This window comes from Mesocricetus auratus, unplaced genomic scaffold (genome assembly GCF_017639785.1).
Source record: "Mesocricetus auratus isolate SY011 unplaced genomic scaffold, BCM_Maur_2.0 Super-Scaffold_2245, whole genome shotgun sequence".
In the NCBI taxonomy this organism is placed as follows: Eukaryota; Metazoa; Chordata; class Mammalia; order Rodentia; family Cricetidae; genus Mesocricetus; species Mesocricetus auratus.
In genome coordinates this window covers 9,721,919-9,794,007 of record NW_024429180.1, presented here as the reverse complement: position 1 = coordinate 9,794,007, position 72,089 = coordinate 9,721,919, and the positions used below count along the sequence as shown (strand labels likewise).

Sequence of the window (72,089 nt, the reverse complement as noted above, 5' to 3'; positions counted from 1 at the left end):
CATTTGCAAAGTGGTTGCTTTTCCTGGAATACAAGATTTTCTTGGGAAGATAAAAAATTTCTGAGGAAGAGAGAGCATCTTACACCTCAGCTGGGCCACACAACAGAGCTGAACCTTGTCCTCAGGGGCAAAGGTGAGCTGGCCTTGAGGGCTGGAGAATGGGAGAGCAAGTGTTACCTGCCGTGTGGTGAGGGAAAGAGGGTTCCCCTTGCTTCTCTCCACCTGTAGCAGTTGGGAGACACGACTCAACTCTCCACCAGCTTCAGCCAGCAAGCAACAGAAATGGATGGACCCTGTGCCTCATCTGGGCAAATTAGTAGAGTTGACCCTATAAATAAAGACATTAGTGAGCAAGCCAGCCCTGAGGGCATTAGTGGGTCATAGTTGGTACAGCCTTCCTCATCTGTTGAGTAGTAGTGGAGGTGAGGGAACCATGACCCCCTTGCTCCTACCACCTCCAGTTGCAAGGGATCAGACCCTCCCCTTTGCAGGCTGCAGCACTTGGGAAAGTGAGCCCTGCACTCCACCTGGGGAGCACAGCAGATCTGTCCCTACTGATTGGGGTACCCTGAAACCAGCCAAAACCATGAGCCTGGGAGATCTGACCCTACTCCTCCTCTGCCACATGGTGGTTTGTGTGGGAGATGCCCTTACCCCCACTGCTTGTAGACTATGGCAGGGGAAGAGCTGGTCCTAAGGTCATAAAAGTAGGAGAGTTGACATCGCCCCTCACCAGCTGCAGCACTCAGGGCAGTGGCTCAGGCATTTCATCTGGGCAATCCAATAGAGCTTGCCTTGATGGTGTAGGTGTAGAAGAGCTGAATCCGAAGGCTTGAAAGCAGAATTGGCCTCACTCCTCACTCATAGTTGAGAGGGTGGAACATGTCAGAACAATGCTGGAGAGCTCACCCTGGTGATAAAGACAAAGGAGAGCTTGAAGCCTGATCGACCTTGCAACTATCCTGGCTCAGAAACTAGGTTATGAATTGGCCCATCCCAACATACACCCCATCTATGATGTTCTGGAGTATGTAAAGGAACTGGCCTTGTAGATCCAAAGCTGCAGGATCTCCGAGACACAGGGTGTGTTATGGCTTTTGCTGTTTTGAAGAGATAACATGACCACAGCAACTCTTTTAAAGAAAACATTTAACTAACTTATACCTTCTGAGGGTCAGTCCATTATCATCATGGTGGAGAGAATGGCAGTATGCAGGCAGACAAGGTGTCAGACAAGGTGTTGGAGCTGAGATTGCTATATCTTGCAGGCAACAGGTAGCCAACTGACACACAAGGTGATATCCTGAGCATATATAACCTCAAAGGCTACCCCCACAGTGACCTACTCCAACTTCAGAAGCCCCCATAGTCAATCACAGTCTCAATAGTATTTAAAAGTCCAAAGTTCATACTCCTTTCTGAGATTCATGCAATCTCTTCATTGATCCCCTAAGAAATCAAAACCAAAAATCAGATCACATACTTCCAACATATAATTGCCATTCCAGAACATAGGAAAGGGAGCATAATAAGGAGAAACTGTACCAAAGTAAGACTGAAAACCTGCTATGCCTACTCCAAGCTTTGCATCTCCATGCCTGATATCAAAAGGCTCTCATCTCCAACTCCATTCAGCTCTGTCAACTGCAACAGCCTTTTTTTCTTGTGGGCTGTTACCATTCCCTGATAACAGATTTCTTCGGCAGGTGTCCCTGCAACTCTGGCAACTTTGACATCATGGGTTCTCCAAGGCAATCCAGGATTCAACTTCACAGCTTCACGAAATGGTCTTTCAAGGCCTCTATTCAGGGACACCTCTGACACATGGCTGGTCTCAGGGGCTTATTCCACAACTCCTTTCTTGTATACTCAACTCTATTGTCAGAACCACATGGCCAAATTTGCCATGTTCTGCTTCTTAAGAGGCTGGAACACAGTCTACAAGTTGAATTCCATCTTCACTAGCGTTCTGTCTGCCTAAACATTACTGTCCTGAAACTTGCTCTGTCAATCAGGGTAGTTTCAGAGAACCACCAGCCTTTGCCTTCCCAATGCTGGGATTAAGGGTGTGCCGCTCCACAACTGGATCTAATCTTTTTTTTCTCAATTTCTTTCCATAAATTGGAAATGTATCTGGGTGGGATCTTGCCCTGAGGTCACCACTACCTGTATCCCATTTGTTAATCAGTGTATCTCCTTGCAGAGAAGATTTAGTTCCATTCCACCTTCTAGTGCCCTTTTTGTGCTCAAATATTTTCCTGCTCAGCTTGTTTCTTTTTATTATAAATCTTCATTGAGTTACCACTGATATCCACCCACGACAGAGTCTATACCAGGCTGTTTTGCATTTTCTTCTGCCAAGGTAATTAATCCAAAACTCCTCACTCATAGCTTTCATTTTATTTTGTTGGGTGAGGGGCACAAGTGCAAAGGGCAAATATTATGGAGCAGAGAAATGAATAAGATCAAGATGCATGATATGAAACACACAAAGAATAAAGAAAAAGAAAGCCAAAATTTCTGAAGTACTGGAATAATTTTGTCTTAATAACAGTGTTTTTCCCCCCAGAGGCTTTTCATTGTTACAAATCAGAATGTACACTTAGTACTATATGCTTGTTTTGACTTTGCTGCCTTCAAACCTGTGCAAGAAATGTACCACCATCACTTTCTAGCTTCATATGTACCTATACAATTCTATGTTTTGAATCGTGTCCTCATTACAGATAAAGTACAATGATGGGGAATGTTCTTATGTGTGTATGTTTCTCTTATTGGTTGATGAATAGAACACGGATTGCCCAGTAGCCAGGCAGGAAGGATTGGCAGAGCTTGGACACAAGAGTTCTAGGGAGAGGACAGAGAAAGAGGCCTCAAAGGAGATACCACATAGCCCTTGAAGGAGTAACATGCTGGAGCATTACTGGTAAGTCACAGCATCATTACAATGCATAGTTTAATTGAAATGGGTTAATAATTAAGAGAGAGCTCCCCAATAAGAAGCCTGAGCCATCGGCCAAAGAGTTTCTAATTAATATAAGCATCACAGTGTTTATTTGGGCCTAAATGGCTGTGGGACCAAGTGAGAAAGAAACTCTCTCTACAATACAATATAGTAGAAATAGTTTGGTACTATTCCTAACGTTCTTTGCTTTTTGAAATAATATTAAGGAAGACTGTTTATGTCCAGCCTAGGTACAATTTTAAAAATGTATATATAGTCATTCAGTGTGCAGGTACATCATCTAATATGAAAGGAAGAATACATGTAAGCTTATATTCAATGTAGGGGGGAAAGTAGATGACACAATAAAACAGCACAGCAGAAGGAGCATGGAATAGTGACTTGTGTGTGTGTGTGTGTGTGTGTGTGTGTGTGTGTGTGTGTGTGTGTGCATGTGTGAGAACAGGACTAATACAAAGCTGAGGAGTTCACCTCAACTTGCTGAGTTATTTCCCATCATCAAGATGGGAGAAAGTAGACTCTCATGTAGGAGAAAGGCAATCACACAGACAGTAAAGCAAGCCTGTCGCCCCTCCATTGATTATAACTTTCTCACCTTCTGTTTTCAAAGACCTGATGTTGGATGAAGTGTCTCTTGACTGTTTAACTTTTGTATTCAATTTTCCCACTGATGATTGCTTGTCTTTCCTTCATTCTCCTAGAAAGCTGCAGTTTCCCCAAAGGGAAAGGCATAGATGCCTTCATGCCCATGGACATCTTGATTGCTTTCTTTAGATTCAGGGAATTTCCTTAAAGCAACGTTTCTTGAAATCTTGGTGAAGCCCTCATAGACAACAGTGATAAGTAGGCTTTGGCAATCAGCTTGAGAAGAGGCACATTGTCTCCTGGCTGTCAGAAGCTATCTTAGAGTAAAAATCTAGAACGGCAGTCTCTGCTTCCATGTCATTGCATAGCATCTCTCTCCAGATGCTGACAGGTTGTATTTGAGAAACTGTGTAAACAGGTGTTGACTGACAGTTAACGAAGCTGCTTCCATGAGCTGCAAATACATGAAGTCCTCATTTCTTTATGAGCACAGCTTCATAATCACAGGAATCTTAGTGACCCATATTGCAAGATGCACTGCTCTCTTAAATAATACTGCATTATCTGTCCAGGCAGTTGGAAACTGACTGCTTCATTAGCAAGTCAATGTACTTCCAAGCTTCCTACTGATGCTCTGATGTTTCTATCAGTGCACATTGTTCTCTAATTGGAATTGGCATTTGCTGTTTAAATGCTTTAAAGTGGAATATAACCAGGTAAATCAATAGATATCCTTAGAAATTATGTAAATTTGCAAATATATGTATCTTTTATGCATCTTTTTCTTAGTCAAGAATACTTGACTTGAAAATTAAGCAAATCTGAATGGCTTAAATATTCCATTTGCTTTGCAGAACTGGAAAGAGACAATGCCTCAGACAATAACATTTGGTTATTTAGAATGGCATGGTTAGAATCATTGCAAGATATTGGTCTTGGCATCTAGCATTTTTTTTAATGTGAAATAATGTTTTTTATTGTCAGGCATTGTTTTTTGTTGCTGTTGTTGTTTTCAAAAGGATAACTTGTACTACTGTATCTGGTAATTCTAATTGTAGGAATAGTTTACCCTTCATGTCAATTGATTTTATTAATTTCTTTCAACATTTCTTAATTTGTGTCTTCATGTGTTATTATATAAGGAATTTCCTTTCAGGTAGTCCATTCCATCTTGGAGGTAAGTATATTACCAGAAAGTGTGCTTCAAATAGAGGTGACACATTGTCATACTGGGAAGCTCTTCAAGATGCAAGATTGTCAAAAGGAAGTCTCTTAAGAATCAGGAAGCCAAAAGCTTAGAAGCTTAGCAGGTCTATCCCTATCCTTCTTCCAACCTACAAAAGCAATAAAAACTGCTGAGGAAAACTCTCAGCAAACTCCTACAAGAGGCCTCCATTAAGCATGCTACCAGCAGATAAATGAGCCAAGGGTCTAGCAGAGGCTGGGGTCAACTGTGCTGCCTGTGAGTTGGTCAGTCAGCTCCATTCTTCTTACTTTTGAGAGTTGGCACCGTTGTGGGCCTGGGCTTGGAAAATAGAGCTGTCTGAACTTGTAAGGAACGCCAAGGATTATGCTGATTTAAAAACTGGATGATGGTGGAGTCCTTACATTGATCTGTCAGTAGTTTCCTATCTCGGGTGAGAAGATGTTTGTTTACTTCATCACAGAAATAGTGTCGCACTCAAAATATTTTCTTTTTGGCTTGTTTATTTTTCTATTCAATTTTGACTTGGCACTTATTTTCTCAATGGTCAAAAGGTTATTATACTCAACCATGTGGGTATAAATAAATTTTAAAATTAAATAAAATTTTATAGTGTTATTTTTCCAAAACACATTTGCTTAAGACCTTTTAGATAAATTTTAAAAATTCGAATAAGGTAAAAAATAGGAAAAAATGCAATGTAAATATAAACTTAAAATTTTAGTGTTTTCATTACCTAGGCATTAAAAGAGAGATGATATACCTGTAAAATGTCAAATTGTTCCTGAATAAATGGCATTGACACCATTGCTGACCCAAAACTTGGAGAAAGGAAACTTGGAGAAAGGAAACTTGGAGAAAGGATTATTAAACCCAAATTTACTGAAAGCTAGCTCTGTAAACCTTACAAGCATTATTAACTGTCCATCTTAGAAAGTTACAGAATGTGGAGGATTTTGTGGGAGATAAAGGAGCAACAGTTAATAGGACAGCTCTTAAGCAGGCTAGGTGGGATTTTTGACACCAAGGTGGTGTTTCCTCTACTCCTGGTGGTTCCATTGATTGAAGGATTTCTGAGAGATGGGAAGGAAAAGAGTGAGGCATTTTTAAATGAATTCTTCTTATAAAGTGTTGCTGAAATTAGACCACAAAATATAGACTCTGTTTTTCATAAAGAAGTGTCTGGAAACATGGCCATGTGAGTGAGAAAAAAGAAAAACAGGAAGAGAGAGAGGAAGACAGAAAGAGAGAGAGAGACAGAGAGAGAGGTAAGAAAAGAAAGAGAGAAAGAAGGGAGAGAGTAAAGGAAGGAAAGCAGAGAAAAAGAGAGAGGGGAGGGAGTGTTTAGGAAGAAAGAAAAGTAAGACAGAAAGAAAGGAAGACAGACAGAAAGGAAGAAAGAAAGAAAGAAAGAAAGAAAGAAAGAAAGGAAGGAAGGAAGAAAGAAAGGAAATTAAAGTCTGTAACGTGTTGCCTTCCCCCCTGGGCCCTATCCTGCTGTGTGAACCCCAAAATAACACACAAGACACCATATTAATTATGAAGCTGTTGGCTGTTTGTTTGGTTTCTTACTGGCTATCTATGACTTAAGTATATAAGCATAATTGTTAATCTAAGTATTTCTCTTACTGTAGAAAAGGGTCCGGAACTCTTACTCTGGTAGCCTACATGGTGTCTGCCTCTTTTTCCCAGAATCCTCCTAGACTCCTAGTCCCACCTATCTGGCTTCCCTATTGGCCAACAGTGCTTTATTCAAACCAATCAAACACATATTTACAGAATGACATTTTCCAACAAAAGTCAAATATCTAGCATATTCAATAGAACACATGCACACAAATACCAATGTATTAAATTAAATACCTACTAGAAAGAAGGCCAGGTGCTGAATATTAATTGAAAGCACAGGGGCAAAGATTCTTCGTACTAGTGCCGATTCCTTGGGCTTAACCAAAAATTGATGAGCAGCACCAGGAAAATATATGCAAATTCGACTATATCAAACTAGCTTCTGCAAAGCAGATGATACTAAAAACTGGAGGTAATCTACATATTGCAAAAAATGCAAAAAAAGTTAGATTATCGACCAACAGTTAAGATTTAAAAATAAATTCCTATTACTCAATAATAAGAACACAAAGAACCTGATGAGAAATGACTGAGGGACTTGCAGAGACAAATGTTAAGGAATGGCATAAACATGTCCAGTGATTATAGGAAAGGGTATTAGTATTGTTACCTGGCAGAAAAATGTAAATCATTCTGTAAGAATAAAAACAAGTACTACTGTGTAGATCAACATAGACAAAGGAACACCATGTCAAATGAAACAGACATTGCAGAAGGGGATGGGACTAAGGGTCACCTGATACTATACTGTAATGAAGGAAGCCATGGTATACATTGTCATTAATGAATTGGGCATTTCTTAACCACTATTGTTATGATAAAGCACAGGGAGAATTTTGTGTGGGGGTGAACTCCACGACAGGCAAGGGTGATTGAGGCGTGCACAGGCCGAGTAGACACAGCTTAAGTGAGAAGTTTTATTAGAAAAGAAGAGGGGATAAAAAAGAGGGAAAGAGAGAAAAGAGAGAGACAGGAAAAGTTCTGTCTGCTCCAGGGGCACAGCAGGAAAGAGAGCTGGAGAACAGTGTAAGTGGGCAGGGGTCTGTCCTTTAAAATTGTCCTTTACACCCACATGCCGACTGTGCAGTCATGGAATCCTGGGCTGACGAGAGTACCTCCTGATTGCATTCTGCCAGGTGACAGGGCAGGCCAACACAATGACTGAATCCTTAGAACTATACTTTACATTAAATAGAATAGGACATTGACAATATTGATGAGCAATATTCATGTTAAAAAGTGGAGTGTTATTTCCTGCTTGTAGCGTATCTAAAATCTAAAATTATCCACTATTAAATTACTAATCCAAGCTGAATTTTTTCACAAAAGGAAAGTGTTAACTTCCCTTAAAAATGCTACTTGGGCATTTTTTATTCCTAAGGGAAAGATTAAGAAGGCCACAAATGAAGCGATGGACTTTGATGATTTCTTTGTGGAGGGTCTCACTATCTCTGGGCAGTGGGTGGTGGGTGGGTTAGAGGGTTGGTGGGAAGCATGGGAGGACCGGAAGGTGAGGGAATGGATAGGTAAATAAGAGTGTTTCTAAAAATAAAAAATTACAAAAGCCTATGACTTGAAGATATGTGAACAAATTGTAGGAAATATATATAGTATATATAGTGCTTTTGTCCCTTCCTTTGACACAAGCAGTATAAATTTGAAAAGGGACTGGAAATACTCAGATTCCATTTGAACACTGAAAATAGATAAGAGGATTTTAATCTCAACTTTTTCTAGCTGACAACATGAATCAAACCTGAAAAATAGTCTTCTCATTTCATTGTCTCCCAATTTCGTAGTCTGCTACACAATAATGTGTTATTATTGATAATAAATATTTATCAAGTATTTCTTAAGACATTGGTATGAAAAGAAACAAATATTTCTGACATGATTTCTCATAGATCTTACATCAATCACCTTTTTGTTTTTATTTTATATATGTGCATGCGTTTATGTATATGTGGGTATGCACGCACACATAGATCTTACATCAATCACCTTTTTGTTTTTATTTTATATATGTGCATGCATTTATGTATATGTGGATATGCACGTGCACACACACACACACACACACACACACACACATGCCACAGTGTGTATATAGAATCAGATGAGAGCTTACTAGAGTCTGTTCTCTCTCATCTACCAAGGCTGCCTCAGAGATAGATCAGAGAATCCTGTTGTAGAGAGCACAGTTTACAAAAAGCATTAGAAAAACCAGAATTGTTAAATATGCAGACAATTTTATTCCAAGAAACACCCTGACACCTGTTCACTAGGAAGGCTGCAGTGGATGTTGTCTAACAACCTGGTTATCTTTCACTATTCTTTGGAGCTAGCCTTCACTGAATCCCTGTAAACCTGAGCCATACTCCTTGTCATTAAAGCCCATGTTTAGGCTGTTTACAAATCACCCTTGCTCCTTATCCTGAGCACTGTTTCTCCCTCAAGAGGACTCATTCTTAGGGTAAAGGTCACAGGCAGTTATGCTCAGCACTTTGTTGTGAGACTTGTCGCTCGGAAACCTTCCCTAAGATTTCACTGTGTTTACATGCATAAAAAAATATTAAGAATTGGGTCAGACTCCAGAACTTTCTCACGGAACCAAGCTAAAGCAGTGCTGATCTAAGTTTCATTCTTAAGCTCACATGGATCATTTCTCTGCTGTGTGTGATGTTTTCAGAAATCCCACTCAGTGTATGGCAGTACACACACATTCCCTGAGCCGTCTTTCCAGTTTCTCCCAGGGTTTTCTTTTTGCCCTAATAATAAAAGCATCATAAAAAACAGAATTATATGCATTCACGTAATGTATTCTGTTATACATATATAGCACCATATAATGCTTAACATGATCAAGCTAATATTTAACAACGTATCCAGATATCTATGTAACATTTTGGCATGTGTTCTGAGAAAAAACAAGATTATATTGGCATCTGGTCTTTCCATAATGTGTCACAAGTGTGCCTGAAACCACGCCCAAAGGGTGTGGCCACCACAGCAAGTTCAACAAGGGAAGATGCCACTACACAAGATTAACTTCCTTAGTAAACGTTCCAGTATTTATAAACTGTATTACTCTTGACCATGATCACCATAGTATCCAGATCTTTAGAACCTTGTCCTCTTCTGAGGAAGAATTAACAATGTTTGATGCATTTGTCTGCATTTCCTCACCAGCCATGTGCTGCCAATCACCTCTCTAAGTCCACTGTGTTTGTGAGGTCAGCCGCTGTAAATTGTGAAAATGAATAAAATCATGCATTTTAGCCCTTTTGTTTCAATTATCTCATCTAGTATAAGGTTTTCCAGGGTCATCTATGTTGTTACTAGCTACACAATTTCTGTCTTAAGGGCAACATTCTGTTTTGGGTGTGTGTCTTCGTTAGGGTTCTTCTTGCTGTGATAAAACATCATGACAAAAAGCAATTTGGAAAAGAAAGAGTTTTCTCATGTTACAGTCTATTTGCAAAGCACAGAAGGAACTTAAAGCAGGAACCTTGAGGCAAGAACTGAAACAGAGATCATAGAGGAAGGATTTTTACTGGCTTTTTTCCCTGTGGCTTACTGAGATATGTTTCTTAAAGCATCCAGAACCACCAAACCTGTGGTGGCACCACCATCTGCAGTAAGCTACACCAAATCAATCATCAATCAGAAAATACTGCAGAGGCTTTGTTTTCAGGTCAATCAGGTGGTAGCACCTTCTAAACTCTTTCACATGACAATTTCACTTAAGATCAAATACTTATTATTGAATATGTGTATATTTTAGTACAATATATTCTGATTATGATTTTCCCTCCTCCAACTCCCCTCAGCTACTCCTCACTTCCCCACTCACCCAAATACACACCCTTTCTTTTGCTGTAACAAATATTTCTCATAGGGCGTTTCCCTTAGGCTGAGAAAGTGACTCAAGCAATGGAAATAATGCCTCCCACACAAGCATGTGGACTGGAATTTGGATACCTAGTATCTGTCTATGTAAGAATCTAGGGAATGCTTACACATCCCTGTATCTCAGTGTTGTATGGACAGAGAAAGAAGAAACTCTTGATTGCAGTCCAGCACCACGTTCAGTGGAAGATTTCATTTAAAGAAGATGCACTCGGCACTGGAAATCCTTCTGGGGCCTCCATCCTCTCCACATGGGCATACATACACTCACATAAACAGACACACGCATGCATATGCACGTGTGCACACACACACACACAGACACACACACATACACACACACGCACGGGTCCACATGGATAACATATAAATGCACTTAACATAGGTTCATCTATGCATTTTAAAATCAGCACATGTTTTCTCATTGTTTTCCATTATTCACATATTAATCTTGAACTTTGTACAGGTGTGTGTGTGTGTGTATGTGTATGTGTGTGTGTATGCTTCATTCCAAAACAAAATTTAGTCATGTACAATTCAAAATGGAGGGAACTCCTTATTTTTTTAAAAAACAAATGTAACAATGAAAGTATAATCTAATCTGTGACAATACAGCAGATTTTCTTTCTGTTTCAAAACTTTAGCACATTGGAATACCTCAAAATAGTTACCTATTATTATTTGATAATAGGTGCGAATAATTCCATTTACATTCTATAATTATTTTAACTTTTTGACATGTTGATGTCTCATCCTGACACACTGAAGTCTATGATTATATGCTTTGTTTCTTTCATTTGCTCCATTTCTGAAAATTATTATTTGCCTTCATTGGATTCTAAAATCTTGGATCAGAAAAGTGTCATGACTACTAAATTTCCTTGCTGAAACCCGACACTGACAAAGCAAGCTCACTGAAAAATGTGTGGGTTAATTTCAATTATTTACTTCCAAGTGCAAATGCATATCTTGTCACTCCTACATCCCCTGTAATGTAGACAAGCAGCAATCTGTATTTCCTTATTCTTTTCACTTTCAATGTTTGCTTGCTAACTTAACTTTCCCAGTTTGCTTGGTAGTGCTGTCATAAACACCGTAGCCAAGAATAGGGGGTTTCTTTTAGCTTTGAAGCTACAGTCCATCATCAAGGGGAGTCAAGGTGGTGACTCAAGGAAAGATCTTGAAGCAGAAACAAATGAGGAATTCTTCTTACTGCCATTCTGGATTTCATTGCTTACATAATCCTGCCTCACCTACCTGGAGATGGCATGACCCATATGGGATTAAACCCTCCTGTATCCATTAGCGATTGTGAAAATGCCTCCTAGACATAGCCACAAGCCTGTCTGACCTGGGAAATTCTCCAGGTGCCATTCCCTCTTCCAAGGTAACTGTCAGCCTGTGTCAAGTTGACAGTCAAGCTGATTAAGATGGGAGTTTTTTGCTAGCACTGTTTCTGCCCTCCCTTGTTCAACCTTTAGCTTATTCTATTATTCTTTCTTCTTACTGTGTTTGGTTTCATATGCTGAGACAATCCGGATATCTAATTTCAAATTTCCATGTTGAAATTTAGGTCTTATTACTCAATCACAATAGACAGACATGTCAGATGTTATTCTCTTCTCAGTGTGTTTTTTCTTTCTTTTTTTAGCAAAAAGGCACAACTTACATGTTCCTAGAATGAAAATTTAAGAGATAGGGAATGGTTTTACAAAGTCTTTCACTTACTATCACTTTTATATTACTTTTGTCATTTGTTGAGGTAAAATGCAGTTTGGATGAGAACTATGTTTCTGTCCAGTTACATAAGCTGCTTAATAGTTCCCTGACACTCTTTGTTTGGTCAAGTAGCTGAGCACCAGGGGGCCTTTCTATTTCTTACTTTGTGTTTGACCTCAGTTGTATTGCCGGAGCAAAGTGTGGTTATATCTGGTCCCCTCTCTTGTGCTCTAACTTTGTGAGCCATTGAAGAGCATCTGGAAAAGTCCATTAACCTAGTTTCCTCTTGGTTCTTCCACCTTTGTGCTCAGGTCTCCCGGCAGACAGTCAGGTAAGTGCAGCTCGCTGCCAGCACAGTCTCCTGTGGCCTGTCTGACATTTTGACCACCCTGGGCTTCTGAAGTAGTGTATGACATTTATATTTCCACTGAGCACCTTTCTACCCTATGACACAACCTCTCCAGTCACAAAAGTTTCAGCACAGCTGTCGCCTAGACTTCTGCGTACTCTTCTTCTCATTCTAGTTCAAGTATCCTACACAGCATCTCTCTGGTTTTCTGTCCTAAGATTTAGGATGAGTACTTATATTAAGAAGACACAATCAGTGCTCTTGGGATAATCACCAACAAATGGCAATAGGCATTATGGTCCCTAATGTGCCAGCTTCCAATCCCTGCCAGAACTGCTTTTAAAACAGACTTCTTATATTTTGAATTTTTTTATTTTTACTTCCAAATAAATAAGTAACTCTTGGGTTCAAATGACAGGTACTACCATTCAACAAATTTGACCTGAGTTCCTCTATCAAATTCAATTTACTGTCTCTTTTTCAGCCACACCTGTTGACTGCTCTGCACTCTTCTGCTTTTTAGACATCAACATAAGTACATGAAGTCCATGTATATAATAACCCTATTTTAAATTAAGTGACCAGAAAACTGTAGTCTCAACATAAAATGCCTTGTGTCATGTCAGTAGATATATAAGTAGAACTAATTTAATCATGTCTTACTGTTCTTTTAGCATAAATCAATTTTGCATAATAAAGTATTTCATACATTGTTAGGGAAGTCCTGTGCATTTGTCAATAAAGCACTGTCTGGCCAATAGGGAATCTAGATAGGTGGGACTAGGAGTCCAGGAGAACTTTGGGAAGGAGGAACACAGAGAGTCAAGATGTAATGCCATGGGGTAGGAAGCCCGGAACTATTCTCCAGTAAGAGAAATACTTAGATTAACAATTATGGGGTAATTACTTAAGTCAGAGCTAGCCAGTAAAAAACAAGCAAGGCCAACAGCTTCATAATTAATATAGCCTTCTGTGTGTTTATTTGGGACTGATGCGGTTCTGGAACCAGGCTGGCGGGAAGGCTCCTCACAAGGAAAAAGCCTCTCTTTACAATACATGTCCACCGTGTATTTATATCACAACCACCTGTTCCCCTGTCTTTCCCTCCACACACACACTCATTAACACCCTTTGTCTACCCATCTGTCACACCTTCTTCATTTATCTTTTATAGGTGTTGAACCCAGTGAATTTGATTCATACTGGTTGTAAGAGCATGGATGAGTGTCTGGTTATTAGAATAGGTTTTCTTCACCAGGCCATCAAAGAAAATAATTCTCCATCCTTCGTTTACCATTAAATGAATACCAATATTAAAGAGGGTCAGGACCCATGACCTCTCTCCTGATTCTCAACAAGGATACTCATGGGCATGAAAACTTGCAGATATTGTAGGAGTGTTATGAGCTCAAGAAAGCCACAGCCAGGTTGTGATCAAAAGCCACTGCCCACTCCCTCACCCCCATTTCTCTGGTTCAAACAGTGTTTTTTTCTTCTTTTTCTGGATATTTCCTGAGACCTGGAGCAGGTGATACAGATGTCCCATTTATAGCCAGGCATTTGACAGCTATGTATTTTCACTACGCTGAACACTTATGAGTCTTCATAAATTGTTGTCCACTGCAAAAGAGTTTATGTGACCAAATCTGATGGCAGAATCATTCTATGGTCATAAACATAGTTATTTGGAAAAGCAATTTGACAAGCCTATCGTGTCCTTTTGGGGGAAACAACAGCAGTGGATTTCTTACTGGGACTTTTAACTGTCCAGGCTTTTGTTTCTCTTGGATTCTGTTACACAGTGTGTGTGTGTGTGTGTGTGTGTGTGTGTGTGTGTGTGTGTGTGTGTATGTGTACACTCATCTGTATGGGTCTGGCCCCACATGTGCTGTAGTACCCATGGAGATCAGAGGATAAACTTTAGGTGTTGATCTACTCTTTTTCACCTTGTTCATATGTACTCTGTTTGGCATTGTTAGTGAATGTAGTTGTAATGTGACTAGATTTTCAGCGACAGATGTGAATTCCTTCCTACTTAAAACATATTTTAAATAAATGTTTTGTGATAAAAATGTGATTTGATACTTAGGACATGACTCAATTAGCAAATGCACTTGCCATGCAATACTAATGACTGAATTTCAGAGCCACATTTAAAAGATAGGTATTGTAGTAAGACCATTTTCAACCCAAGTGTGCCCCTAGAGGTTATTGATAGACTGTGACAAGTCTCCAGAAGCTCACAGAGCAGCTACACTTACACCATATATGAGACTATATATGAAACGGGAAAGAAGGGAATGGACCAATTTTGGAGCTCATCCAAGAATGGAGTCCTGTAAAGAGAATTCTGAATGCATGTAAGAAAACACTAAGAAGCAAAGGCAAGAGTCTGATGACCTTAGTTTCTTAAAAAAACACATAGAAATATTCTTGTATTATACTTTCAGGCCCATCCCAGGTAGTGGACAGGAGTGAGTTTACGTCAGGTTATTCATTAAAACTGGCTGTTGTTATTTATTTATGTGCATCTATGGAAAACCATGTTTTTGTCACAAGAAGCTTGTCCTTGTGATTATACACATTACCCACGTGATTTCTCTTAACCCCTAGGTATAAATTGTTTAATGTTCTGAATAGCAATGACTCTTGCATGAACCATTAGTCTGCCTCATTCATCAACTCCATTGTCCCAGATCCCACCACCACTAGAGTGGTAAACAGACCAGCACCTGCAGGTTGTCCTCTGGTCTCCATGAATACCACAGCATGTGTGAGACCAGACCCACAGAGAGGAATACACAAACACATGTATGCACTCTCTCTCTCTCTCTTTCTCACTCTCTCTCTCTCTTTCTCACTCAAACACACACACACACACACACACAGGCAGGAAGGAATGGAATACACACATACACATCGTATCTGGATTCAAGAGAAGCAAAAGTGATTTTTGAAGAGGAGCCATCAACATTTTGAGGTTTCACTTAACTGTCATAACCATGCGATACACTCACTGGCAAATTCCACATGGTTCCTCCTGATGCATTCTAGTCCTTAGTCTTAAGCCTGTGGTTCTCAACCTGTGGGTCACAAGCATATAGGTTGTTGCATATTAGATCTTGATGTTACAATTCATAACAGCAGCCAAGTTACAGTTCTGAGGAAGCAGGAAAATGATTTTATGATTGTGGGATTGAGGAACTGTACCAAAGGACACGTGCAGGCACAAATCAACAGTGGAGACAGCTGAACCAAGAAGTCAGTTGGGACAAGATTAATATTAGCATCTTCCTGCCAAGGATACTCCTGTGACTTTTTAGTTATATCCTTTATTTTTAAAACAGTATTTGTGTTTTAATTCAACACATGTCATTGTTTTTCAAATGTCCAAATTATGAAGAAATAGAACCCCCCAAAAGCTTTAGGTAGCATTTTTATTTTTACACCAACTGTGTCTCATGTGTTCCAGAGGAAGCAGTGCCCACGAAGCCTGATATCAGTAGAGATACTCTGAACTTGCATTTAAACAGTGCATAAGTCACTTTTCATGTTGTTGTGATGAAATACCCAACAAAAGTTGGATAAGGTAGAGAATGTCTCTCTTGAATGGCAGTTTGCAGTTACAGGCCATTGTGGTAAAACTATGACAATAAATAAAAAGCAGATGGTCACATTACTTACCCAGTTAGGAGCCAGGTCTAAATGGTATTGCTCAGCTTGCTTTATTCTTTTCATCCACTGTGGGACTCGAGACACCTGTATTCAGGATGAGAATTTCTACTTCAATAAAATCTATAGAATATGTTCTCAGACAAATGTGTGTCAGCTGTTACTCTAAATTCTTAAAACTTGACTTTCAGGATTAACCTCTGTGAACTTTGAGATAAGCTGGGTCAGTGGATAAAGGTGCTTACCCCTACCCATGATGACCTAAGTTATATCCCTAGGTAGAAGGAGAGAACTGAGTCGTGAAAGCTGTTCTCTGACTTCTAATTATACACAGCAGTATACTTTACTCAACAGAGATACACACGCATAGGCATAGAACATAAAAACTAAAACAGAATAGCAAATTTAATATTAAACATCATAATTTAATGTTTGCATTTATAAAGAATAGACAAATAGCTTTTTACTATATTTTCAAGAAATAATGTAGTTTAGCTTATTTTTTTGAAGAATTTCACTGCATATGTAGATACTCCAAGACACATTTTCAAATCATTTAGACCCAAAGGCAGTAAAACATTTGAAACACATGTTTTTTGGGTGAGCTATGATGAGGTAGCAGACTATAGCATTATTATACTCTTAGGTCTCTGAATAAAAATGTAGAGGAGGAGGGTAGAGAGAGGGAGCTGGGATTGACATGTGAGGCAAGCTTGTTTCTAATTTAAATAAAAAAAAGAAAAAGGAAACATAGAATGTCCCACAAGGCCACTGGAGGAACACCACAGTAAGTCACAAGACAGAAAAGAATAGATCCCTGAGCAATGAGTGATTCCCTGCACTGTGACTCTTTCGGGAACACATTGCATGAAAAACTACAGTGGAGTACTTGGAAGTTACAATCGTGACTACGTGATGAAAGATAGGAACATGGAAAAGCAGATAGACAAAGGAGAGTATTTTCAATGAAGTTTAAGTTTAGGCAAATTGATAGCAATGATCTGGCAATAAATTCAGTACTAATACTGCAAATGATTAATATTAGAAACTGAACAGGGAGGCTTTCACTAAATTGGAGACTTTGTGAGAAGCACTTTTGTTGTTGAGTTCTGCCATGGTATGTGTACTACAAGAACAGAAATCAGGGCATTAACATTTAGCTTCATGCATATGGAAAGAATTTTGTTCAAAAGAGTTCACAGATAAAAAACTGAATTTTCTATCTGACCTGGCAAGAAATTAAACAAAGACTATACTTACACAGGGTGTTAAAATGAATGGAATTCAAATGTGTGTTTTTCTAACTTTCCATGGGTTATAAATTATTTTGTTCCTTTGTTGCATACTCACACAAACACTAGAAAAATTATATTTTGGAAAAGAACAAAATTTGGTTTACTGTAATAAATACCTTCCCATGTACCATTTATGAGTATAAAAATTTTAAAATAACCTTTTCTTTTTATCAGGTCAACAGCTGAAAATGTAGATAAGACATTTCCCAACATATAATGAGATCTGTTGATCTCACTATATTATAAATGAGGTGTCTTGAAAGGAACAGAACATATACAAACACATAGAGAGAAAGAGAGATGGGGACAGTGAGAGAGGGAGAAATAAAGGCATACATACAGAGAGAGAGAGAGATTAAAAAGGGGATTTATTAGATTGACTTACATAGTGCATTCCCACTTCAACAATGACTAACACTGGAGAGAATCAAGTAGGTGCTAAGTATGTGAGTGTGGCTGTCTCAACATCCCCCTGTCACCAATGACCTGTAGATGAACCGTTAATCTTCGGTCTTTGTTAAAATACTAAAAACGTATGTTTTATCTGGACAGTATTGGCACATGCCTTTAATCCCAGCACTAGGGAGGCAGAGGCAGGCAGATCTCTGTGAGTTAGAGACCTGCCTTGTCTACAAGAGCTAGTTCCAGCCTCCAAAGCCACAGAGAAATCTTGCCTCGAAAAACCAAAATAAAAAAAATGTTTTGATATCAGTGAAGTAATGCCCCAGCAGAAACACAGATGAACTTAGCTTCCATATTAGGGTGGGTTTTTCTACTTCAAATAATATGATGGCTATCCTTCATTGGAGAGACCATAAGCCTGCACTTCAGTTAACAAGATGTAGTCGTCAGGTTGACAACATCATCAGTTCCAGTACAATACACTGGACCTAGAGACCATGTCCTCAACGTAATGCAGTACAGCTCAAAGGGCGACCGATTGCTGTTGTGAGCAAAGCTCACACTTACACATGTCTGTCATCAAACAGCATAGGATAGTCTGGACACATGAATAAATAAAAGACCCAGGGGTTAATACTGGGGTTCAACCCTCAAGCTAAATATCAGGAACGTAAAGCAGCTGGCCAATAGCTCTCACCTCAAGCTCACTAATCCATGCATGAGCTCTTCACCAAGTCTCACACTGAAATCTCTTTTCATCATGGTTGGAGACTGAATGCTCTTACCTTCAGTGTGGCTGGAGAACGTATGCCTCCCATTGACTACTGAAGACGCTGCTTCTACATTTTATACCCCTCTACTGCTGGGATTAAAGGTCTGTGATCTGTTATTCTTATAGACGGATCCAATTTAGTGTATCCCTAGGTGGCCTTGTACTAGAGAGGTCTGTCTACCATTTAATCCTGAGTCCTACAATTTAAAGTGTGCACCACCATCTCCTTGCTTCTGGCTGCTAGGATTAAGGATATATGTGTGGTTTTCTATGGCTCCTAACTGCCTTTACTTTCTGAACCTTCAGGCCAGCTTTAATGAATCATAAATAATGTATTACCACATCGTCGAGGCTTGATTCTTCAGAACACGGGAACACAGAGTTTCCATGGCAAGGGGTGGAGCCTGGCTTCTCCTAAGCAGAATGATTGTGACTCAGTCATTGGAAGTAATTTAGAAGGAAGGATTTAATCAGCTTCTGCCTCTATACCCTTGGTCCCCAGATAATGAAAATCACCGCAAATGCCAAAGTAAGAAGGCACCACTTCCTTCCTTATTTGAACCACAGTCCTCTAGAACTGGAGTATCTGCTGACCTAAATGAGTCCTTAAGCAAGAGGTAGGTGTATTCCGTGTTTGTGTACTGTGCAAAGCTATAAGTTAACCACATGAGAATAAAGAGAAAAGCAAGCACTAAGCAATGGTAAAACATGTAGATCAAACTCCATTTGAGTGAGCATGATTGCTTAGTCTGTGTTGACCCTCCTACTTTCCTTCAAATGCCGGTGTTTTCTTTCTGATTCAGTGTACTTTGAAACCATTCCTCTCCCCGTGGCCCCATATAGCTTTTTGCTGAGAAGCTGTCCTTTCTTACTGGGGATCCTATTCCCCCTCTCAATGAATTGCTTCTTTTTTTGCAGAAGCCTGTGGTCACACACAATTTCAGCATTTCTGATCTGATAAACAGACTGGGGATTTCTCCAGGACTTCATGATGTTCAGAGAGAAGAACACATGTTTTACATGCCTAGTCCAAGTAGGGAAGCCCGTGAATGCAAGTGTGTGCCACATGCTTGGAGAACGTTTTCTCTTCCTTAATGACTTACATTTTGCAAAGTCTTTAGTAGATATATTAGGAAAAGCAACTATGGAGGGTTATAGTTTTTCCATAAATCTATGTAAGAGGGAAGCAGATAGACGGAATGGCAGTGAAGAAACTGGATGTCACTACACAAAGCTTGGGGGACCTTGGTTCTCATTACAGATATAATGAGGAAGAGCCTGCCTTGAAAGTGGAAGATGCATTTTTGACAAGGTGACAACTGACCTACATACTGTTTCTAGGGTACAGGGCAAGTCAATGTTTACAGTTTTTCTTTTGAGATGCCATCATTACATTTTTTTTCTGAAGGAAACCGTGTAAGTTTTTCTCATATATTCCTTGTCTTTGACGTCTTACAGGGGATAATACAAAACTTAAATTTGAAAGACATCGAAAAGTCACAGGCAAAATACAAAATGAATTAGACCCATAATTCCTGCTTTTTACTCATATTTATTTTCTCCACTGAGACAGAAATACTTCTTGTCTTGTGTATTATTCAGTTGCCAGTAGTTCGCTATATATCAAATTTGTTTTATAAATATATGTGTTGCTTTTCAAAGGGTTTATTTCTGTTTTATTGTAGGCACCAACACTAACACATGTGTTGTAGATACTATTATTAAATATTTGTATATACAAATACGGGACTTGTGTGTAGATATTATTCCATCTTACAAAACGCAAATCTTCCACACACATCTTCTAATTTATGAATCGAAAAGTCTTGCCAGCCAGCTATGTCTCTTTTATAAATATACTTTTCACTTGAACCAGCATCCATCAGTGCCTGTCCTTCCCTCTCTTCCCCTTTTCTGGTAAGATGTTTAAAGCTGAAGACACTAAAACTAGTAAGTTAGACATGCTTGTTCGATTTCAAACCAATCCAAACAACTTGACAATGATGCTTTTTGAACTTCAATTTAGTCCCTTAACAGCATTGAGATCAAGATTTCCCCCGATAAATCATGAATCAAATTATTTCAGAACCGTGAGGGCATTGCTGGGTATACTAACGAATAGCTGTATTGAAACAAATTGAATTTGTGTTTCTTAACTATCTTATAGCCGTTCACCAAAAGCGAATTTGCTTTATAGTCCAAGGGAGAAAGTCTGCCTGAACTTATCTAAAGAAAGCTACTTGAGAAAAGGCAATCAGAGAGTAATCTCTCTGTGGATCTTCTGTTAGCTGGACTTTTAGGTAAACAACTGTCTGGTCTAACAGGTAGAATAGCTTGTTGTATTTAAAGAGCTCAAGGGGAGCCTGCGCAGTACCACAAGACTGTTGACATAGGGGTAATTGGACTTATAATGCAAATATATAATGTCTACGACTGTTAACCCACTGACTTGTGTATAAATGGAACATGAAGAACTAGATACTCGGTATAGTGCTTGAAATTTAATTCGCTCTCCTAAAGAGAGCACTAAAGAAGACAAAGCTGCCAATCAGTAGTATTTTTTTCATACTTTAGGCTCTGAACATAGAGAGCAGTCACTCTATACTCATTATAACAATTGCTATTTACTTGTTTTTAAAATGTCAAAGACAGAACAGTTAATTCAACTCAAATCTACATACATTTTATGAGAAACAGTGTGGCCTTACCTTTCTCCTCATGCCATTCAATCATTATTGAATATCCCTATTATCTTACTCCTGTCATGTATATTTACAATTATTGATTCTGAAACATTTTTTTTGGTTTTTCGAGACAGGGTTTCTCTGTATTATCTTGGAAGCTGTCCTGGAACTCCCTTTGTAGACCAGGCTGGCCTCAAACTCACAGAGATCCACCTGCCTCTGCCTCCCGAGTGCTGGGATTAAAGGCATGCGCCACCAACACCCAGCTCCTAAACATTATTTTTCACCTTTGCATTCTTTTATCAGAAGCTGTACATTTTAATATCTACAAGGCTGTTTTTGCACCTATTTAACACTTGCCTTATGACTGCTAAATATGATTTATTGTACTTATTGACCACTTTTAACCTGTCTACTGTAAGGTTTCAAGATTTATGCTGTCCTGCCCCTGTCACCTAACAGAATGCACTTAGGAAGTATCCTGGTCAGCCCAGGGTTCCATGGCTACATAGTCTGCTGTCAGGAATCAGGTAATAATAAGAATAGTACTAACAATGATTGTTATGAATTGAAAGAAATGAAAATTTTAGATATTATTATCAATCAACTGAGAAAAACACAGGCTTTTTAAAACTAATTAATTGTGACAATAAAAATTTAGAAGAGAGGTCCATATTGAAGGTTTGAGTTATTGACTTTTTTATTATCAAAGATTCCTCATTCATGAAATTGGATGTTCACTCATGGGAGGAAGTTTATATAAAAGACATCTAAGATGGAGCCTAAGGCTCTCAAATGTTCAGGGAAGAACATTATGAAGAACCATGAGAGGAATCTAAAGTCAAGGACTCATAACTTCAAGCAGGAACCACTTGAATGTGTTCCTGGAAATAATAATAAGAAGAAAGTTCTTCAAAATCAGGGTGAGCAAGCCTGCCAACAACTACTCAACAAAAGAAATAAAGGTGGGACTCATATTAAAGTTGTCAACTTTGACATAATTTTGACCTCTAAAATAGCTTTTATGATGATAGAAGAAGAATAATTTAAGTGAAAAGAGTTGAGGCATATAGAACTAAATAGAATGAACACCTCTGTGAAGTTTGAATTTGTTATTAAAATGAGAGAAAGAATAATTTGTTTAGTTGTTTGAATCTGAATTCCCTCCTGTGTTTGAACACTTGTTTCTTCAGCTGGTTGTATTGTGTTGGAAGGTTTGTGGCCCATGTTCACTTTCTGTGCATAATCTCATGACTGTAGACCCAGGGTAACCAGTTGTCTCATGCCTTGTAACCTCCTGCCATAAGAGACTGTAACCCTCTGACCATAGTCAGTATAAATCAGTCCTCTCTGAAATCCTTCCCTGGCTGTCATCCTGCCTCCGAGACATTAAAATAACTTACACATGCAGTAAAGAAGAAGAGAAGTGTCTGAAGGTGCTACAGAGAGAAACAGATGTTATGAAACTATGCATTTTTATGATTTGTTTCTGTGAATTGTATGCTGTAATGTGGATATTAGTACAGGATTTTTGTGGAGAATAATCAGAGAATTAAAGACTATAATCAGGGAAAGCTACATAAATATACAGATTGTGCTATTACTTGGAGTTCATGAAATTTTAAATAGCTTTAAAAAGTGGGTCCTCCCCAATTTTTATTTGCACTGGAATTTAAACTCAGTTACAAACACAAAAGTCATGAAAGTGGAAAGGGCCTTGAAAGAAGAAGGGTTTCCCTATAAGGGAGGGGAACAAGCAGGGTGAAGGAGGTGGAAAGAAGCTCATTACATGTATAAACTTGTTAAAAAACATTTTAAATTATTTTTAAAAGATACACTGTTCTTGAGAGAGTGAAGATTGAATAACTGAATCAAATTGACTCAATAGTGACTTTCAGTTTGTTCAAAATTGTCATGGATGGGAGTTGGGAGTGATCTAGCTGTCCTTTTCTCCCTCCATTGATAATTCATCAAAAGTTAACTTACCTGGAAAGAGTTCAGCTTAGGGAAAATGACTCATCTTAGCATTTTGTGAGAGTACAAATAAGGAATAATAGATAACAAGATCACAAGAAACCAGGGAGAGTGTCACCTTAATTGTCCCTGTTTGCTTTATTGTTCTGTCCTCTGCAATCAGTGTTCACTTTTATCATCATGACCCAAATGGTTTCAATCAACTAGGATATAGCAAAGGAGAAAATTTACCACAGAAAGTATCAGAAAAATCACAAATTCTGGGTCTTCTGAACTTTAAAAAGCAAATTTTTGAAAGCGTTATATATACCTGCTGCTCAAAATTACATATATAAATATATATGCACATCCATTTTTCAAATCGGAGTAGACATAAAATCTAACAAGTGTTGATAAAATTAGTAATAATTATGAATGGAAATACAATTAGAAAATATAATAGAAAGGAATTCCATCATGACTGGCAATGTTTATGATCACTATTCTGTGCCAAATTATATAGCAATTCATTTGAAAATTATCATAAAATTATTCAAAATTTCCACATTGGCTGAATCAACATTGCTATCAGAAGCCTTGCCTATACCACTTGAATAGGACATGGGCAGAGAAGTAGTGAAAACAGTGACATAGATTGAGAAATATTGTTTATTTCACTCATTTTAATTTTCAAAAATGTTCTCCCCAGTTATACAATTGAAAGTGTAATTAGAATGCTTTAATTGATCAGCTTAAAGTTAAATACGTGTGGCGATGATGTTAAATAATTGCGGTCAACAGTTATTTAGTCATTTAGATGATCTTCATAGTCTGTTTATCCCTCTCCTAGAAATAAAATTGAGAACATGTCTCATTAATTTCTGATCTATATTAAGAAATATATATTGTTTTACTCAGTTTATACTGTGAAATAACACACACCAAATGGCTTAAATCATACAGAGATTCACTTTCACACACGTTTGGAAAATCAGACTCAGTTTGTGGAGAGCAACATATAGTTTTGGGAACAGCCTGGGTTGTTTGCAGATTCCTATAGGACTCTAGATTGCTCTTCACAAATTGACAAGAGATGCTGCATTGCTGACAACGCCTACACAACTCATTGAACTTGGAGATGTCCAGCTGGTGCCTACATAGAGCTTTCACCCTATGGCTAGCATTTTTGGTAAAAGAAGGAGTTCTGCACAGTGCTAAACGAGAAACATGAACACCAAGTCAACCACAACCCGCAATTGATCTACAAAGTTGCCCGACCTGCATGATTGTCTAGGGCAACGGTAGTGCAAAGATTGCGGGAGTAACCAACCGATATCTGAGTGAGGGTCCACTCCATGAATTGTAACCATTACCTAACACAGCTTATGTATTCATGAACCAGAGAGCCGATAGTCCAGGTACTTTGGGTTCAACCAAACACTAGTGGTCTAAACACCAAACAAACAACAAAACATACAATAAGAAGAGTCCCCAAAGCACTCTATCATAGATCAGTGTCTTGTTCAGCCATCATCAGAGAAGCTCCCTTCTGCTGCAGATGGTTACAAATATGGAAACCCAGAGATACATGCTATGGATGCAAAGAGCTAGAGACATCAGAGTCCTCAGCCCTAAACATAATGTCTCCTTCATTTGTCTCACCTCAGGACTCAGGGAACCCTGCAGAATAGGAAACAGTATGTTTATTTGATCCAATTGTAATGTGCCTGTTTTTTATTGTTTTGTTTAATCTTATTATTTTATCTTATTATTAGCCCATTTTTTTCTAATGAAAGACAGAAAGCAATGAAGCCAGATGGGAGGAGAAGTGGGAAGAAACGAGGAGGAGTATAGAGAGGGAAACTGTAATTAATTTATACTATGAGAAGAAAAATATATTCAGTAAACGGGAAAGTAACTGGAGAGGGGAAAGAGTGGATGTGGGCTGGTGAGTTAGGGAGGAGCTGAGAGAGGGGAAACAACTATCAGAATATATTGTATTAATGTTTTTGTTCAGTTTTTAAAAAGTCTTTTAAAAAGGAAAGAAAGAAAAGAAAGGGAAATAGGAAATCAGAGTCCAGTATCCAGTATAGTCTGGTTCTTCTTTCCCGGGGCTAGTTCTGGATTGTCGACACAGTTTCCCTGTCTTCAGCGGGACTAGGAGTGGCCACACTAGTGTGTCTTTCTCATCTGGCAAAGACAGGTATCATGTTTGTAAAGATCTGCACCCTTACACATTTGTCTAATTTAATTGTTTACTTAAAAGACCTTAGTACTCCAAACACGTAATTGGAGATTCAGCTTCAGCATGTAAATTTTGAGGGGACACAAGTCATTTCTCTCTCTCTCTCTCTCTCTCTCTCTCTCTCTCTCTCTCTCTCTCTCTCTCTCTCTCTCTCTCTGTGTGTGTGTGTGTGTGTATATGTGGTTTTTTCAATGTTCACTGCCCTCTGAACTGGCATAATGTTTTAGATAACCTCGTACTGAAGTGTACTTCAATGTATACCCCCTTGCTTAATGGAAATACATACATGGGTGCAGGGTATGTGCAATTAAGCCACCGATCTGGAGATGATATTTGGATCCTGCCCAGATTTTTCTAATATCTGCATATTTGCATTCACATGTTCTTATCTGCTTGGAAATATCCCAAATCATAAAATTGTCACACTGTAGAATAAATTCGTGTTAATATTTTAAGAATCTGGTACACTTCCAAATTTCTATGTGTGTTTATTTTATCACCAGTAATGTATTAAATGTTTCTGTTTATCAACATCATTATCAGTATTTGCATGTCTGTCATTTGATTGTATTCATTCCAGGTGGCATATTGTAGATTTCATTAGTTTTCATTTTCATGATGATTAATGATAATGAGCGTCTCTTGGTGTGCTTATTAGCCATTTAAATATTTCCATATAGAAGTCTACATATGTTTCCCAATAAGGAGGCCATCTTCGTGTTATCAGTTTGTAAAATTTCTGTGTATGCTCTTAATAGAACTTCTTAATCAAACTGGTAGTTGGAATTACTTGTTCCTATTTCATGGGTTTACACTTTGATTTTTCTTAATGATGGTCTTTTGAAGTTCATAAGAGGAATTTTGAACCAGAACAGTTCAACTTGTTTGTAGTCTGGATTGAGCTTTCAATTTTATTTCAAGGATGCTGATCACAAAGATTTTACAGCATGATTTCACAATGACTTTTAAAACTTTGATCCATTTAATTTAGTGATCCATTTTGAATTAATTATCATATATAATGTGAAATGCAACTATAAGTTTAATTTTTGCATGTATGTATCCAGTTATCCCAGAAACACCTACAGGAAAAAAGCCATAAAATTGTTGTGCATTATCATATGAAAATCAGATTACTTATAAATACAACAAATTCCTGAGCTGTCAATTCTGTTACACTGTGTTCTTTGAATATCCCTTGACAATACTCTGTAAGTTATTAATTGTGTCTCCTGTTAAATTTAAACGTTGTTTAAAGAAATCCTTCAACTTGCCTAGTAGTTTCTATCTTAGCCAGTCTGACAGGTGTAAGATGCTATCTCAGAATTGTTTTGAGTTGCATTTCCCTGATGACAAAGGATGTGGAGCACTTCCTTAAAAGTTGTTTGGCCATTTGAGGTTCTTCTGTTGAGAATTCTCTATTTAGAATTGTACCTCATTATTCAATTGGATTATTTGGTATTTTGGCATCTAGTTTCTTGAGTTCTTTATATATTTTGGATATCAGCCCTCTGTCAGATGTGTGGTTGGTGAAGACCTTTTCTCGTTCTGTAGGGTGTCATTGTGTATTATTTACTTTTATTTATCATGTAATTTGCCTTACAGAAGCTTCTCAGATTCAGGAGGTGCCATTTAATAATTGTTGTTCTCAGTGCCTGTGCTACTGGTGTTATATTTAGGAACAAGTCTCCTGTGCCAATTCATTTAAGGCTACTTCCCACTTTCCATCAGGTTTAGTGTACCTGGATTTATGTAGAGGTCTTTGATCCATTTGGACCTGAGTTTTGGCACACTAACTCTGGATTGATGAATTGGTTGTCAACTTTTCTGTTTGCTTGTTATCAAGTTCTTCAAAACTCACATTTGTTCATTTGTTTTTTAAATTCCAGCAGCAGGTTTTGGAGATTGTTTTGAAGTTGAATTCTATTATAAATAATGTCCCAGATTAGCAATTTTATAATAAAAATCATTAAAATTAAATACAGAAAACTGTCTTTTAGAACATTAGATAAAAATTAGGAAACTGGGATTGATATGGAAAATACGACTTTATAATTTAAATAAAAAATTACAGCATAAGTCATATGTGAAGAGTATTAATAAGCAAGCTTAGTCAATAAAAACAGAAGTCACTTCTTTGAGGAGAAAAATATTAGCAACTTATTCAAAGTATTGTCATATAATATCAAAAAGGATACCAAAGATATTTTCTTAGCTTTCAGCCTTTATATAAGGGAAGGTGCTTAGTCTTATTGCAACCTGATATACCAGGCTTTGATGAGACACTTATCCCTTTTCAAAGGGAAACAAAGGTGGAGTGGAGTGAGGGGGCAAAGAGGTATGAGAGGAGAGGAAACAGGAGGAGCAGTGGTTGGGATATAAAATCAATAATTTAAATGAAATTTAAAATATATTTAGATCAAAAATACATATCATTATGTAACTTAGTAATATTTAAAACAAGAAATCAATTGTAAGTTCACTATTTAAAATTTCTTAAGGGACTGGTGAGTTTATTCAATGGGTAAAGCATTTGCTATAAAGCCATGAACATATGTTTGGATCCCTACAACCCAGGTAGAAGCAGGATGTTATAATGATTATCTATTACTCCAGTATATAGGCAGAGATTTCCTATTCCAGCAATGGCTTACAAATTACCATATGTAGCCTTGTATTAATTGAATTTACTTGGCCAATTTCTCAGGCTTATTATTAACTAGATCTTACAATTTAAGTTAACCCATATTCCTTGTTAGGCTCTGCCATTTGGTAGTACCTTTATTAGCATGGCATGTTCATCTCCTGCTCTCACTGTGTCTAGCTGGTGTCTCCACAGACTCCACACTTCTTTTTCCTGCATCTGGATATCCCAACTATACAGCGTACAGAAGGAGTTTTCCATAGCATCAGCATCATATCATGGAATGAAAGACAGTAACAGAAGGCTCTCAGTGATACACAGCAGGACACAAGAAGCAAAATTGTGTCCTAAATAAAATGGAGGAAAAGGAAAAATACCCAAAGATATTCTCTGACCTTCACACAGGTACCAGGTCACTCCCACTTTATTGTAGTCTCTCTATGTCTCTGTCTCTCCATCCAGCACATACACACACACACACACACACACACACACACGCATAATTATATACATATATAGTCAACATAACATTATATTCAGAAATATACAAGCATTGTCTGTCATACATACTCCTGAGATTTTAATTTAAGTTGCTGTGTAGAAATGGAAATATGTGATTCTCTAAATTAGTGTTAATAATTATGTTGTAATCTTCAAACTACTGACGTACTGTTACTACATCTCTTTTGTTAGTAAGGGTCTATTTTTATTCTTAGCAGTTCATAGATATGAGATTTAGACTTAAAGTCCTATTTTATCAAAACTCAATACACTAGTCTAAAAGGAACTAAAAACAATATCTTCAAAAGAATCCTTCACGTTATGAAGTAATATTTTAAAAACAAACTTCATCATTTCACAATAATAGTGTTTCACTTCATCTATTCAGCAGCTATAAGAGTTTGCTTCCACTCAGTATATGATACTCCACTTATCACTTTTAAAAATTGTCACTTGTTCATTCTTGAGTAGTTTATTAGCTTGCTTTTGAAATAATAATCGATCTCAATCCACCAACCACATGTTTTTTTCGCGTTGTATTTACTTATTTTTAAATAATTTTTTATTTATGTTAGAAACAGTCTTGTTTCACGTGTCAATACCAGATTCCTCTCCCTTCCCTCATTCCCTGCTTTCTCCACTAGGTCCCCCAGTCCGTCACCCAATCTCTACTCTGATCCCCAGGGAGGGTGAGGCCCTCCATGGTGGAGATCCACATATTAATGTATGCACACAGTTATATCATCCGAGAATTTAACATGTGTAGAAGTTGCACACAGGCTTCAATAGTGTGTTTTGAAACTGTACCTGTTAAATCAATCATGCTTGTCTCTGGTGAAGTGGGCAGAAGGTTTTGTCAGTGATTGTGATTAGAGAATTTTATGCTTCATGTACATTTTAAAAGCTTATGTAATCATTTGACATTTGTGTAAGTAGTATCAATGTAGAAAATAAAAAGTATACATCTACCTCCTACCATTTACAAACTCAAATAAATATAAAAACAATCATATTAGCAGTGTTATCATTTATACATAGTTGGGTCCACATGAAAGGTATACCTGACTAGATGTGACTGATATGGTGGAAACATAAATGATATCAACTAATATCCCTGCTACTGAAATCATTTTTTGTAGAAATTTCCTAGTTGCCCACAAATTTTTTTCCTAACACTTACCTGTAATAGGTTGCCTTCTATTAAGCCGCATTTATTGACTATTGGGTTTAAAATTCTTGACATCTTCTTTATGTTACATTGACTTAAAGACACATCATTAGCATTAAAAATGTTTCCTGAACTTCATACCTGCTTGAGATATGAAATAGGATGCAAAAGGATGTATATTTAACCTTAACGTAGAAGGTATGAATTTCATTAAGACAACTCTTTAGCCTTTAAAGATAGTTGAATACAAATGTTAACCTTGTAAAAATGCATATTAATATTATGGAATAATATATTAATCAATAACTGGGAACTACAGCATATTAATTTATTTCTTCCAGCAGTACTCCTGACTGCCTTGCTTACCTACATTTCTATGAAACCCAATCTACTCTCCATTGCTGAGTGTCCATGTCATAATTATGGTGTAAGAATCTTAAAACAATTTCTCTATCCACTGTTCAGTTGAGGGGCATCTAGGTTGCTTCCAGGTTCTGGCTATTACAAATAATGCTGGTATAAACATAGTGGAGAAGATGCCCTTGTTGTATGAATTTGTATCCTTTGGATATATGCCTGAGAGTGGAATTACTGGGTCTTGTGGTAGATTGATTCCCATTTTCCTGAGGAATCTCCATACTGATTTCCAAAGTGGCTGTACGAGTTGGCACTCCCACAAGCAGTGTAGGAGTGTTCCCCTCTCTCCACATCCTCTCCAGCATAAATTGTCTTCGGTGTTTTTGATTTTAGCCATTCTGACAGGAGTAAGATGGTATTTCAAAGTTGTTTTGATTTGCATTTCCCTGATGGCTAAGGATGATGAGCACTTTCTTAAATGTCTCTTGGCCATTTAGCCTCCTCTATTGAGAATTCTCTGTTTAGTTCTGTACCCCACCTTTTGATTGGATCCTTTGGTGTTTTGGAGATTTGCTTCTTGAGTTCTTTGTAAATTTTGGAGATTAACCCTCTGTCAGATGTGGGGTCAGTGAATATCTTTTCCCATTCTGTGGACTGCCTTTCTGTCTTGTTGACTTTGCCCTTTGCCTTACAGAAGCTTTTTAGTTTCAGGAGGTCCCGTTTGTTAACTGTCGATCTCAGTGCCTGTGCCACTGGTGTTATGTTCAGGAAGTGGTCTGCTGTACCAACTCATTGAAGAGTATCTCCCACTTTCTCTTCTAAAAGGTTCAGTGTGGCTGGATTTATGTTGAGATCATTGATCCATTTGCACTTAAGTTTTGTACAAGGCGAAATACATGGATCTATCTGCAGTCTTCTGCATACCAGTACCCAGTTATGCCAGCACCATTTATTGAAGATGCTTTCTTTTTTCCATTGTATAGTTTTAGCTACTTTGTCAAAAATTAAGTGTTCATAGGTGTGTGGGCTAAAATCAGGGTTTTCAATTTGGTTCCATTGGTCTACCTGCCTATTTTTGTGCCAATACCAAGCTGTTTTCAGGACTATAATAGAGCTTGAAGTCAGGTATGGTGATGCCTCCTGAAGTTCCTCTATTGTATAGGGTTGTTTTGGCTATCCTGGTACATTTACACAATGGAGTATTACTCAGCAGAAAAAAAAAACAATGGAATCTTGAAATTCGCTGGTAAATGGATAGCACTGGAAGAAACCATCCTGAATGAGGTAACCCAGTCACAAAAAGACAAACATGGTAGGTACTCACTCATATATGGATTTTAAACACGGATCAGGAGAGTGCCAGTCTGCACTTCCACTGACAGAGAGTCTGGGAAACAAGAAAAACCTAAAAGTTATACATGGTACCCAAGAGAAGAGAAATGAGGCAAGATCCTCTGAACAGATGGGGAACACCACGGCGAGGGGTGGGGGGAGGGGGACCTGGGAAATAGGGGGAGAAGTGGAAGAGAGAGTAGGACATGGAGGAACAGGAAGGTCGACTGGGGGGGTAGGATAGGGGGAAGAGGTAATCATAGGTTAGAAGACAGATCAGGCACCATTGTGACCTCTAATGATCTAAACGGATGACAACAATTGGCAAGCTAAGCAATAGTGTAGAGACCACATCGAATGCCTATTCCTGATAGTGAACTTGATGTCTATAACCATCCTGGAGCCTTCATCCGTGACTGATGGAAGCAGAGGCAAACACCCACAGTTAAATACTGAACAGAACCCAAGGAACCCAGCGACAGAGAGAGAGGAGTGAAGAGCAAATTGGCAAAGAATGGGCTGGCAAAACCTGCAGAGACAGCTGATCCGAACAGGGGGAGAGCTCTTGGAGCCCAGACCAACAGCTGGGAGGCTACAATGGGACCGATCCAGACCCCCTGAATGTGAGAGTCAATGAGGAGGCCTGGGCTATCTATGGGGTCCTGAGCAGTGGATCAGTGTTTATCCCTCGAATACTAACAGACATCGTGTGTCCATAACACAAAGAGGGTTGCTCTGTCTGCCTGGACTCTTAGGGAAGTGCCTGGACCCTACACTGAGTGAAATGACAGACTCTAGATATCCCCTATGTGGAAGGAATTGGCAATAGGGTGGGAGGATGGGGGGACGGTGGGGTGGGTGCAGGAGGAGGGGAGGGAGAGGGAACTGGGATTGACATGTAAAACAAGCTTTTTAAAATTAAAATAAAACAAACAAACAAAAATGAATAAAATATATAAACCAAGGTATACAAAATTTGCACATATTTCCTGTTGGAAAAAAAAGAATCTTAAAACAAAAGAGGTAAGATTTAGATTTGCTTCAGTCCTGGCCAACTCATTTAGATTTTAGAATGTTATTTATGATATGTGGCTCAGCAGCATTACCAGTTTATATAACACACACACACACCCCACACACATATAATTTATACATATTCATTGTACAGAATACTTGATTCCATTAGAACTTATTCATACTAGTGTAAAATATATTTTCCCCCTAATTCCTACTCTTTTCCTTTTCCTACTACTTCTTTCCCTTTTTGCTGCCATCTATTGGTCATCTTTATTCTCCTAAACTGTTTTGCATATATGTAACTTTCTATATAAAATTAAAAAAATCTATACATGAGAGAAAATGTAATATTTGTTATTCTGAGGCTGTTAATATAATGAACTCCAAATGTATCTATTTTCTAACAAGTTACATAACGTCATTATTCATTCTTCATGGCAAAAGGGTTTTTTGGTGCATTCCATTTTATGCATATACATATTTTCATTGTCGATCCTATGATAATAGACATATAACTTGATTCCGTAATTTGACTGTTGTGAATAATTATTAGCTAGCTTCAATTAGTAACTATGTCTGTGGTATTTTGGTTTAGAACTCTTTGATCAAATACTCAGGCATAGTACAGTTGAACCACATCAAACAAGGGCACTAAGAACACTTTTGTCTCAGGATATTGACATTTGAAAAATTAGATTGCATAAAATTAAAAATTGTTTCCGCACACAAAGGAAAAAAATCATGGAAAGTTAGCTACCAAATGAACAAAATACTTGCTAACATATGACAGGGTGAATTTCTACAACATATGAAGATAGCAAACACTAAATAACAACAAATTAAATAAAATAATAAAAATGTAATAATGAAATAAACAGATAGTTCTCACTAAACAATAAGTAAACTTATAGAAATGTAATAATGAAATAAACAGATAGTTCTCAAAAGATGGAGAACAAATGGCCAAAGAATATATAAAGAAAACTTCAACATCATTAGCAATCATGTAAAGGTAAATAAATCTCTGAGAGATAAAACCACTTTCAGCAGCAATGGTTATCACTATGAAAACAACAAATGCTGTTTGTGATACAGAGAAATGCTATGAACATTATATATATATATATATATATATATATGTATATATCCTTTTTTTACTTTTAAATGTAAATTTAAATTAGAAATAAGGTTGCTTCACATGTCAATTCCAGTTCCCTCTCCCTTTCCCTCCCCTCCTCCAGTGCCCTCCCACCAACCTCCCCGTTATCCCCTCATTTCCCCAGGGAGGGTGAGGCCCTCCATGGGGGTGTCCATAGCCTGTCATTTTATCCAGGGCAGGGCCTACACCCACCCCCAAAAGTTCAGAGTGAGATTGCATCTCTCATTGTTGGATGGGAGTCCAAAGTCCATTTGTATACCCGGAATACATACTGATCTACTAAACAAGGCTAAATAGATTACCTAGGCCTCCTCAATGACACCCACACTCAGGGGATCTTGATAAGTCCCATGCTGGATCCCCAAGCATCAGTCTGGGATTCAAGAGCTAACCCTTGTCAGGTCAGCTGTTTCTGGGGGTTAAACCAGCGCAGTCTTAATGCCTTTGGTCATCAGTCCTCCCTCTCTGTCACTGGATTTCTTGAGTTTAGCTCAATGTTTAGCCGTGGGAGTCTGCCTCTGCTTCCATCAGCTTCTGAATGAGGGTTCTGTTTCCCAGACTCTCTGGGCATGGGATTGTAGGCTGGCACTCCCCAGATCTATGTCTAAAATCCATATATGAGAGAGCACATGCCATGTTTCTGTTTTTGTGACTGGGTTACCTCACTCAGGATGGTTTCTTCTAGTGTCATCCATTTGCCTGCAAATCTCAGGATTCCATGTTTTTTTTTTCTGCTGAATAGTAATCCATTGTGTAAATGTACCACATTTTCTCTATCCACTCTTCGGTTGAGGGGCATCTAGGTTGCTTCCAACTTCTGACTATTACAAATAATGCTGCTATGAACATAGTGGAACAGACATCCTTGTTGTATGAATGGGCATCTTTTGGATATATGCCTAAGAGTGGAGTTGCTGGGTCTTGTGGTAGTTTTATTCCCATTTTTCTGAGGAATCTCCATACTGATTTCCAAAGTGGCTGTACAAATTGGCACTCCCACCATCAGTGGAGGAGTGTTCCCCTTTTGCCACATCCTATCCAGTATAAATTGTCATTGGTGTTTTTGATTTTAGCCATTCTGACAGGAGAGAGGTGGTATCTCAGAGTTGTTTTGATTTGCATTTCCCGGATGGAAAACGATGTTGAGCACTTTCTCAGGTGCCTCTCAGCCATTTTAGACTCCTCCATTGAAAATTCTCTTTTTAGTTCTGTAGCCCACTTTTTAATTGGATCCTTTGGTGTTTTAAAGACTTGCTTCTTGAGTTCTTTGTAAATTTTGGAGAATAACCCTCTGTCAGATGTGGGATTAATGAATATTTTTCCCATTCTGTGGGCTGCCTTTTTGTCTTGCTGACTGTGTCCTTTGCGTTACAGAAGCTTCTCAGTTTCATGAGGTCCCATTTATCAATTGTTGATCTCACTGTCTGTGCTGCTGGTGTTATGTTCAGGAAGCTGTCTCCAGTAGCAATTCGTTCAAGGGTACCACCAACTTTCTCTTCTAAAAGGTTCAGTGTGGCTGGATTTATGTTGAGGTCTTTGATCAATTTGGACTGAAATTTTGTGCATGGCGATAAACATGGATTGATCCTCATTCTTCTACATGCCAGCATCCAGTTATGCTAGCACCATTTGTTGAAGATGCTTTCTTTTTTCCATGTATATTTTTAGCTTCTTAGTGAAAGTTCAGATTTTCATACATGTGTGAGTTCATATCAGGATTTTCAATTTGATTCCATTGGTCTACCTGTCTATTGTGCCAATACCAAGCTGTTTTCAGGACTATAGCTCTGTAATAGAGCTTGAAGTCAGGTATGTTGATGCTTCCGGATGTTGCCTTGTTGAACAGTGTTATTTTGGCTATCCTGGGTCTTTGGTTTTTCCATACATAATTGATTATTGTTCTTTCAAGGTCTGTGAAGAATTGCGCTGGTATTTTAATGGGGATTGCATTGAATCTGCAGATTGCTATGAACATTTTTATGGCTTAGTGTTATTGCATAGATCCATGAAAGTGTTTGTAAAGAAAATATGACTCAATCATGTCAAATTTTTGGTTTCATATTCCTTGTTTATTTAATACCATCCTAATGTACCAATTCTGCCTTTGCTGTTGTCTCTGCTTCATATCTTCTATGAAAACCTAGGAAGTTAATAAACCTAGGCAGTTTATCATATTTTGTCATTTTTAGACATATGACTGACTTTCCATAATTAAAATTAATTCTGAATTAGATTTAAGTTTGCAGAATAAGCTTGAAGATATTGTAGTCTTCAGATGTCAAACATTATTGCCATATTCTAGATGATATCTTACCAGAAAGTTCATTTTGAATGGATATTATAAACTGAAATATATGTATATATTATAATGTAAAAATACAAAACATATTTTATAGTAATTATATATGTAAATGTATTATATACAAATATGTATATTTTTACCTTTGTTCTTCAACATTAGCATGTTTACAGGTATCTTCCTTGTCTGGGTCTTGTTTAGGAAGCCATTTGCTTGAAAATTTATGGATGTAATGTTTCTAATATTTTCAAGATATGGAATTTCACAATGAATCCCTGTCCCTCTGCCTCTTAGACTTTTCCACTTCCTCTTCTGCTATGATCCCTAATCATTTTACAGGAATGATATTTTAGATGTTTCAGTTGGGGCTGGGCAGTGCATAGTTTCTTTTTCCTTGCATGTTTGTGCTATTGGTTTTCTGTAATGTCCTTCATCTTTCGAAAGGACATATTTATTTGATAATTGGTAAGACATGAATTTTTCTTTCTATATAAAGATAAATATTTAGAATGTAGTAAACATTTATGCTGGCTGATTAAAATGGTGGTTGTAAGTTGTCCTAAAAGATCCATGTCTTGACTAGCTCTGTGTAGTTCTCTATATTTCCAGGACCAGGTAAGATTAACCTATGTACCATTAGAAAAATTTTGGTCCAGTTTTCCTAATAAATATTGATGGAAAAATACTCAATAAAATACTCAAAAATAAATCTAAGATCATGTATCATGGCCAAGTAGGCTTCATCTCACACTGTCAATGTATTCCACCAAATAAACAAATTGAAGATAGAAAAAAATATGATAATGTCATTAAGTGTCATTGATAAAATTCAACACTCCTCCTTGATAAAAATATTAGAAAAATCAGGGCTCCAAGGAACATACGAAACATAATAAAGGCAATACACAACAAGACTATATCCAATATCAAATTGAATGGAGAGAAACATAAAGCAATTCCACTGAAAAATAAATAGGAGAATATATCAAAGGATAGAAAGATCTCCCATGCTCATGGATCAGTAGGATTACTATTGTAAACATTACTGTTTTAACAAAAACAATCCACAGTTTTATCACAACCCCATTAAAATCCCATTAAACTTATTTACAGATTTTTAAATAACAATATGCAACTTCATTTGGTAGAGCAAAGCAATCCAGTCTAATTAAAGAACTTCTGTTTAGATATTAAGTCCTACAAGATGTACAATGATAAAAACAGTATGGGATTCGCATGAAAACAGACAGGTGATCAGTGGAACCAAACCAAAGATCCAGATGTAAATCCACACAACAATGAATATCTGATTTTGAACAAAAAAGCCAAAATTACACAATGAGAAAACAAGAAAGCATCTTCCGCAGATGGTACTGATCTAACTGGATAGAAACATGCATAAGAATGCAAATAGATCCATATTTATCACCCTGCATCATACTCCAGTCCAAGTGGATCAAAGACATCAACATAAATCCAGAAGCACTAAACCCGATTGAAGAGAAAGTAAGAAATTGTTTTGAATGCATTAGCACAGGAAACTACTTCCTTAATAGAACACCAATAGCTCAGGCACTAAGCCTGACAATTATTAAATGGGACTTCAGGAAACTAAAAGGCTTTGTAAGGCCAAAGACACTGTGAATACAAAGCCTAAACACTGGGGGTTAAAAATCTTCACCAACCCCATTACTGAAAGAGGACTGATTTCTAAAGTATAGAAGAAACTCAATAAACTAGACAACAAAATCCAAAATAATCAAATTGAAAAACATGGTGCAGATCTAAACAGAGAATTTTCAATAGAAGAATCTCAAATGGCTGAGAAAAACTTAATTCAACAATGCAGTCATCAGGGAAATGAAAATCAAAATGGCTTTGAGATTCTACCTTATACCTGTCATAATAGCTAAGATCAAACACCCAGGTATCAGCCCATGCAGTAGAGAATGTGGAGCAAGGGGAAAACATCTCCATTGCTGGTAAACTGCAAACTTCTACAGGCATTTCAGAAATTAATATGGTGTTGGGTTTTTTTTTCTTCAGAAAATTGGGAATTGATCTACCCTAAGACCTAGATATAACTAACACTCTTGGGCATATACCCAAAGATGCTCAATCTTACCACAAGGACACTTGCTCAACTCTGTCTATAGCACTCTCATTTGTAATAGCCAGAATGTGAAAACAACCTAGATGTCCCTCTATTGGATAAAGAAAATAAGTTACATTGGCACAAAGTATATTACTCAAATGTTACAAACATGAAACTTGAAGGCAAACAGATGGAACTGATGGAAAAATATGGAGTGTGGAGACACTGATCCAGAAAGACAAACATGATTATATATTCACTCATAAGTGGATATTACTTATCAAGCAAAGGATAACCATGCTATAATCCACAGACCCAGAGAATCTGGGTAACAAGGAGGACTCAACAGGTAATATTCAGATCTCCCTGGGAAGGAGAAATAGAAGAGATTTCATGGATGGACTGAGGGTATATGGGTATAGGATGATGAGTGAAGCAGATGGGGAAGGAATGAAATGTGGAAGTACCAAAAGAGATGACAGAAAAGAGTGGGAATTTCAGGGGAAGGCAGAAACCTGGTTAAAGAGAGACTTCTACAAGTATGGCCCTAGCTAAGATTGCAAGTAATAGGGTATATGCAGCCTGAACTAGTCATCGACTTCCAGTAGAGGGACTGGTTCACCAACCCAGCCATATAGCCTTTTTCCCACATTCTGTCTTGACTATGGTATATGCTGGCAAGGCACAGATTGTGAAAGTAGCCAACCAATGACTGTTCCAGCTTGAGATCCATGCCAAAAGAGTGTGCCTACACCTGACACTTCTGGGAGTGCCAGGACTCAGAGGCTTGATGACACAGAAACCTAGAAATAAGACTGGAAAAAAGTCATTCTTATGACGTCTGGTGACATTCTGCTGTGCTCACACATTGGTGCCTACCCAAATTGTCGTTAGAGAGGCTTCATCTAGCAACTGTTGGAAATGTATGCAGAAACCCACAAGCAAACATTAGGTTCAGCTAGCTAAGAAGGATTCTAGTAGCACGAGCAGTCAGGGACATCACCAGAAAGCCCACAGATTTCGATTTACCTGAACTGTCATATATAATACCTGCATGTAACTGAACTGACCCCAGCTCTCTCTCTCCCTCTCTCTCTCTCTCTCTAATATCCATAGAATGTTTATTTCATTTTCCTGCTTTTTCTGCCAGGAGAATATAGAATAAGGGGAATAAGATTCAACAGCCTTGACTGGTCATGGTAGAAAAGTATACACATTCTCCTCTTTGCATATATAGTAACATACTCGATGTTTGACATTGGCAAATGATTTTTTTCTGTATTTACTGCTATGATTAGAAAGGTAACACAGAAAATAAAAGACCAGAGAAAGATACTGGGGTTCAAGCTGAGGGTGAGATAAACAAAACAGCCAGCCACTAGCCCTTTCTTCTACCTCAGACTGAAAGGGTTATCCAGGTAGCTCCATGAATCCTCAAACTGCAGTCATAGATGGCTGCATTTGCTCAGAGTGGTTGGGGACTAATCGTCTAATACTGATTTTGCTTCCTTTTTTTATATCTCTCAAATCCTGGTTTTAAAGGCTTGTGATCCAAACTCCTGAGATCACCTTACTGTGAGCTGTTTCACGTTGGCACTGGATCAATTTCATGTAGCTCAATGTGGTCTTGAACTAACAGAGATCCATCTGTTTGTGTCTTGAGTCCTGGGATTAAAGGGGTGTGCCACCACCACCTGGCTCTATGGCTTGCTAGTATGGCTGCTGGGATTAAAGGTGTGTATCACCATAGTTTGACTTCTATGAACTGTGCCTAGCTTTGCTTTCTTTACCCTCAGTTAAGCTTTAATAAATCATAAGGCTATATCACCATATGTATTTACTGCTATGGTTAGAAAAGTGTCATTTTTCTAGTCTTGCTTTCACTGGGTAATTTTTCAAAGAGCAGCTAACATTGCATATCTAAATACTCTCACTTGAGTGTTGTAAACCTCTATTTTATACACATTTGACTCATTTTCTGGTGGTTTGAGGGAAGATCTGGTATATTTTTATGTAAGAGTTTACTCTGGAACTACGCAGATTTCCAATATTTCCATTTCTTCTTGACATCAGGGCAGTGCTAATGTCATGACAGGAATCCAGAAAAGTTGGCTCTTTTGTACTTTGTAGAATAGTTAAAGTCGCTGTTATTGTGGGATTTGTATACCTAGGCGATAGGGAAACTATAAATGTTTGCAAATGTTTAGAAGCTTTCATTTTAGAAATATAACTTGATAAATATGAGAGTGAAGGTTTTTCCTTTATATTTTAAATGTTTCTTCATATTTCTTACTTGCATATGTTTTGCCAGAAAACCTGCTCTAATTCTGTCTTCTCACTTCATAAGAACATTTTCTTCCTACTTCTACATCTCCTTAATTTTGGTTTTCTGCAATTTATGATATTCGTTGGGTATTTTTATTCTAAAACGTCTTTTTGGTCTTCTGAGTTTTTCGTTTTTTTCTATCTTTTAATAAATTTTATTTAAATCGGAAATAATCTTATTTTGCATATCAATTCCAGTTTCCACTCCCTCCCATCCTCCTATGCCTCCCCACCGACACACCCATCCCATCCCCCATCTACTCCCCAGGGAGAATGAAGCAGTCCATGATGGATCACTAAAATCTGCCAAGTTATTTGGGCCAGAGCCTAGGCCCTCACCTGTGTACCTAGGCTAAGAGAGTATCCCTCCATCAGACATGGGCCCCCGAATTCCATTTGTGCGTTAGGGTTACATCCTGGTTCCACTGCCAGAAGTCCCATACACTTCCCAGTGCTGCTAGCTGACAACCACGTTCAGGAGCCCTTGATTGGTCTTATGTTGGTTTCCCAGGTGTCAGACTGGGGTCCATCAGATCACACTTTCTCAGGTCAGCTGTTTCTTGGGATTTTCCCAGCATGGTCTTGACCCCTTTGTTGGTCACTCCTCCCTCTCTGAAATTGGATTCCAGGAATTGAGCTCAGTGCTTAGCTGTGGATCTCTGCTTCTGCTTCCATCAGCTACTGGATGAAGGCTCTAGAATGGCAATTAAGGTAGACATCATTCTCATTAGAGGGGAAGGGCATTTAAGGTAGCCTCTCCACTATTGATTAGATTCTTAGTTGGTGTTGTCCTTGTATAGCTCTGTGCAATTCCCTAGTGCCAGCTTTCTCTTTAAACCTATAGTGGCTCCCTCTATTCATGTGACTCTTTCCTTGTTCTCTAATCCTCTCCACACTCAGTCTTCATGATCCCTCATGTTCTCCTCACCCTCTCTTCTCCCATCCTCTTTCTCCTGTCTCCATCCCCCTCCCCACATGCTCCCCATTTTTTCAAAGGCTGTTGTCTTTTCCACTTCACCAGGGGACCCTGTATGTCTCTCTTATGGTACTCCTTGTTTCTTTGCGCCTCTGGAGGTGTGGATTGCAGGCTGATAACCCTTTGCTCTATGTCTAATAACAATGTATGAGTGAGTACATACCATGTTTGTCTTTCTGTGACTGAGTTACCTCACTTAGGATGGCTTCTTCTAGTTCTCTTCATTTGCCTACAAATTTTGATATTCCATTTTTTCCCTCTAAATAGTACTCCAGTTTACAAATGAACCACATTTCCTATATCCATTTTTCAGTTGATGGGTATCTATGTTGCTTCCTGCTTCTGGCTATTACAAATAATGCTGCTATGAACATAGTTGAACATATGTCCTTGTTATATGAATGTGCATCTTTAGGTATATGCCTAAGAGTAGAATTGCTAGATCTTGAGGTAAACTGTCTCCCTTTTTCCAGAGAAATTGCCATATTTATTTCCAAAGTGACTGTACAAGTTTGTACTCCCACCAGCAATGGAGAAGCATTCCCATTTTTCCACATCCTCTCCAGCACAAACTGTCATTGGTGTTTTTGATTTTAGCCATTCTAAGGGGTATAAGATGGTATCTCAGAATTGTTTTATTTGCATTTCCCAGATGGATAAGTCTAAGGATATTGAGCAATTTCTTAAGTGTCTCACAGTCATTTTAGATTCCTCTATTGAGAATTTTCTGTTTAGTTCTGGGCCCCACTTTTAAATTGAATTATTTGGTGTTTTAGTGACTAGCTCTTTGTGTTCTTTATATATTTTGGAAATCAGTCCTCTTCCTTATGTGGGGCTCTTGAAGGTCTTTTCTGTTGACTGTTGTTTTGTCTTGTTGACTGTGTCTTTTGCCTTACAGAAGTTTCTCAGTTTGAGGAGGTCCCATTTATTAATTGTAAATCTCATTGTCTGTGATACTGGTGTTATGTTCAGGAATTGGTCTCCTTTCCAAATTCATTCAAGGGTCCCTCCCACTTTCTTTTCTAAGAGGCTAAGTGTGGCTGGATTTATGTTGAGATCTTTGATCAATTTGGACTTAAGTTTTTTTGCATGGCGATAGATATGCATCTATCTGTAGTCTTCTACATGCCAGTATCTAGTTATGCCAGCACCATCTGTTGAAGATGCTTCCTTTTTCCCATTGTATAGTTTTAGCTTCTTTGTCAAAGATCTGGTGTTCATAGGTGTTTGGGTTAATATCAGGGTCTTCAATTCAATTCCATTGTTCTACCAGTCTGTTTTGTGCCAATATCAAGCTGTTTTCATTACTATATCTCTATAGTACAGCTTGAAGTCTGGGATAGTGATGCCTCCTGAAGTTCCTTTATTGTATAGGGTTGTTATGGGTATCCTGAGACTTTTGTTTTTCCATATAAAGTTGAGCATTGCCCTTTCAAGGTCTGTGAAGAATTGTGCTGGATTTTGATAGGGATTTCATTGAATCTGTAGAATGCTTTTGGTAGGATTTCCATTTTTACTATGTTCATCCTACCTATCCAAGAGCATGGGAGATCTTTCCATTTTCTGGTGTCTTCTTTAAGTTCTTTCTTTAATGACTCAAAATTCTTTTCATACATGTCTATTACCAAACCGTTAGCATTACCCCCAAGATATTTTACGCTGTTTGTGGCAATTGTAAAGGGTGTTATTTCTCTGATTTCTTTCTCAGCCCTTTTATTGTGTATATACTGATTTTTTGAGTTAATTGTGTATCCTTCCCCTTTGCTGAAGGTGTTTGTCAGTTGTAGGAGTTCCCTGGTAGAATTCTTTTTTATGCTCTTTTGTCCCAGTTCAGTTTGGTATATTTTAATATATTTTGTAGCCATTCAAAAGTCTTCTTTCCTTCCATGTTATCTTTATCTAATTATATTAAAAGTATATGCATTTTTCTTATTTCATGAGTTTCAGGGTTCCTTATTCCCTGATATTGTACATACTGCTTTATTTCCTGTTAAGTTTCAGCAGTTTATATTGACCTTTCTTGATACTTGCTGATTCTTTCTTCAGCTTTGGATCCCACCAATGTAACTATCATTGACAAACCTAATCTGTACCACTTTGATTTCTCTCATCTCCTTGTGATTGTGTCCTAGAATTGTTGTATTAGTTCCCATATTTCATATTCAAATGTGTCTTAGTCCTCCCATCAATGTCCCTTTTTATCACTTTTTATTTGAAAAACAATCATTTTTCTTTTACATACCAATCCCAGTTATCCCTCCTCTTGCCCCCCCCACCTCCTTCCAACCTATACCATCCATTTCTCACAGATGGAAGGCTTCCTCTGGAAGTCAACAAGGGCTGGCACACCTCTTTGAGGTAGGATCAAGTCCCCGCCCCCATTATCTAGTCTAAGCAAAGTATCCCTCTGAGAAGAATGGGCTCTAAATGTCGGTTGAAGCCAGTGGTCCCACAAAATGCCAAAGCCAAACAGCTGTCACCCACATTCAGGGGTTCTAGGTTGGTCCCATGCAGGTTAATCCTATCTCACAACTCTTAATTAACAATTCACTAGTATTTTAAATGTTCTGCTCTTTGAAATATGAGAGAAAAACTTTCTGCACTTTATCAACTAATATTAGAATTTCTCGTTGTACTGTGCCTTTAAAATTGTGTCTTTTATAACCTTTGTCTTACTGCAGCTACCCTATTTTGGTTTACATGTGACTGTAATAGAATGCATCTGATAAAGCCTTTCTCCTTGTGTGATGGGGCCGGCAGGATCTGGTGGGTCAGAAACTCTGTCTTCAGTTGACTGATTTTTTTCCCTAGAGAGATTATAAACTTCGGTTCACAGAAGACATGACACCAACAGCAAATCAAGGGATGATTCTACTCAAGTCTGTCTTGGTCAGCTAGTAGTTTATTTGGTTTATTATAGAAACATAGTCTTCTTTTGTCACAAAGTTTATCAAAAAAATCATTTATTAATTTATAAAGTATAATCATGCTAGCTTTATTTCCAAAGAAGGCAATGCTAGCTATGGCCTTTGGAATTATCCCATCCTTGATTCCGAAGAGGGTGAGAAGCTGTCAGACCTGGTGGAATATTTGTAATCCTACATACTCAGGAATCTGAGGCAGGTGCATTACAGGTCACAGAATCTTCATTTGTGTTTTGTCACAACTTTGTTTGGGTTATAAAGTAAGAGTTGAGTGTGAACCAGACAATTTTCTCAGTACTGCTGAATAGAACCAGAAAAGTCAACTACAAGGCTATTGAAAATAGGATAAACAACAATGCAAGGAAGAAGGCTGAATTGTTTTCTTTGCGAGTATAAGTAGCTTCCTTACTCTTTTCTAAGCAAATGTTAAAGCTCATACTAGAAGGTCACCTCTAATGATTTCTTTGAAAAAAAGATTTACAATTGAAGCCAATATCCATTGAAAGGATTGAGTTGTGTTATACAATTTATACAAATGGGAATATATTAAAATTTTCTCAGTTATTTAACTATAGCACCTTTTGACTATTCAACATTAATACAAAGCTTTTGACAATACCTTTCAATGCTGAAAAGTAGTTTAAACAGTCACCTATCAATAGATATTTATTTGCATGTTTTCTTGCTCAGAAAAACCACAGAATACTATATTGATCTTTTATTCACTTTTGCACAAATTAAGTATTATGAAGTAAAAAACTCTTTTCAACATACTTCTACAAAGATTTCATATGTCCTTTTTGGTGAATAAAAGACAATGATTATATTAAAGGTATAAAATGCAGGTAAGAGATTTTTCTGTTAATAAGGTTTTTTATTGTTAGTAAGGATCTTAAAAAGCAAAAGCTAGAAATATGTCAAGAATATATTTCATAGGTAGAATGCCTTCCCACCACTCAACACCAAAACTGTAGAAGGGACAGAAAAACATAGAGAAATAGAACCCCCCATACACACACATGGGCATGGAGGAGACTCTGGTGGTTTGCAATACAAACTCACTTTGTTTGAGAAAAGCTCTATAATTGAACACTAGTTTGGTGGTTTCTGTTAGTAAGGATCTTAAAAAGCAAAAGCTAGAAATATGTCAAGAATATATTTCATAGGTAGAATGCCTTCCCACCACTCAACACCAAAACTGTAGAAGGGACAGAAAAACATAGAGAAATAGAACCCCCCATACACACACATGGGCATGGAGGAGACTCTGGTGGTTTGCAATACAAACTCACTTTGTTTGAGAAAAGCTCTATAATTGAACACTAGTTTGGTGGTTTCTGTTTTGGTTTTAAGGTCATCTTTCCATAAATTATAGCTAAAGTCAAGTGTCTACAAAATCATTTTTCTAAACATTGTCAATCTTGTAAAAGTATACTACGAAGATAAACAAAATTTTCAGGATGTGTTGGTGAACGGTGAAAGATAAAGACAGGTATATTTTTTTGAGTTATATCAAGTGGATTCCCAAAACCAGGCAATGCAATTGATATTGTCTGTGGTCAGGATATATAAACAGTAACTGTTAGGACATAAGATAAATGTTGATATTATGTCCTGTAGTGATCAAGTCATGTCTACCATATTTCATGACATCAATAACATAATAGGCACAAATGATGAGTAATGCCATGGTTAAAGTATTTGCAATGGTAACCTACAATAGTTTAGATTACGACACAACGCTCACAAATACAAACACATATACACACAAAAAATCCTCATGTACATAATTTTAAATAATTTTTACTTTTTCCAAAGGAAATGTTTTCTTTGTTTGGATGATTTTTATATTTTCTTTTTACAAATGCTTTGTGGGTGAGCAGCTAAACTTACCTAAATTATATGTATTTTCAGTATAACATATAGATTTGTTTCCATTCTCTCTGTTTTCTTTCAAAAGTGAATTTTCTTTCATTGATATGTTTTACAGTGTTGACAATGATTTCACATTTTGCCACAGCATGGTGAAATCTCTAAATATTTAGTAAGTCATAAATTAAATTAGTATGCTGCTGGGTTGTCAGAACATTGAGAACACCTGTATAGTCTATATTGTACCAGAAAGTTTTAACATAATTATATATATACTGCATATAGAGAAATCAAGTAAGTTACATTTAAATGAGATGATTAGTAAATCCTGGATAGCATTTATTGGAAAAATCAATTACTACAAATGTACAGCTTGGAGAATGCAAAAACAACATAAAGGAAAATATTGCAAAATATCCCTTGGACTAGGTAATGCTTTACCAAGTAAGTCCTTGCATGCAAACACAAGGACTAACATTTGGATTAGCATCCAAATAAATTCCTGTGTTTCAACGTGGTAAAGAGGGAATTCCCAGAGCAAATTAGTTAAGGAGTCTACTATAATCATCAAGTGACAGTTTCAAGTAAAAAAGATGCTATCTCAATAAATAAAGATGAAGTGAATGAGGAAGCCCTTCATCATCAACATACAGACACACTCATGTATATACATGCATATAACACATACACACATAAGCAAACACAAACACATCATCCTTGTCAAGATGACATTTTGTTGTATGAATATCAGTTGAACAACTTGACATGTATGTTTTTATGAACAACGTGGTTTTGATCTTCATTTAGAAAATGCATTAGTGCAACTTGTTAATGATTTGGAGAATAAATATTTTGTCTCTAATTAGAAAGGAAAAGGCAGCTATGCGTCTTACCTAGGGGCATTCTGCAAAAAAAATATCTCCTTGTGACTGACATTAATGGGGCTTGCACATGTGTATTTAGGAAGGGAAATATCCCTAATTAGTGTTTTCCTCACATATACTTCAACTCATATGGTTTCTTTGATGAGCTGTTTCAGCACCACAGTTTTAGAAATGTTTGCTGTAGAAAGAATGCATCATGAAAACATTTCTTCCTTTGCATTTAGCAAAAAACCCAATGTAATTTCATGCATAATTAGACCTTAAATGATACCACTAAAGTATATAGTGCAAAAAGGGAGCATAGGCACTGTTACTACATTGCTCTTTTCCTTAAAAGTCAAAGTTATGCTTCAAATAAAGTAAGAAATTAAATAAGTAGTCATCACCGAGTACAGACTGTGATTTGGATCCATTCTGTGAAATATGTAAAAGTTTTTTACCATCAAAAACTACGACATTGTGAATCTTAATTAGTTTTAAATCACTATTCAAAGACCCTATCAGAATTTTACTTATCAGGTAAATTTATAATGAATCACATGTTATTAAATTACAAGTTGCTATTGCTTTTGATTATATTAGTAATGTTATAGTACAATATTTTTGTTTGTTTGTTTGTTTGTTTTTACGAGACAGGGTTTCTCTGTATTGTTTAGGAGGCTATCGGTCCAGCCCGGCCTCGAACTCACAGAGATGTGCCTGCCTCTGCCTCCCGAGTGCTGGGATTAAAGGCGTGTGCCACCACCGCCCGGCTAGTACAATATTCTTAAACTTCACTATTTTCCAAACCTTTTTAAGTATTTAGATTTCAGTCATGAGGAAAGCATTAAACATCGTTATCCCTGAGAATATCTGAGACACACATTCTTCATACATGTGTGAAGAATGAAGTTTATTAGAGAGTTTTGTGTTCACCAACACTTTTCTCTTTCATCACTAATTCCCTGTGACACTGTGTTTTCATTTCATGACAACTCTCACTTTTACTGTGAGAATTTTCTCATTGTCTATGCACAGGGTTTCTTTCCAGTATGAATAACATCCTTCTAGGCATGTTTGCTTTTTACCCTGAAGTCTGACTCCTTTTCAGGGTGGGTACAGAAGCAGTTTAAACTGGAGATAGAAATGAGATTTATTACCTAATCTTAAAATAAGGACATTTTATTTGATCATAAAGATTGGTCTACTATTTCCATACAGATTTATAAATTAAGGTGTGGGCACAGAAGATACAGGTCTCCTTCAATGTTGCATGAAATAATATTTAGCCTTCAAGAGGAAGCAAAACACCAGATTTTTCCCCTGAGTTTCAGAAGAAATTCCACCAACAGTTTGATTACAGCACAGTAAGATCTATTCAGGATTTCCTATAACCAGAACTGAAAAGCTATAAGCTGCTGTTATTCATTTTACTAGCCTACCTAATGGTGATAGGAGTAACAGGAAATGAATACCATCCAATTTCAATTAATACTAGTGAATTACTACTAATTATATATGCAACAAATGAATAATTTTCTAAAGACCTGACAATAACTACAATAGACCTGCTTCTTCTCTTTTGTCTCTTCCTTCTGACCTAGGGAGAATTCCATGTTTGACTTCTTGCCTTCAGTTTGTCTTTATTCATCCCATATTGTTTTATATTTCCCTCAAATGTATTTTAAAAATACATTCATTTCATCTGCTTTGGGGCTCGTACATACATCAGAAACAGGTCTTAGTCTTCTTTACATAACACAACACAAAGGCCTCTAAAAAAACTCTCTAAGCCATTTTCCCTTCCTTATTATAAACTGTGATCCCTGTATCCAACAGTACTATGGAATCACCAAATAACGACCCAAGATTATAACGGCTTTTCCCTCAAATGTTTGGAAATTCTCAGTATATCTCTACCACTATTAAATTCTATTTCATTAATATTTAATAAATATTGTGTGTGTTGTGTGGTTAACAGGTACTCCTTTCAATGTTTTCTTGTCAATAATTTCCATCATTTCCTCTCAGTGTTGCTCTCTGATATGCTATTAGTTATTTCTCTATAATATGGATGAAGACATTGGAGTTAAGAAAATGAAATTAGCAACCCAAGTGTCACAGACAGACAATTAAAAATTGACTGTTCGTTTTACGTACATGTGACTAAACGCCATCTTCCCTTAATTGACAATACTGACTTTGTTCTGCTTCCTGGGTGCTAAGAGCTTCAAAATTTTGCCCTGTCATGCCTTTTCTGCTATGAGTGACTGGCATTGCTGAAGCTGGGCCAAAATAACTTAAAATGTTTTGGATTATATAATTGACTGTCCAGCCTTCAAACCAGGCAAGCCATCCTCTTGATTTCCTCCTCCCTCCTTTGACCTAAGTGACAACTAAGTTTGTTTAAAGTGATTAATAAATTTGAAACTTTAATTTACTAAATTTAAGTATTTAAATGCTTGATGCAGGATGCTCCAAGGGTGGTGGGGTTGGTCCTGCCTCAACTGAATATGCCAGGCTTAGTTGCCTCCCCATGGGAGCGCTTATCGTTTCCTTTTAGAGAAGTGGATGGGGGTAAGTTGGCGGGAGATAGAGGAGGAGGGAGGCAGAGGTGTGGTTGGTATGTAAAATGAACAATCTTGAAGTACATTAGTATTCTTTACAATTAAATGTGTCACCAATTGGTTAACCAATACCAAGTGGACAGTCCTGAAAACATAACAGAGTAGTATTATACAGGCTGAGCAGGTGAAATTTAGGAATATATATGTATATATGTATATATATATATGTATATGTATAAAATTGTACATATATGCATATAATAACAATTATTGTAAAAGAAAGCCAAGAATTTGAAAGACATCAGGAGGGGAATATGAGATGACTTTGTGTGAGAAACTAGAAAGGAGAAATGTTGTGCTTACATTATAATCTTGAAAAAAAAGTTTTGCAGAAAGATATATTGCTCATTTTCATATTTCTAATTTACTTCTCATATCCCCTCCAATATTATCTAAAAGTTGTTTCTTTTACTGATAACAGTGAAAGCCATGTCATCTTAATCTACCAAAACAACGTATTCATCAAAATCAGTGTTTTATAAAGAAGTGGGATCAAAATTATATTTGCAAACAGGGCTTCGAGTCCTGAGAAGATGGGTGTTACAAATCTGCCAGAAAATCGCAGCAAGAAAGTGTTCTTCTACTGTTGACATTTAAGGTCTATCACATAATTCCTTACTCGACAGGCAAGCTGAGTCTTGGTCCTATTAAGGCTTTCTGATTGAACGAAAGTCACATTCACATCTGAAGGATGACACCTCTACCAATATACATATTTTTATAAAAAGACAGTCTCACAAAAACACCCAAAATAGCATTTGATCACATATCTATTGTCCAAAGAAGACAAGATAAAATCAGATAGCACAAAAAGATTGCTTAAGTATCCACTTAGTATCTGCTTGTTTTTCAGTATGAAAGAAATAAATATTATGTAAAAATAAGAATCAGTTATGCTTATAAACATTGAGATATTGTACGACCCTTATGAACAAGTTAGACTCACCAATACAAGCACACATACACACATACACACACATACACAATACACATACACACACACATACACACACACACAGAGAAACAAACAGTTGCACATTAATGCACAGTCTCTCTCACACACACATACATAGTTACATATACCCTATGCATAATCATGTCATATTTAAGTATATTTTTAATACTGAGCTAAGTCATATTACCTAGGTTCTTAGTCAAAAACCAGCTAGGAATTATTGTGAATACATAATCTATATAGTTTATATAACATTTAAATTATTAGAAATTGAGATAAATAGAATGCCCTTCATAGTACAGGGAAAACTATATGATCAACTGAGAAAATTATGAGAACAGCGCAAGTTTCTCTAAAGAGGAAAAGAAGAAATTCTATACCACAGTGAACTCCCATCTCATGGCTACAACTTTATACATGTTAGAATTTTCAGTTTTCAGCCTTACAGTTTTCCTTGCATATTTCCTACTTGACATCCAAAAAAGAATGTGACAGACTTCCTTAATCTCTGCGTGTTTCTCTCTCTTTACTCTGTCCTAGAATGTGACTGCCTATGTGCAATATGTAGAGATATGAAACTCCATAAAAACCATTAGACTCTGGTGTCAGAATCATAACTTGACAGCATAATAGTAATCCACACCATGTGTTTACAGGGGTAAGAGAACAGACGCAGCAGAAGAAAATAACAACATTAAGAACTATAAGACAATTACCATTTAAAATCTAATTATCAACGTATTCTTCTAGCTCATCCTGACTGTTTGGCATTTTGTGTTACTCTGCTGGAGAATAATTGAATCCAACAGTAATGGTTTAGTTTCCCATGACACTGAAGAAGAAAAATAAGACAACAATAACAACAACAACAAAAAAAACCAAAAATGTGTAACTCAAAACATACCAGTATGATTTTGTCATCTAACATGAACTCTGGTATTAAATACTTAAGGGCTAATTTAGAATGTCAGAAAATCTTTCAGAAACCTAAGTACTCTTTGTCATTTTTGTTCCTGCCATTCTTAACATTTGGTATTTTTAAGCATATGATTGCAGCCCTGTAGCTGCTAAATTACCCCCTAGCTTCAGAAGCATTGTTGAAAAATGAGGTTAAAAAGATGTGGATATCAGTGCCAACGTTAAGAAACAAAGAATATGAAAGACTTCTCTTTTTTGAAATTTCATTGTATGAAGAATTTATTAGTGTTCCATTCTAGTAAGTGCAGTATTGTTTGTTATTAGGATGTGTGGGAATCTGGAAATTAATAACAAGCCCATGTGCCAAAGGCCTTGTCTTTTGCTTGGTTCAAGGGGCTGATGGTAGAGCTTTAAAAGTTTAAACCACTGGAGACAATCTTGGAAGGAGCTACACTGTCACCTTTCACTTTCACTTTTCAGAAGTCACAAGGGGAAAGGTTTTCTCCAAGAGACCACAACAGGCTGCCATGCAACAGGCTCCAAGGATGGGGGCAACGAAGTGTGGAGTGAAGCCAGGGACCAACACACGCTTGGCTCTATTAATTTCTTTGCCCGAGATACTTTGTTACAGAAATGGAAAGATAAATCACAAACTTTTCCAAGCTTGGAAGTCATTATAACTACTCAAACCAAGAAAATTAAAGTAAACACCAGGTGTTTGAAAAAAGAAACTACATAGTAATGGAATGCAGCTTCCTACTACAGACAAGGAATACACACTGAAAGATGGTAGCGCCGACATTCATGGGGTGAAGGGATCATAGAGCTGTGTGCAGTGAAAAGGGAGAAAGAAATGTTTTGGCCCGAGAAACAAAGATTTGGGGATCTAAGTGTGCCAACTTGAAAAGCTTGAGCCGTTTAGGAAGAGTCAGTTTCAGTTGAGGAAAATGCTTGCATCGGATTTCCCTCTAAGTATTGACACATTTTGGCTATGGATCGTTTCGAAAAGGGTCGAGCAAACTGGGGGTGGTTGCAACCCCTGTGTGATATTGGAATGTCTGAGAAAGAAAAGTGGGCAGACCATAGGAACCAAACCTGTAAGCGGCCTTTTTCTAAATCCTCCTCTTCTGCTTTTCCCTCTGGGTTCCTGACTTGAGTCCCTTTCCTGACTGGCCTTCATGAAAGAAGACAACCATATGCTGAAATTAACCCTTTTCTCCCCAGGTTGCTTCACTCGTTGTGTTTTAGCACAGCCATAGAAAGTAAACTAAAACACTGCAGAACTACTGAATGTTACAAATAACACTCAAAAATCGTTTGCAAGTATCTCCAAGACTCAACGAACCTAGTATATATTGTCAGCATAGCTGAGTGAAGGATATGTAGGCAGTATATTCACAATTAGAGGCAGAGAATAATGAATGTGTGCTGGGATGGTCGGTGAGCTTCCTTCAGTTATGTAGCCTAGGATCACAGCTAGAGGATGACAACTCTTACAAGCGCTGCCCTTCCCAACTCAGGTAACATCAAAATAATTGCATACAGGCATGCCTGGAGGCCCCTCTGTGAAACGACTGGTATCTGTACAGCTGACAGCGCTAAGTGCAATATCCACAGGCAGAGGCTGCAAGTTTTAGGAGTCTATTAGAACAGAAAGTGTGTAGGCAGACGAAAGTTGCCTGTATCAATTTCCTTCCATCAATTTCCTACCTGGTAGACATTGATCGTTTTAGATTATTTATAAATGTCTTCTCATATTTGCAGTTGAATTTCTCTCTGGGTTTTTCTCGGTAGTTTTGTATATTTTGATTATTTTGGTGTGTGTGTGTGTGTAGGAGGAGTTTGTTTTTTATTAATTTTTTTATATTCTGACTGTAGCTTCCCTTCCTTCCCTCCCACTATCTCCCTCAACGCCCCTCCAACACCTTTCAATGAATCCCTCCTCTGTGTTACCTTAGAAAGGGGCAGGCCACCCGTGGGCATCAGCAAAGCATGGCATTATCAATCTCTCTTAAGACCAAGCACACACATCCCCTTTTACTCAGGCTGAGCAAGGCAGTCCAGCATGAAAAATAAATTCCCTAGAACCTGCCAAAGGGAAAGCCTGTTCGCATTATCAGGAGTCCCACAAACAGACCAAGCCACACAACTGTCACATATGCAGAGGGCCTAGGACAGTCCCAGGCGGGCCCCGTTGTTGGCGGTTGAGATTCTGGGAGGTCCCATGAGCCAGGTTAGCCTTTCTGTGGGTTTTCTACTGTTGCTGAACCCACTCCTATCCATCCTTCCTCTTCTCAGAAGGACCCTCAGAGTTTCACCCAATGTGTTCATCGGGGATGGCCAGTTCAGTTCAGACTATCCATCCACGCACCACTATCAGGACTCTCAGCTGGGGCGATCCTTGAAGAGTTGTGGAAGTTTCCCTTACATTAAACCTCTACCACGCATAAAACAGCCCCTCTCCAGGCATCTTTCAACACTCCCCCTCTGTCCCCTCCCCAACCTGGTCTCTGAAGTCCCCATGTCCACAGCCTCCAGTCCAACCAAGTCATCTCTCTTTTCCCTTCCCTGGGAGATCCAGGAGTCCCCTCTTGCACTCTCCATATTACCTAGCCTCTCTGGATCTGTGGATTGTAGTAGCGTGGTTACCCTTTATTTTACTGTTGATATTCATTTATGATTGAGTACATACCATATTTATCTTAATACTAATTAAAATTTAAAACTGCAGGTCTTTCACTGAGGCATTCATCTACTTAAAAATCAATCAGGTTCTCTCTTTTTATAGTTTAATTTCATTAAAACAATTGCCCTATAACAACATTTATTTTAAACAGTTTTGTATTGCTACCTAGAATATTAGGTTACCAATCACCAACAATTGCAACAGTATATTCTAGTTCATGTTTAAGTAAATTATTATGTTGAAACATATGAATTTAGTCAATACATATTTATTCATTAGCAAATTCACCTGGTAATAGCATATATCCAAAAATACTTAAAAGGCAATATATGTAGGAAAAAGGGTTATTAAATCTGTATAGAAAATGGAGGAGAATATAATTCAATGTTTTTATAAAAAATTATTTTAAATATGTTAACAGTTTAACTTATAAATGACTACTTAATGAATTGATAAATGATAAAAGTATTTTATATTTTTATCAGTCAAATACAATTTTCAATGTTTGTTTCCAACTTTTCTTTTTTCACCCCCAAAATATAACATTTTATTTTACTTTACAGTTAAGAAGATTATGTGCATTTTGTAGTGTGTGTATGTGTGTGTGTGGGTGTGTGTATGATTATCATTCTTCACCAATTGTTCATTTTATTTTGAGAAAATGTATATTAGCCTGGACTTGCTGGTTATCTAACTGTCTTGAGATATAATTATTATATAATAGAATATATATTAGAGAATATAAAATATATCATATTACAGAATATTATATATGTGTACATAATATATATGTATAATACTGGAAGCACATATATCCTGATGGGTTTTTAAAATATTTTAAAATTATTAATTTTTAAATTTTTTACAAAGAGAAAAAAAGCTCATGAATTCCTTCTTTTGCTAGCAAAACAGGTTCATCATCCATTATATTTGAAATAATTAAGGACAAGTATCAATTCCAAACAGAATAAAGGAAGAGACCAAACACATAAACTCCAGGACCCTCTGCCAATAAGACTCACAGCTAATTTATTTAAGGAAAACATGTCCTTTGTATATAAACTTTGCTGGATGTCTTTTTAACCTTATTTTGCCTTCATAATATCAATACATTTATTCTTAATTATTGGTTTAATAAAAATATTTATCCCATTCTTCAATGGGGCTGTCCTAGATGTGTATTTATCTCTTTTTGAACCTGACGTAATCTAGAGTTATTTGGGAAGAGTAATCTCTTTGGGGAAGATTTCTCCATCCATTTTGCCCTCAGAAAAGTCTGAAGAGCATTTTCTTTAATTAACTGTCAATGTGTATAGGCCCTTCCCATGTTGGCTATCATGACAGGCAGGTGTTACTGCGTTCTTTAAGAGGATGAACTAATCAGGGCATTACAAACAGACCAGGAACCATGCTTACTTCATGGCTTCTATGTCCATGTTCTTGTTTCCAGGCTCCTGCCTTCTGTTTAGTCCCTGACATTCTTCGATGATGGACTGTGATGGTGGAGTTTGACAGACAATGAAACACATCTATTTTTTCCAGTGTTGCTTTTTCTCATGGTACATTTAATCATACCAATAGAAACTGAGATGATGGTGTTTTAGGCAATATTGCTTTTCTCTTCAGTTATGTCTTGAAAAGTTCCAGTCCTATTGTTTGGTTACTACTAGTCAGTGGTTGTCCTTTGAAGCAAAAAAATTATTTTAATCTACATTATTTTCATGATGACATGTTGTGTTTTCTGTTTTTAGCATTTACCTTTTTATTTCTTATGTCTCATATGACTTTATTTTGGCTTTGTGGTTGGATTTGTTTGCATATGACTGTGTCGGCATTTTAGTATTTATTTTAATTATTTTGAGTTATTTAATATATGAGTACTGTACTTACACAGTTTCTACCCTACCCTCCGTCTCTCCCATCACTCATGCATCCACCCAACTCCTCCTTACATACATGAACTCTTTTCTTTATTGTTGTTGTTGTTGGTGGTGGTGGTGATGTGTGTGTATGTGTGTGTTTGTGTGTGTGCGCGTGTGCGTGTGTGTGTGCATGTGTGGGTGTGTGTCTGTGTCTGTGGTGTGTCTGTGTGTGTATCTTTCTGAGTCCATTTGGTATTGTTTACGACTCTATGTGTTGAGGGACGAACACTTTGGATTGGATACCCTATCATAGAGCTCATTCTTAAAGAAAACTAGCTCTTCCAATCTGAGATGTCATTGATTATCTTTACCTCTTTATTGGGACCTGTTGAGATTTCTCTGGTCTATGTTAGCGTTTCAAATGATTTTGTCATTATGTAAGTCTTGCTTAGGTAGCCATATTCTTAATATATCATGGGTACAGCTTTTTTGTCATCTCTAGAAGATGCTATCTACCCACAGTAATCCTGGTACTTTGGCTCATAAATGTTGTGATGTCTCTTCTTCAATCTTTCTTGAGCTTTGTGTATAGGAGTTATATTGCAGATTTATTGATTTACTCTGGCCTTTCCATGACCACTTATTATCTACATCCTCAAAAATGTGTGTATCTTAATAGTCTTCATCTCTTGCAAAATGAAGCTTACTTGAAAATTGATGAGAGTTACTCTTATCTGTGGACATAGTAGTAACTTTATAATATAGTTATAAATAATGTAAGGATATTGACAGTAGTGGATTCACTTCTCAAAACTTTTCATTTTCAAGCCATAAATAGTTATATAGTAGTACCAAGAATAAATACACCTTTTTTTTAGAACTTAGTTTTAATTAGAAGGCTATTTGTTGCTACCATAACAAAAATGTCACTGTCTTAGTTAGGGCTTTTGTTGTTGTGAATTTATACCATTGTCTTGGCAATTCTTAAATGGCTAAGTTTTATATGTTACAAATTGTAGAAATATTGGGGAATTTAAATCCAGCATCTCCAATGTTCACAGGAGCACTTTCCCATGTGTGTCTGTTAATAAGATACTGTAAGAGCTTGGTTATTACATTATGATCAAAACTGTTTTACTAATCACTTATTCTTTGTAAAATTCCTTCCCTTTGCTTTGGGGTAGAATTTTCCTACCTTCATTTTAAATTTCAAATGTCACTGTCCTCAAAGTATTATACTAAATGGTGGATTCAGACTTCTCAAGCACTCAAACTTAATATTTTATCTCCTCTCCACTTGATAGAATAAAATGTCCCTTTGCAACAAAGGTTCAATTTGAAAACTTAAATATTCAAAATTACTGAATCTTTGAAAAACATAAACTTAGGTTGTGGATAATAGTGGTATGTACAGTATTGAATTAATGATATAAAAAATTAAATCTACTCTGAATTGTTCAATAGAAAGATTCTTTCACCATATTCTAAAATGTGAAGCTAGAATCATGCATGTGTTATAATAACAAACTGACAGTGTTCAAAGCAAACAGATTTCATAATAATATGAAGGTTAATTGTGCACACAATTATGTCAGCAATAAGTTTTTGATTAAATTAGTTCTTATGAATTTGCCAAGTCATTATGAATCATTAAATCTCAGGCACTTTTGCAAATCTATCATTACTAGCATCTTTTTTCTTTTCTTTTCTATGTTTAATTTTATGCGTTAGTTTTAATTGTCATGAAATGTATATAAATGTAACATCATAGTGGGACACGAAATGAGGTAATGTGTATGAAAGCAATATGTAATTAAATCCAAATTAGACGATTTATTTGTTTTATGAATAACAGACAGATCTAATATTTTAAGCAATAATCATTTTGATCAAAATGAATAAAACATGCTTAGAAATACTTTTGATCACTTGCTTCAGCTGAGGCTCTGCAATGATGAAAATGCTAGTCACTTTGCTCAACAAATTAAAAGTTCTCTCACAGTGTAATTTTAAAACTATGTAAGTCTAAAGCTCATAAGTTATTTTACTCCTCCTATTCAGATAATCACTGTCATAGTTCTGCAAATAACTTTTAAATGAGGCACTCAGAGGCATAACACTTTGCAAATCAACAGCATCTTGAATTTTAACTTGATGATATGCTGGTGTTAAGGAAAGTCAGTTTAGGGAAATCAATTACTTCTATGGTCATCTTTGAAATTTTTATTTTTGCATGTCCCCCAAACAATGGGAAATAAATATCTCCTGGCATGCTGAATTCATCAGAAAATGATTGCATGGATCTGAACAATTTTCTCAGGGCATAAAAGCAAATACTCCACAAGACCTGTGTCAAGCAGCAATGGAAAGGTTTGAGCAAGGCTCTGTGTGCCCGTGACCCGGCTTTGAAGGAGTATAGACAAGCCTGTCACAAAAGCCTGCCTAACCTCCATACAGAAACAGTGAGTCACATGTCACTGAGAGCCCCAATAAGGAAGACAGCCTCAAAGACTACCAACATTCTGTTCCAGCCTCTGTATGCATGAGTGATGGAGGCCCATAAAAATGGCTTTTTTCATCTTGTCTTAAGGTCTGATAGTTCAAAAATATCCTTTCTTTTCCAAGGTTAGACTCATAAGACCTTAAGGTCTAAGGCATAGCTACTGTAGGATATTTGGTCTAAGGTGTGGATGTCTTATCTTAACAAGAGACACAATCCGAGGTTTGGGTACTTTTAACTCTCAAGGCCAGATAACAGGAGATTTAGTCTAAGGCATGCTTACCAAATCTTTGGAGAATCAAGGAAGAAAATCTGTTTCTTCCTATTACTTTGATAAAGAAATGTTTTGCCATTCTCCCCTTGTTGGTTGGGGTATTTAAGAATGCTGAGGAATAAACTTGACACCGTCAGTATTCTCTGGGTTGCTCTTCTGACACTATTCTGTGTCTCTAGCTTTTCCTTAGCATATTTCCCTGCCATTTCTCAATCCATACACCCCCTCTCAAGCACAAACATGAGCTACAACATCCACATGTTTGCAACACACAGCATGTACTCATTTACACACATGCACCTGCACACACGCATGTGTGCACATGGGTGCATGCATGCACACACACACACACAGAGAACATGATACTTTTAATATAAAATTTTACACAATAGCTTCAAAAGTGGTCTTACATTTTATTAATCAAATTAATATATATAATACCCCACAATACTTAATACTACTGTATAATCTAACCCAGATTGGAGGAAACCAGTACATTTCTTTCTGAACCAAAAGTGTAAATTCAGGAAAATCTTATATAAGTCACAGAATCGACTCATATGACATCATAAAATTTTACAATGAACAGTGCCACATATGATTTATAACTAAAAGCTGTAAGAGCATAAAAATCTGTCACAGATACTTTGGACTAGGTGATATTAAAACATATTTCCCACTGTAACTGTAATTCCAGAAATGAAATCATACCTGCCAGTCAGATGGGGTTTTGGGGCATTTGGAAGTTGAGAGTAAAGATCGATTGTCTCGTTTGTGACAGCTATGAATTTTTTGAAGAGGTGAACAAAGTTCTTGTGGCTGTAATGTTATGGTCATTCTGTTGTACCTTGGACCAATAGATAGATGCATAATTCCAACATTTTTTATATTGAGTTATATAAAAATAACCATACAAATCTTATTAATCAAACAATTTACATTAGACAAGAGCAAACTTTGATTTTATATCAATATTTTAAAATATTTTATAATTTGTAATTTTATAATAGTGAGGAAAATCCAACTGAGTATTCATCATGAACTGATGAAGGCATACACATTTACATGTAAATATGTTTAAAAATCATTTTTAAGAGGACATTTATGAAATTAGGATAGATATCCCCTTTAAAGAAACTGTACACATTATCATTCAGAAATCAGTAATAAGCATAACCAAAATGTGGTCATTTTGGTCAGATTAATGACCAGTAGCACTGCCGTACAGAAACTAAAGATTACACAAACTCTTTAAATGTTGTAGGACAAGATGAATGAAGGTGTGATCAACAGGGATAGAGCTCTTCTAGGAATATATTTGAAGAACAGTTTATGGTTGATTGGTCAAACATCTACATCATAGTCAATCTATAAAAGATGTCCGTAACTAGCAGTGAAGGGAAAGGTTTTTCAAACTGTGATATACAGACCCACGAAAAGTTTATGTTTACAAACAGCATGATGCTTTTCATCAAGATGCTGCTTCCTACACAGATCTCCTCACTGATCACCACAGAACACATGAGAGGGTGGTGGAAACTCTGCTTTGGTGAAATATTACTTATTCAGATTATAAGTGCACCAGGATGGAATTAAAAGTGAATTAGGAACTACGACCTAAGACCTAATAAGACTGTGACAACAAGGACCTCTGTAGTCAGCTGGTAAGTGATATATTGTTATAATGACTGTGCAACTTGATTTATTTTACTGTTTTAAAATACCCTGACAAAACCAACTCAAAGGATAATGTGTGTGTGTGTGTGTGTTTTAATCCATCATTATTGGAAGACTAGATAGGCCAGGAGTAGGGGTACAAGCTTTCAATGCCAGCTTTGGTAAGGAAGTCAAATCAAGTGGATCTCTGTGAGATTCAGAGTTCCCGAACAGCCAGGGGTTTCAAACGCCAACAAACACACAAAAAAAATCTTTAAAAAAGCAACAAACAAACAAACAACAACAGAAAAAAACAAACCCACCCAACCAACATAAATCAAAATCAAAACCAAAAAACAAAGTCAAAAGATGGTTTTAAATATTGGGGAAAACTTGTGTCAGGGTTTGAGGCAACTGGTTACCTTTTATCCACAGTTAAGAGGCAGGCAATAAATGGGTACAGGGTCACATACTGCTCACTTCATCCTCCTCATACAGTCCAGGATCCAAACCCTGGGGTTAGCTTTGCTCATATCACTAAGTCATAGAAATACTTCTTAGACAGTCTCTGATGTTAAAGTTGTCAGTATCAGATATGCCTTGCAGGTGTGCCCTCCTGTTAAGTAGACAACCAAAGTTATCCATCACAGAGACCAAAATAAGACATAACAGAAAACCTGTTAAGACTGATTTCCAGTTCAAATTGCATACCGTAGATGGTGTGAAAAACCTGGCAATGAGGCAGGGGCCAGGAAGAATGCAGTGGATGAGATGAAAAACAAGTGTGCCATCTACTGAGGGAACTGACTAACTCAGGTCAGCAACAGGCACTTGGCTTGCTGCCTATTTCAAGAGGAAATCCATCCAGGCTTGAAGTTTTCTTTCGCATAGCTTGTTATTGGTTTGGGGTCTGAAAGGGCCCCACTGATGTATACTGTGGTATGCAAAGTAGTCAGTAATTCTCCCAGGATATATAGGAAAAGGTCAGCCCATTTTCACAGAAGCCTCTGCTGTGAGTCGCTTGACTCCCAGAGAGGCAGGAAGAGTGGTCACAAACACTGTTACCTTAGTTACCTAAATGGAACAGCATAAAACAACAAGCTGTATTTAGAAATGAGTATGTACACAATTATCTCTGTCATTGAAAAATGACCTTAAATTAAGCATTAGCTGACTGTAAGAACAGACACCTACACCTGCTATGAATGTCACCAAGAAGCAATAGATTAACTCAAGAGAGGAACTTAGACAATGGTCATCCAAAGTTGTCCTTCCCTTCCTTCCTTCCTTCCTTCCTTCCTTCCTTCCTTCCTTCCTTCCTTCCTTCCTTCCTTCCTTCCTTGCTTGCTTGATTTCTGTTGCAGTCATAAACACCATTAACACAAGCACGTTGGAGAACAAAGGGTTTATTTCAACTTACTTGTGATAGTCCATCATTTGTGCCATGCCACAAACCCAGGGCAGGAACATGATGCAGAAGCCAGGAAGAAATCCTCAGTACTGACTTGTTGCACCTGGAAGGTTCAACTAACTTCCTTATGCAGTCCAAGTTCACCTGCCTGGAAATAGCATTGCCCTCAGTGGGTGTGGTCCTCTTACGTCAATTAGTAGGATAAAATAACCCATAGACATGGCCACTGACCTATCTGGGACAGTTCCTCAGCTGAGATTCCCCCTTCTCAGGTGTGTCTATTCTTATATGAAGCGAATGAAAATTGCACAACCTACTTGGGAGATTTTGAGAGCTGAAATTTGGAGGGAGAGAATATAATTAATTTTACTACCAAAAAATACTGAAAGGACATAAGAAAAAAATTCATCTCTGGGAAGTCATGTGTTGCTAGTTCCAGTCATCTTCAATACTTACATGTTATACCACTGGCTTAAATTATGTCCTTTACTATGAGCTGTAAGTCAGTATGTAGAGAGCACACAATGTGCATACAGACACACGCAATCACAGGCCTCATAATTTCATATGCTTCTACTTACTGCCTTAAACCAAAATTATCAGGGAAAACTGTTGATACTACTCAAAGATGCCTTAATTTTATCTGTCACCTAGATGTCCTACAACAGAAGAATGGATGAAGAAAGTTGGTTGCAATTCATACAATTAAGTATCACTCAGTCATTAAAAAATCGCATCTTGAAATTTGCAGGCAAATGGATGAAACTCGATAGAAGCATCCTGAATGAAGGATCCCAGACCCAGGAAGACAAATATGGTAATTTTTTACTTATATATGGATATTAGCTGGCAAGTCAATGATAAGCAAGCTATAACTCATAGAATGACAGAGGGTAGGTATACAGTAAGGAATTAGAAGCAGCATATATAGGTCTCATTAAGAAAGGGAAATATAAGGGGCAGAAAGAGATATCTTAATAGAGAAAGCCACTATTGGCTTAAGGAGAAACATGGTGCTAGGGTAACTCCCAAGAATCCACAAGGAGGATTCACAGCTAAGACTCCTAGCAATAGTAGAGAGGAAGCCTGAACTGGCATACCCCTGTAATCACATTGGTGAATGCCGCAACTACTATCATACAGTCCTCATCTAGTAATTGAGGGAACCAGACACAGAGATCCACAACCAGGAACCAGGCCCAGCTCCAGGAATCCCGTCAAATAGAAGGAGGAGGGAATACATGAACAAGGGATGTCAAGATCATGATAGATAAATCTACAGAGACAGCTGAACCCAATTCGTAAAAACTCATGAACTCTAGACCTAAAACTATGGAAACTCTAGAGGACTGAACTAGGTCCTCCATATTTGGGAGACAGTTGTGAAGCTTGGACTATCTGAGGGGACCCAGGCAGTAGGACCATGATACAAACCTGGTACAAGAGCGAGCTTGTTGGAGCCCATTACTTAGGGTGGGATTCTATGCTCAGTGGCAGTAGGACCCAATATAATCCTGGTACATTAGCTAGATTTTTGGAGCCTGTTCCCTATGATGGGATCTCATGCTCAGCATTAATGCATGGGAGTCTGGCCTGGCCCTGGCCCTGTACAAATCTATTTTGCCAGACTATGTTGACTGCTAATGGGAGACCTTATTTGTGAGGAAGAGTAGACCGGGGGAAGTGAAAGGGGTGGGAAGAGGTGTGGGAGGGAGAACTGTGTTTGGAATGTAAAATAAAATTGTAAAAAATGAAATAGATGGAAGGGAGCCGGTATGGTACTGGAAGACCCTGTGAGGAAGAAAAGAGGGTATTGTGAGATACTTTTAAACATAAATAAGTTTAGGAAATTTTCTTCCTTGCATTGCATTTTGATAGACATTTTCTTGGTCTCACTCCAATTACCTATTCCCTGAGATTTAACAACCTCTCTAAATGTTTGTCAACCTCTGATACTAGAGCAGGTATATGTCTGATCCCGATGGGACAGTATTGACACCTTAGATCCAGCAATCTATGTTACAAGTCTCTCTTGAAACTGTAGTTCTATGGAGTTGGACTAATGACTGTTGGCCTGTATCTCACATTCATTATTCAGCAGGTGTTTTTACTTCCTTAGAAACATTCCTAGCTGCACTTACTCTCATCTTTGTCCCAAACCTACCAAGTCTAACGAATCCCTTGATGCTTTCCTTTCCTTGCAGGTGTTTGTATTTCGGGTTGTCATATAGCTCAGACTCACACAGGAAAGCACCTTTAGATACTGGTTTCTTTTACTTAGTGGTATATACTTCAGTGTTCACCACATTGATTCATGTCCTCATAGCTTATTTCTTTTTAATACTAAATTAACTGATAACCTGTATTTGCCACAGTTATTCCAGATTAAAGTTGGCCATTGCATGAGACATTAGTCTGCCTCATTTTTCTTCTCCATTTTCCCAGGTTCCTACACCTCCAGTACAGTAAGATATATGATATATCTTCGAACATCTGTTCTACACTGTGAGTCAGGCATTTCGCTGAATTACTCTGGAAGTCAGAAGCCATGGTAGAATGCTATAAAACTCCTGGAATGGGTCTTTCCAATTTGAATGAGTTCATGATGTGCACCTGTAGGAACTTTAAGAGCTTATCAGAAGAGCACTCATATTTGGATTTGCCAGTACCAATGCATCCAAGTGTGTGGTGAAGAGCTAATGACTTTGCTTTCTCTATTTCTCTGAAAAACAAAATTTCACCAGAGTGAATGACAGTTGTCAAGAACACAATTTCAATATAGATCGCTTGTCAATATAGAGGGAAATACAAACCCTTGTGCATTCTGATGAGAATGTAAGTTCATTCAATATGGAAATCAATATGGAAGATACACAGAAAAATAATTGAAATAGAACTAAAATATTTCCCTGCCATATTACTTCTGGATATTTGTCTGAATCTAATTTAATGTATCACACAGATATTGACACATTTTTTACTGTAGCATTGTTAACACTCATTAATTTATAGAACTATCTACATACCTGTTGGCAGAGAAAGAAAGAAAATGTGCTACATAGACAAAATGGAATTTCATTCAGTGATTAGAAAGAATAAAACTCATTTGGAAAAAATAGCAGAAGATGGAGACTCAGAAAGAAAAATTGTGCATCTGCTTTGAGATTACACCTTACTCCAGCCAGAATAGTCAAGATTAATAATACAAATGACAGCAGATTTCAGTGAGCATCCTGGGGAAGTAGAACACATACCCATTGCTGGTGAGAGTGCAAACTGGTACCTGCACTACGGAAATAAGTGTGGTTTTCTCCAAAAGCAGAAAATTTATTTACCACAAGATACAGGTATTGTGGTATTCATGGGCATAAATCCCAAAGACCCTATACCTTGCTTCTTGCTATTCCATGTTTATTGCAACTCAATGTTACTCCTGCTGTTTATTGCCCTCAATTTTAGATTCTGGGTTCTATTCAGAAGGAGATGCAGAAATATTACAGGTTTCATAGATGGTGAATGACTCCAAAAAAGAGTATTTTCCAGACAAAAGAGACCGGTGAAAACTCAGAGACTGAAATAACACATGTAAGACCTGAAACAAGTAGAAAACAAAATCCCAGAATTGAGAATGAGAAGTGAACAAAAATATCCAACCCCTAGCCAAGAAGCTATTTGCAATTTGACACCTATGAAGGAAAATAAGTTTTTCCATGAAGACATTGGGTATATTAACCACACTCCAAGGCAGACACCATGATCAGTAATAGGTGTGTTGGTTAACAGAAAATGGACTCCATATTTTGTGTGTGCATTCTTTTGAGTTTCTGTATTGTTTTGTTTTGATGTTTTTGTCCCTTTTGGTGTATTTTTATTTTGAATTTTGGTTTTGTTTCTGAGAGAAAGAACATGAATTAGAGTGAGTACAAAGTAGGGAGGATCTGATAGGACTCTGAAGAGGAGAAGGAATAAAATCAAATTGTATTGTATGAAAGATATAAAGTCAATAAATACAAAAGTATCAAATATTTTCACTCCAAATGGTCCTTACATCCTAGGTTTTGTGTAAGTGTGCAAATTATATATTTACATTCACATAAAAATAGACTTGAAGATGTTAAAGAGGAACAGAGGGAAGTAACTTACTCAGGTAAAGGGGAGGTTGTAACAGGATAGACTTCCTAAGAAGACAATTTGGAAGTCAATTGCTGTTTAGAGTGTGATATGCTTCATTTTATAAGAGTCATTGGCTATATGCTTGACATCACTTAATGTTTTTTTTACATAAATAGCATTTCAGTTTTTATAACTTACCTTAGGCAATTATTACTTTAAATATGTTGGCCAGATGGAAAACCATGGATATATAAACAATTTTAGTTTTTAATCAAGTAAGTCCTGAGTTGGCAGAATTTTCTGCAAGTTCTACTGGAAGCTTAATACCTTTTTCAAGATATGTTTTGCTGGATACAAACAAATTGAGTCAATTTTAACTTGCAGTTCCCTGCAAAGAGGTAAGCTGCGATCACACATGGAGACCAAGAAGTAAAGGGAGAGAAAGAATGGGCAATGCTCCAGTGCCCTCACTTCTTTACACTTGGCTCTCCCTCTTAAAGGCAACCCTACCAGTCAACAGCACAAGGATTTAATACATTCACATCAAAGCATTATCTGTGACTGTTGAAAAGGTTTCTCTTTGTAGCCGCTTGAGTTTCTTCTCAATATTGACCATGTTTTAGAATAGCAAATTTATGAGACAAAAGTAAATTCTTGATATTTCATGGCACATAGCCTTATGAGGACAAACCTGTATCCACAGAAAATAGAAGCAGATGCTACTGTCCAATGGGTGGTATGGCAAAGGAAGTTCAACCAATGACCTTTATTAAACACAAGTCTTTAAAGTTAAGCAAATTTTAAGAATTGTAAGCAAACAGTTGGGGAAATTTTAATCCTATCTAATAAATCCCCAAAGCCCTTGGTGATTCCAGGCTGCAAAGAATGGCTATCCTTAATATCTTTTCATTAGAATAAATTTTCCTTAAAGCCTGAAATTTAAATATGCTAAATTTACAAGCATTGCCTCTATGACTTCTGTAATCAAACTAACTCACCCTAGTTTTATCAAGAGTTATAGGGCAATGCTGAGATGTTTCTGGCCAGTCATCACCTTAGATTCACTTACAGAAGGTATTTTTTTAATTCACTATCATTGATTTTGTTTATTATCCTTATTCATTTCTTTGTTGCATATGAGAAAGCCTTAATTTTCTGTACTGATTTATTTATGGCTGGTAAAGATACTGAGGGATGAATCATTCTAGACTGCAGTAGAAGTGCTTATGGATCCACATACTTAATATTTTATGGAGAAAAATGATCCCTCATATTTCATTCCAATAAAAGATATGTAAACTAATGCATTCTCAGCATACAAATAGGACTTGTTTCTCCCAGCTGTTCCAACAGTGTCTCATTTCTTTATCAAAATCAGAGTTACCAGGAAAAGTAAGAAGCTGTTTTACTTCTTTGCTTCTGAAAGTGTTTATGGGTTTTGTAGAGGCTAGATGATAATCCACGATTGCCACATTTCCAGTTTATATGAGTGATCTTATTAAGTACATAATAAGACAAAGTAAAAGAATACATATCAATAGATGACAGATGGAGAGATAGATTGATTACAATCTATAGCTAATTAATAGAATGATAGATGATGATGATACATAGACATGTTATATAATGATGTTAGATACACAGACAGATAGATGATAGATAGATAGATAGATAGATATAGATGATAGATAGATAGATAGATAGATATAGATGATAGATAGATAGATAGATAGATATAGATGATAGATAGATAGATACATAGATAGATAGATAGATAGATAGATAGATAGATAGATAGATAGATGATGCATGGAATGATTCTAGACAGACTGACAGACAGATGAATGATAAACACAGCAATTGATAGCAAAGTACCACCAGTCTTTCAGCATATACTGACTAGGAAGCCCCACTGAGCAGTCAGCTGGAATTCACCGTTAGGCTTTCTTGCCAGGGTTGAGAATCGTCTGGCTAAACTTCCAGTTTCACTTTACTGCAGTAGTTACTTTTATGTTTTTGCAGAAATAGTAATATCTGTTATGGATACCCTCTTGGTGTTTTAAGGGACAAGACGTACTTATTGTTAGGCTTTGAGTCAAACATTTTCTCTAAATAAGCAGGAGCAACACTGCTTCCAAAGCAGGTGGTCGGTGAATTCAAACAACAGGTAACAATTCATCAATGTAGTGGACACTGCAGTGAGTTTCAGAGATGCTTTTTATTTTGCACTGAGGTGCTTTCTCTTTCTTCGAAAGAAGTTTCACAACTAAGAAAAAGTTTTTCATTGTGCACAAGTCTCATTCATAAACTTAATGGTGATAGTTATAGTTACCGTGTAATATTTGTCATATGAATTTAAAATGTCTACCTCTTCCATATTGCTCATCTTCAAAGAATTCAATGTTAGTCATACAGATTTAAAATTTTCTTTCTACTAGGGAGTCAATATATACTTTAATAATATAAAACACTGGTGAGGTAGATGCAACTATTAAACTTGAGTATGAGCAGTATATCATGCCTTAGGATTCATATATAGTAGGGGACATTAGCAATTAAGGAAAACCCAATGGACTAATATAAAAAGGATGGCCATAGCTATCTATGGACTGATCAGTAAAAAGAACTTCATAAACAAAGAAAAGCCATTTAAAAATTCAAAATTGCTAATTCATAATTGAATTGTATATGCTATTCTCCAATTACTATCAGGAATCTGGGTCATTTTTATTCACAAAACTGTCTAACACTTCCAGAACTGTGTTTGAAACACAGTAAATAGCGTCAACCAGTTCTTTAATTAATTAAAGAATTTTACCTAACCTTTTCAACCTAAAGTACCTAACAGAGTGCCCAGAATACAGATCACCCTGCCATGATTCATAGCATTAATAATTGGCAAACATTTATACTAGTTATGAGAACACCATCACCTTAAACTTCCATATTTTTTTGCCTCTATTCACTGCACTCTTTGTGGTGGTTTTGAATAAGATTGACCTTCATGGGCTTCTATATTTGCTTAGTCCCCACTTGATAAACTGTTAGGAAAGGGTTACGTGTTGTTTGAGGAGTATGTCACAAGGGCTAGGCTTTGAGGTTTCAAAAACACATGCCAGGCTCTCCCTCCCTCCCTCCCTCCCTCCCTCCCTCCCTCCCTCCCTCCCTCCCTCCCTCCCTCCCTCCCTCCCTCCCTCCCTCTCTCTCTCTCTCTCTCTCTCTCTCTCTCTCTCTCTCTCCCTCACTCCCTGATACCTCAGCTACTTTTTCAGTTCTAGGCCTACCTGTATGCTTCCTGCTATGACAGTAACAGACTAACCCATGAAACTATAAGCAAGCATCCAAAGAAATTCTCCATTTAAAAACAGTTGCCTTGGTCATGGTGTCCTGTCACACAGAGGAGCAATAGCTGAAGCACTATGCAACTAATAAAGACTTTTCATGGTTGTCTTTTTCTCCCCATTAACAGATAGTCCCTATGAAGCAGAAAATTTCATATTGCTTTCCTGTATGGATAGTTTATGCTAAAAGGCAAGCTGTGTTTGGGAAGGGTCAAGGTCAGTACTCTCTCGAGAGTGACAAGGTGAGTAAACACTTAACTATATAGCCATATAACTGCACTATATTTGTATGAAAGGTATTTTTATCCCAAACAATTTTTCCACCTAAACTTAGAAGTACATATCATGATAAAACTCAAGTTTCAAGTCCAAGAAATCATAATCTTCCATTAAAATCCTTTACCCAACATTTTAGTTCATAAGGGCTGATTTTTGTGTGTTTCACATTCAAAGTGTCAGCAACAGTTATCAGATCTGAAGGGTTTAATTGCTATAGCTACATGGGTCACAACTCAGATTCTGGGGATGACAAAAAAGTCTCACAATTAAATTATAGCATCAGAAATAGCACATTAGAAAAGATGAAAGTTATTCTTTTTATAAGCAAGCATTTTCATATTACATTGAAATGTATTTTTCAGTCAAATTACACACTTGTTCTGTATTTTCTTAATAACTTTAGAAAGGACTTGCAGAGGTGACTAATGTTTCTGCATACAACCATACCATTAGGAACTTAATTGGGATGTCTCCACAAGAAGAGACAACTGCTTTCTTTATTAATACCTTGACTTGTAAATAGAACAAAAATGACACTGACTCATCTCCTAGTATACTCACTCTGCAAAATGAGTGGTATTTTTCCGACAAGCAAATTCAAGCAAAGCATTATTAAAGAAACATGGATACATTGCATAATAAAATGTGTAATTTACTTTCAAACTGTTCAACACTTTATTGTATACCATAGCTGAGGATTCATTGTCTGTGATCTAAACTTTCCCCATCCAATCTCTATGCCTTCTTACTTTCACAATGTTTTGGAGTTTTAAATGTTTCTTTGTTTCATCATGCTCATATTTAATTGGTTAGATATTCATGTTTAATGCATTATTAGCCTAATCATGAATTTATGAATTTATTAAATAATACCTGCAGAAGCTCAACATCTGGTTTATCAATCGTCACATAGCTAGTTTTGGGGCTGCAATCTTGTCTTTAAATCAACTATAGTGTCACCAGAAATTTAATATAACAGTAGCATCACATAAGGTTTATAAGGTAATTCTAATAATAATTCTACAAATATAGGCATGCCTCCCATCTTAGCAATAGAGTGTGGTGATATACTATTTATGATTTATTAAAACTAGCCTGAGGACTCAGAAAGCAAAGTCAGACACAAACCATAGACTCCAGAAACACACCTTTATTCCTAGCAGCCAGAAACTAGGAAGTGGTGGTATAAATCTTTAATCCTAAAGCTCAGGGATAAGAGATAGATGGATCTCTGTGAGCCCAAGGCCACCAAGATCTATACAAGACTGATCCAGTCCTGAAGAGAAATAGCACCTGGGATCTCACACATGTAATTCCAGCATTAGGGAGGTATATAAGACAGAAGCAAGGTGTCAGTATCAGACACACATTCTCCATCCAAGATGTGGAGAGGAAGACATTCAGTCTCAGGATTCTCCATCCACACTGAGGACAGGCTCCAGGATCAACCCTTTGAGTCTGAGGTAGTGGTATGAGCTAATGGCTAACTACTATGCTTTTATGACCTTCAGATTGAAGTTTGAGCACCAATGTCTGGGTCTTTTATGTACAGTGCTATACTAGAATGGCTGCGGTAGGAAGATTAATAGCTGCAGACCAGCCAAAGGTCCATAGCAAGACCTTGCCTCAATAAAATAAGCTAGTTAAAACAAATTGTCTTCTGTAAAGCTAGGGGTATAGCTCAGTGGTAGAGCACTTGCAGAACCTCAGATTCAATCAGCATGACTGAAAAACAAAAAAACAAAAAATAAAATAAAACCACAAAAATGTCCATGAATCAAAAATTCCAATCTCCATGAATTTATTTTGCATTTTCATTATTTCTTCTACTTTTTGAGATGATAGTATATCAAATGTCCATTAATCAAAAATTCCTATCTCCATGAATTTATTTTGCATTTTCATTATTTTTTCTATTTTTTGAGATTATAGTATATCATTTCCCTCTTAGTTTTTTCCATATACTCTTCATACTCTCAAATTCATACCCTCTGATATTAATTTTGTGACACACACACGTGTGCACACAGACACATGCACACACACACACACACACACGTATATAAACATACATTCCTAAACGTAACCTGCTATCTGTACCATATTGGTTACATGTATGCATTTAGGTTTGGCCGCTTGGTACTGGGTAACAACTAATATTCTCCTCTGTGAAGGAAGAGTGTCTACTGACCTCAGTTTCCCTTAGTTGACTGTAGTTCTTTATGTAGAGCTTAGGTCTCCTGCTGCTTCTTGTAGTCAACCAATCAAACTGCAGAGTTATGGAATCCTATCCCAATGGATATATCTACAAAACAACTGCATTCAAGTCTCAGAACTTTGCAGAAGAGTTTGAGGAGAGCTTGTCAGAACTGGAGAACCAGGGGTGTAGATAGAGACGTCAGGACTATGCCTCTAGCTACACCCAAAGACACAGTCCTAGTGTCTCTTCCTATGCTGGGGTTTGGCTGTGACCTTTTCTCCTAGTACAGCAAAGAAGTTGAATCTATCCTACAGGTTGAAATATTAATTTCCACTGATTAGTTCCATGAAGG

At 37.2% G+C, this 72,089-nt stretch overlaps 1 long non-coding RNA gene across 2 annotated transcripts; it reads left to right on the top strand.

Moving 5' to 3' along the window:
* Window positions 1–18,967: 18,967 nt before the first annotated feature.
* Window positions 18,968–69,495, top strand: LOC121137432. 2 transcript variants are annotated; one of them, XR_005874664.1, is made up of 5 exons: window positions 18,968–19,118; window positions 60,232–60,401; window positions 62,459–62,621; window positions 64,250–64,309; window positions 69,387–69,495. It is a non-coding gene; the product is annotated as an uncharacterized LOC121137432 (long non-coding RNA). The 2 variants fall into 2 exon arrangements; XR_005874658.1 differs by lacking the exon at window positions 69,387–69,495 and having other exon boundaries at window positions 64,250–65,764.
* The last annotated feature ends 2,594 nt before the right edge of the window (window positions 69,496–72,089 follow it).